Here is a 72,089-nt window from a genome sequence, read left to right on the forward strand (position 1 = left end):
TTGCTGTCTTTTGCATGCACAGATTCAATGTATGAATTTTTCAATCCCACCCCTTTAAGATTCATCATTTCAATGGAATTCCCTTGGGCCGTGATGTTAAGACATAATCTCTCTCTAGTCCGCGGCGTGTGAACCCGTGTTAGCATGCCGTCCGCCCTATAAAGTTTCAGATCAGAAGTCAGTGCTGAGATCTGAAGGCCGTCGGTGAAGACGGGAGGTGATGGAGTGCAGAATGGCTCTGTTACAGTAGATTGCTGCTGTAGCTCAGGGTGGTTTGAATGGAAGTGGATGGGCATTTGTGTTAACGGTTGGAGCGGCTGTAAAGTGCTGAGATGTATTGGTGTGGGGTGTTTCTCTGCCGTGTTTGAGGGAATTGGAACATGATTCCGGGTGTGTGTTTAAGGTATGAGTGGCGGTCGCTTGACCCTGGAGTGTGTGTGTACATGTCTGCCATCTGATCTGTCCATTTGCACATGAGACGGGGGCAGCTTTGTTTTTCTTTTTTCAGTGTGTGTGTGTTATTGTGTGTCCCTGTAGTTAAGTGTGTGTCTGCCTAGTTGACATTGTTTTCTTGGGTTGGCGCTCCATTTTGGATGAGATAAGAGTGTGTGTTTTGACAGGTTTGCGTGGGCTGTTGTGTGTGAGGCAAGCACACAGCCATGTCATCTCAATTGTGTGTGTGTTTGAGTTCGTAATGTCAACAGCATAACAACATTATGTCACTGTGGTGTTCTTGACCGCCTTAAAAGAACTGATAGGATGAATTTGTGTGTGTGTGACTACCGGAGCAAACGCTGCACCGGACATATTGCATTCGACCCTGCGTGCCGCGTTCTTCTTCCGTCTGGTCCCCGGTGGGACCCCCGTGCGTGACAAATTCAGTGTTCAGGTGCAGTCTGCCCGTTGCCCCTCCTGCCGAGAGGTTAAGCGCTTTAGCACATTTCTTCAGGGACCTGCTGCTGACAGGCATTCTGGTGCCCGTCTCGGCTTCAAAAGACTCCATGGTTGACTGGTTAACCGCAAAGTCCCAATTTTGACCAGATGCCAAACTCAGCATTATAATTCTGATGGTTGCCTTCTTTCCGGCATATTTAACGATAAAAAACAACATAGAAACACAATGATTCGCACATCCTCGATAAAAGCGTGCGCGTTTCCAACTGCTCCCAGGGATTTCAGATGCATTCATAGGAAAATAATGAATCACGGCTCTCTTCGGTTTTAATTTAATTTACATTTCTAATTAAGAGTGTTTGTTTTTATTCGTGCCAGACCCTTCCAGTATTCTCAGCTAATCAAAACACTGCAATCACAGATTGGCAAAATGACATTGTGCCTTTTCAAATCATCTTGTTTGAAGGGTTCCTGTTATTAAGGACTTGTTGAAGTGTCCCGTTTGTAAGAAATTAAGTTAAGGACTTTAACAGGCTCCACTCCAGATTCAATCCAAGCAAACAATTTTTTTTAATTTGTTAACCTAAAAGAATGGTATCAACAGTACATTTGAATAAGAATCTGTAAAATAAACGTATTGATGTACAAATATAACATGCGTCAGAACAGTTTGTAGATGAAAATGTGGTTATTGAAATATTTATGATTTTTATATTTTCCTGCAGGTCATGGATTTGATATTTAGGGAACGTACTCTAAGTACTAATACAACGTTTACATCAAGTTCACTGGATATCATTCGCCGGAAAAAAAGGCAAACAAAATGCATGAATGGAAAAACTGTTTAAATAACTTTCAATTATTAAAAACAGATTATTTGCATAATTGTTATTCATAAAATATCTATTACACTGTCTTGTGCGTAGCTTATAGTCACATTGATTTTAAGTGATTTAAAAATGTATTTTAAAGAAAATAAAGATAACATCAGTGACCCAAGTGACACGTCAGTGCTGGCAACATCTGTTTTCTTGTTTCATTTTATTTATTATTTGTTTTACGAGAAACAGTGACTAGTAGGAGGTTATGGGATGTGTTGGTCCCCCACTTCGTTGAAGTGGTCTTCTTGCATGCTTTGTATTCCTTCCACAGGAACTCTCCTTGTTGTGTGAAGTCAAGGTCAACACTTCAGCACTATAATGTTCCGCTGTATGTGGCGGATCCTTCATGCACCTGTAAATATGCAGTCGGCACACTTTTATTTTTAACTTTAAACTGCGCCGGAAACGCAATACTAGAATGACATCAATTATGAATGGGGCTCATAAATAAACAATGACGTTCCATTGGAAAGAAAACACATCGATTCTGGTCGGAATAGAAGCGATTGAACAGCTGTTTTATGCGTTTAAACTTCTTTTCAAAAAGATTAAATTTTGCACAGTATGTTTTTGTATAGATACGAGTTCTCTCATGACCCCAAAAGCATCACATAGTTGTTAAAGCGCAGGTCCAGTGTTTCTATAATGATGCCGTTCAGGTGTAAAAACAGACTTTTTTTACACTCGAAAATCTGTTTGCACTGTTTGCCGGGTCTTTTCCTCTTCTCAGAATTGTGTTGATGCATCTTTGTTTTCCCCAACGAGAGAGAAAAGGAGAGAGATAAGGACTACTCTTGAGAATTGCACCACCGTTCATTTACATCAATTCCACATTTCTTTCTCTTCTCATGCTGTTTGAAGACGCGGCTGCAAAATTGTCTCCCAAATGCCCTTGTTAGGATGGAATAAAGGTTCAAGGAAAGAGCAAGTGACCTAGACGTGTTTGCTTAAAGAAAAATAAAGCTGATGGAGAAAATATAGTGACAGCAATCATTGCATGAAATATATACTATACGTATTTTTTATGTATAAATGGCAAATGCAGGCTGTGGAGTTAAATGAAAAGAGAAGTTCACCCAAAAATAAAACATCTGTCATTTATTCTCCCTCACGCTTTTCAAACAATGTAATATATGACTTACTTTATTTTGTGGAACAGAAAGAAGATATATAGAGAAATGATGGAGAAGTGGTTTTTATGGTCCATGCAATGTAAGTCAATTGGGAACGATTTTGTTTGGTTACCAACGTTCTTCAAAATATCTTCATTCATGCTTTGGTGTTTCATTTGGGTTAACTATCCCATTAATGATGTTTGATGTAATGTGTATCATTTTAAATCATTTGTAAGGCCCTGAGTATCATGTTGTCATTATTTTATCGCCCTCTACATTTCATCAATGTGATTTACATCATGCAAATGTAGACCTTTGTACAAAGTGAACGTGAAAAAAAAAGTGAAAAAGAGTTTAATGACTTTTAAAGGTTGCTGTTGAAGTGTGTGTGTTTGGAAAACTGATGTGTAGGTGTCTGTGTTTATTTCTGTGTGTCTGAGAACTCTTCTTTCGATTCAATGATTATCTAATGGCACGGTTTCCTTTCTTCTGAGTAAAAGCGGACCATCTCGCCTTTTCTGCACCTCCTGGGAATTCATCTGACTGTCAATATAATGCAATTTGCTAAGTGTCTTAGACGTGTGCATTTAATTTTCTTCACCCTTTATAAGGCCAATTTAGCCATCTGCCCCCTTTAAAACATCTTTTATTTATATCCACAATATCTAAATGGTTCCTGCGAGAGTCTGCGCGTACCTCAGACTCTAAAGGGACTTCAAGAAACATTAAAAACGGTCTCACAAACAGATACATCTATAACGCCCATAAATGCATGATACTTATTGGGATGGGCCACTATGATAATTGAGTATTTTTGTGTGTGTGTGTGTATAAAGTGTGTTTGACGCCATTAGGTCTGGGGTCTAGACTTATAGAGAATCCATTTAGTTATTGAAGATATAAATAAAAGATGCTATAAAAGATGCTTTAAAAGGTTTTTTATTTGGGATTTAAGTGGCTCTGTTGTGATCGAGCTCGAGATGCTTCTCAGTACATTCATCAGCAAATGTTGCAATGAGAAATCGCTTTCAAGTATATATTCAAAGCCTTCTTCATTTTGAAGTGTTACGGTTGACAACATCCAGTAAAACACTAGGACATGGGTTTGTCTTTATGGATTTGGAGACTTTGAATTGTTAGTGCATTGAAGGTGCAAAGAAAAGGTCAACCCGGCTGATATTTACAATATATATAGGAAAGTTCACACCCCGCAAAAGAAAATCTTTCATTTACTCACCCTCGTGTCATTCCAAAGCAAAATAAACCTGCATGACTTTCTTCTGTAGAACACAAAATAAAACATTTTGAAGAAGTTTGCTCGCCAAACAGCATTAGCATCCCATTAACTTCCATTTTATGGGGACAGAACAACCGAGACATTTCTCAAAATATTTTCTTTTGTGTTAGACAATGTTTTTTTCCAATAATGACAAAAAGCAGAACGCCGACCAGCTTTTTACCAGCCGATGATGATGTTAATGTAAGCTTACATTGAGAACATTAGCTTGCTTCCATTAGCCTTGCAGGGTTATCTCAATTATTCTGCAACACTCGTGGCACCTGCTGTGGAAAGAGCCGAAGAGAGGGACGTGGTTTGCGGGGAAGAGAGGCAACTGGAGGTCCACCCGCAGACCGGTTTGGCCCTTTGGCCCCTCCGGACCTGAGTGACCAAGTTTAACCTCAAATATAGTGAGAGATAGAAGGGGGGGCTATTAAAAATAAATGATGCGTTCTAACATCAGTAAAGCGCTATTTAAGATGTGCGAACAGTGTCCATTTGGCCTGTGGATTGTCCATTAAGTATGTCATTAAAAATGGATGACTATCTTTCAACTTTTTTCTTTTCGTTGATATGAACCTGCCCTTCATTCTGGTCCCGCTATGAAACGGCGTGTATATTTTAATAAGGCGTCCACCACCTTACTGTAAACATTAGCCTGAATTGATAATTTTAAGATAAACTTTTAAGGCATTGGTTGTCTTTGTTTTCTTGAACGGTTGAAGAAGCTTTGTTGTAGCTGTTGTGTCTCAAATCGTCTTTACCTAAGGGGAATAAAAAGGTTTAATAAAACAAACCCTTGGGTTTAAGAACAAACTGGTCAAGTCATACATCACCATACATAATGCCAAAAGGATGACACTTTGAAAAATAACATCGTCTTCAGAAAAGCCTTACTTAGCCTGACTGCCTTCCCTAAGGTTTGGGACAGGGCAGGGACTGCATTTCTACTGTCAGTTCTCATATTCACTAAAATCCCTATTCTCTAGTTTTCTCTCTCTCTCTCCGTCAGCATCAGCCGTCACAGTACAGTCAGCTCTGTGAAAAATGTGTCCAATTCCTGTGGTTAATCAAAAAATACTAAATAAATAAATGCTGATGTAACTGTTTGTTGAAATGATATGCCAACGGTGGACCTGCTTTGGGTATGCAGTCCACCCCACACTATTTGTTTATTTGATGTATTGTTCCTGATGTTTTTTCATGCATAAACTGTTTTTTCCAAACACGTTTAGGAATATATGTGGTGTGTAGTTTCAAGTTCCCAGACTCTTGGCTTACTCAGCTTATTTTGGTTAAAATCCGCCCACTTACTGTATGTCTGACTGACATGTATAGATTGAATAATGGAGAAATCTAAATTGTTGTGCATTACTGTGTAAAACACATTGAAAAAAGGTAGAACATGTATATAAATATGTATTTATAGTACAGTATACAGCAGGTATATCTTAAACCGATCTCATCTGAGTAATTTTCGTGTACTGTATGCAAAAGACTGGATTGCGGGCAGTACGTGGGAATATATCATTAGCGTTGCGTTCATTCGCAATTATAATACATTTGTCTGAGCGGCCAAAGCGTCCGTTTCGGCCCCAAACGATAGCGGCCCACCTGGATTGCCAGTCCGCCCCTGTCTGCTGCTGTAATACGGCTTTTTTGTCCACTTTTGACCAATTCTGTCCGGACTTTTTCAAGAAATATTTGAAACAATAGCATACATCCTGGCTGGGTAAATGTATTTGCTTTTTCATATATTTTATTCGAACAGACGAAATAAATGCATGAAATGTAGATACAGTATTTAATCGGCATAGTTTAAATCCTGTATGGCTAGCGCGCTTCTCATAATGTTTACGCAAGGAGTTCATATCCGGTGAGCTCTCTTGTAGCTGTTCATCAAACGGCGCAAAAAAATAAAAAATAAAGTTCACAGAAAAAAGCTTGAGTCTAACTTAACCAGCGGGCGCAACACCTCCACGATACTCTCCTGTTGCAACACTTCCACTTATTGCCAGGGACAAAGATGTAATTCTAAACATTTAAATACAGTAAAATCGCACTATGTTTCCAATTAGTGGTGCAACTGGGTAACTACTACCTTATGCATAACCTGTGTTATAGTAATTTAAAGATTACATATATTTTGCGGCTGCAGACAATATTTTTTTGGTGGGAGAGGGCCCAAAATGGCTTTATTGGTCACAGACCCCTGACATAGTGTATGTAATATTTGCTAGGATAAACCAACGCTTTTTAAATTCTCACATTTCCACACCTGCAGCAAATCCTTCACATACTTATCGGTAGGAACAGCAAATCTGCTGTGATACAGTATGCTAGTCTGGAACCAGATTAGAGCGAGAAAATATGAGCCTGCACAGACGGCCGCGTGTAGCTCGGCTGAGAAAATGGAGGTTGCGGATAAAAGTTTTTCGGCGGCCGAAGGGCGAAGGCTAAGAAATACCATTACGTCCATAAACTCTGTTGCAGATTGGAAGATGTCTCTTTAACACAATGTCAACAGAGAGAGCAGCAATTCATCAACCCCAGCCGACTCACATGCTCCCTGCTACCTTTTCTTTCAGGTGAAATGTGTTTTTCTTTTCATTTCGCTCTATCTTTGTACTGAATGATTCACTTAGAGATGTTAAAAGGTTTCGGTTAAAAACAACAGCAGCCCTTCCAAAGAAATCTGTTTAACATGCAGGTTGCAGTAGGGTTTTGAAAATGTGTTATTTTGTGCTGTCAAAGTGCATAACAATAGGAAAAATGTGTTTTCTTATATATTTTGAAAAATGAGATGCTTCACCATAATTGTTTGAAAAGATCATTTGGATATAATCATGGTTCCTGTAGCTTTAGTGATATTGTACAATCATAAAACGTAGTGTTTATTTTTATATTAGTTATACATACATATATATATATATATAAAGAGTGTGGTTCCAAAATGAGATAACTACGTTTTCAAAAATCTATTTTCTTTATTGTGCATTACAATTAATATCAATCAAACTGCAGTTGGTTTGTTTTTATTTAAGACATAATAATATAAAAATACAGCTAATGGCTGGAAAACACTACAATACCTTTCCAATCTGAACAGATTTATTTAAACTAGACATCATACACTTGCAGACCTTTTAAAAGTTCCAGATAGAAACGGATCTAACCTGCAGTGTGGCACAGACTTTTAGCAACAAATCCGGACTGAAAATCTGAGCAAAAGTCTTGTAGTGTATTTTAGTACCTTATCTAACACAACACAAACATAACTATTTGGATTGTTTTAAAACAGAGTTATCTCTTTTTGGAACCAAACTCTAGAGTGGTGTAGTCGAGGTTATACGGAGGCATACGGCGTATACCCACATCTTTATCAGTTGGCATTGCGTATACCCACTTGTGTAGAGCAGGGTATGCACAGGTACACAGCGTATACCTTATATATACATATACATTTTTCCATGGCGTGTCATAAAAGTCGTGAATAACGTGAATTTACAAAGTATTTTCAACGTTCAGGTAATGTCAGTGCGACAAGACAAAAACATGACCAGACCTTCACTAGTTCATGCCAAAGCGCATGGCTTAACATTGGCATTTCTAAAATCCTGGGTAATGCCCTGGTTGTCTCCTGGTTATAAATCTGCAATGTTTTAGAAAAAAATGTAATGTTGGGTCAACCTTTTGTCATTTCATGTGATGACATCATAGATCAGGTCACTTTTGTAGTAAACAAATGGGTGTCATTCATTTTGTGCCTCAAAAAGGCCATTAGACTAATAGTTTTCTGGATATTTAGTTTAATATTCAAGTAGTTCTACAGTTAATTCCTCCAAGTAAGTACTTAATTTATAAGTGCATAGATACAGTCATTATAGATTGTTGACGTACAATGAGAGTTTTTATACCTTCTGTTTTCCATTTGTCCTCAAATTGTTTTATTGCAACGGACAATAACATCCCATAGGTATTGAGACCATTATACTCCCACCCCATCATGAATTTTCCTTTTCATTACAGTAAACCTTCATAGTGACGCATTATTATCTTCTCTATAATAATAAACGTTGTATTGATGTAGAAAACAAATGGCTATTTACCAAGAGCCAGTTTTTATAAACATCTCTAGGCTCTCAATGCAGTTTATTTTGGTGAATTGAATTCAACACTTAATTGCGTTCAAGACAAGGAACATATTATATTTTAGGACAAGCAGCAAACAAACATGCACAGTTAATTGGTCTAAAGAAACATTTCTGTCAAGTGCAAAAGCGGAGAGTCTAAAATACGCTTTGGAAATTGTTAAAAAGAAACCGTCGAAAAACTTTTGTGCCAGGAATCATTTAAAATGCAATTTCAGTCAGACGAAATGAAATGTCATACGCTGAGGGATTATTGGGAAAATACGGTTAATGGAATGCTGATGCTTACAGGCATGACTGTGCAGATCAAGCAAATTCAGGGGTGTTACCATTTTTTATTAACCTCGGTTTTACATTGAATGTTGACTAATAAAAGTTGGGCAAACATAAACGAGTGTGCAATCATTGTAAAATGCTTGTTTACTATAGTATGCTAAAACTCCAGGGACAAAATTACAGGATGGTCTCTAGATGTGTAGATTTTCAAGCATATGTCATCTTCCATAAATCAAATGAAGCACAAACACCAAATTTCTCTGACTCTAGGTTTTTAAAATGTGGTGGGATTCATAAATGAGCTTGTCCTGAACACCATCTGTCAAATATGAAGGACAGATCTGTCACTTCACCACAGGTGAACTTCTGACAGACGTAATGATGTTAAATTACACTCGCCGGGGAGCTGTACCTAGTGTTTTTAGGCCACGGGCTGCAGATAAAAAAGTTAAAAGTTGTATAAGTTGCAATTCTGTATTTGCTCTTTAGTCACAGGAGTATTTCTAATGCTAAAATCAATGATTTTTCAAATGGACTGAAGAGAAAAATTACTTTGACACTGTGCTTCACATGTTTATTAAACATAAGTTTTTGATATTTTAGCTTTCATGTTATCATGGCAAGTGTGATCCAATAAAGCCCTTTACTTTAAGTAATAAGCACTATGTGTATTTAAAATATGTATTTAAATTGTATATATTTATTTATTTATATTTAAATATAAATACAAATATTTATAAATGTTTTTTATCGGACGCATGTCACAGTCACCAGCTGGAGTGCTCTCTCAAAGCCACAAGAGGGCATGCTCCACATTACCTGGACTTTCAGCCAAGCCCTGAGCCCGCTCGCAAGGCGGCCGCCAGACCGGAGCCCGCTCGCAAGACGACTGCCAGCCCTGAGCCCGCACACAAGACGACTGCCAGCCCGGAGCCCGCTCGCAAGACGACCGCCAGCCCGGAGCCCGCTCGCAAGACGACTGCCAGCCCTGAGCCCGCACGCAAGACGGACGCCAACCCTGAGCCCGCTCGCAAGACGACCGCCAACCCTGAGCCCGCTCGCAAGATGGACGCCAGCCCGGAGCCCGCTCGCAAGACGACCGCCAGCCCTGAGCCCGCTCGCAAGACGACCGCCAGCCCTGAGCCCGCTCGCAAGATGGACGCCAGCCTGGAGCCCGCTCGCAAGACGACCGCCAGCCCTGAGCCCGCTCGCAAGACGGCCCCCAGCAGGACGGCCGCCAGTCCAGAGCACGCTCTCAAGATGGCCGGTTCGAGGTCCAAGTGTCTGGTTTCAAGTCTGTCAGATACTCCTCTGGTCTCTGTGCGGGTCACCCCAGCCAGGTGGCATGTAACGTTTGTTTGTGTTGTTGCCGGTAAAACAGTCTATAGCCTTATAAATATAGAGGTGTTTGTTTTGTTATACAAGTTTAAGAAACAAAATGTATGCCATATTCACATCAGGGTAATGTATTATTCTAAAATACAGTATGTTGTTTTTGTGACTTTAGCCAGTGATTTTAGAGATACGAGTCTCCCTCATTCAAGTAGATTGGATTTTGTGTAGCTGCCCGGAGGCATTGCAATTATAGTCTTTAAGTGATGTGACTTTCCTTAAATGGACTTTGATTCTTGTTTGTGTAAGTCATTTATATAACATCCATTATTCTCCTGTCAAACGTTCCCCTCATCTTCTCATATACCGCAAGTTGGCTCGGGGGTCTAAAGGTGTAGTTTAGTCTAGGTTAGACTGGTTGTGTAAAAAGAAAAAGAGGGGCATTTATTGTCTGTTTGTGCTCTGTGGGCGAGTGACCGCTGACTTTTTCTTGCTAATATGTTGTAGGACTAATCCCTGACTGAGATCACACAGCAGTCGTGTCTGAGGCAGACAAGTCACGCTAGTCAACGCTGTCACAGAGCGTAGATTTAAGTCTGGAAAACAATCCATTGTACTTTGTTCTTTCCTTATTTCTCGCTTACCCCCCACCAGCCATGATAAGCTGCTTCCTGCTCGAGCATAAACATTTATCAAATATGCAGAAAAAATGCAGCATGTGCTCTCATAACGCTCTCGAAGGCAAAGATATTACACTTCGTGTTTCATTTTATTATAATCTCACTGCAAACATTTCATTTTACGGAGTGTAATTTGACTGTTTAGAAAGCGATGTTAGACTGTGTCTTCAAAGCTGTTTTAAGCATAGAAGGGAAATGCCTTTCTGGAAATGTTTACAAAGAAATCATTGGATGGTAATCAAAATTTGTGTATCATTATCCAAATTATGGACGAAAGAACTTTTAAGGCCAATTTTAGAAATTACATTAAATTACAGCAGCAGCGGGAAAGCTGGCTTTGACATAAATAACAATATATTTGCAGGAATGGTTCATCCAGATATTAAAATTATCTCGTAACATCACATTTTAATTCAAAATGGTTTATTTGTGACTTGCTTAAGAAAAGGAGGGGATGATAAAAGGCGAGTAAAATGATGACAGTATGTCCATATTTGAGGGAACTGTTCCTTTAAAAACGTCTTTACTGCACTATTAGATAAAAATAAAATATTTGAATTGATCCAAGAGGTGATATTTAGGTTTTAACTTTTACATTACATGAACACATCTGGCAAAACCATTAAATGATTTAATCATCACCTTGTTTGTTAAATTAAACCTTGAATGAGGGGATAAGAACACATGTTGATGATGTCATACTCAACCAGTTGAGCTACAGAAACAAACGGGGTTCTCCCTACAGCAAAAAATTTAATCAAAACCAGTTTTGCATTCGTACGGCCTTCTTGAATCTTTAAGAACTAATTTGACAAAACCGGTTTCAAAAACAAGCATTTTAAGATTGCTGCGCTCTCTCTCTTTCTTAAAAATGAAGCGTGCAGTGAAACTGAGAAACCTTTATAAAGCGTGATGAATTAAACATGGGGTTTTAATTGAGGTCTAAAATGAATGAAGACACAAAAACCTTCATTGTGATTAGCTTGAAAACTGATTTAAAGAGACATTAATTTACACCCTGGTTCATTAAAATAATCCTCCATTTAACCTGAATTTCGCTCTGGATTTCATCCACCCAAATAATGAGTGCGATAAACGTAAGCGGCTGGATGACAGGTCCTAATTGGGAGTGCTTTCGACGACACGACTATTTATCTGTAAACAATGATTACAAGGATGTGATTATGTAATCCTGGAGTTTGCTTTAAGAGTTTCAGTTGATGAATGCATTTTGCTGATCTGCAGGGACGCTTTGATTAATAACAGACACGTCTCCAAATGCACAAAGGCTCAGGTCACGCTGCGTGTAAATGATATCACCGGCGCATCCATCTGCTGCTGAATTATGGGATGTGACCAGGTGAGTCAATGGTCGTGTACCGGGTAATGTCACTTTCATGGCGCTCTGTTATATTTCATTCAACACGTCTTGGTGGGAAAACTCCCAAGGATACGTCCAAGCAAAAGTGTAATGGCAGTCGTTCCCGATTGCAGGAAATGGGTCATGTAATTGCATATACTGTATCTGGTCATGGGAAGTGGCGTGATGTAATAATAGATCACGTATGGGTTATGGCTTAAATCATATCAGTCAGAAAATACTGCTTAAAAGGGATAGATCATCCAAAATGTTCTTTCATTATTTCAAACCCGATTTACCTTCTTTCTTCTGCAGAACAAAAAAGACAATATTTTGAAGAACGTTGGTAACCAAACATCATTGGCCCCCATTGACTTCCATTGTTTGAGCACATTACCACTAAAGCACTTCACAAAATAGTTTTTGAATGAGATAAGGGTAAATAAATGTTGACACAATTTAGTTTTTGGGTGAAGTGTCCTTTTAAGAAGCCTAGTCCATGCAACCACAGACCCCCTTTTTCATAATTGTAATAAATCGTGCTCCAGCCCTGTATACTAGCACTTACATCAGTCTTGCTTGCTTTTTTCGTAACATTTCAAAACCAGGTCTTGAGGGTGTCAAGGTTGTAGAAAATCTCTCTTGTCCTCTTCTTTCCAGTCTTATTACACATGCACAAGTGCACAGACGCGCCACATGTGGCAGGAATCGCCACAGTTTCGTCGGTTTGAGTTCACTAAGGGCCGCGTGACACTGCGCCATGTGCAGATGATAAATGAAACAGTGTTTGTCCTGGGGACAGGCGTGACTGTCCGGTGTCACCGTGTGATGTTTGCCATGTCCCACAAATGTCTCCACTCTCAAAATGACTCTCTCCTGCTTCCCATTAGACTTCCATCTCACATCAGAGCGTTGACGTCTTATTGGCTTTTGGAGTGTCTACAAGGACAATGGCAAATTAGACTGCTTAATCCTCAAAGCTTTTTATCTATCTTGGCCATAATACCTGAGCGAGGTGCGCTGCTAGATGTCCTCAACGACTTGGAGGACGTTGGAAGCCTTGAGCTCGGGGATGTTAAGTTTCCGTGCCGATTAGCGTGCTGACATTTTGCCCGGCTAAGTGTTTGGTGCTTGATGTGGGTCGGCATTTTAAACTTTAAATGAATAATGCGACCCGGTGTCTATTTGGCATTGTTATAGTATATAGTGGTGTTGGGTGGCCAACGACCATGAAACAATGTCCATAAAATTAAACGGGGTGTGTGAAGGCCACGGGGAAAGATTCAAGTAGGCAGATGTGATGACATGATTTGCTTCTCCATTTTTCAGCTTCTTCCTCAATGATCCTTGGATCTTATTAATGTCCTCTGTCCTCTGGTAATTGAATTGCGTGTATCGGGGGAGTGTAGTCTGTATCTGAAGGATGGATTTGTTGTTCAAGATATATTAATTCGGATCTTGGCAGGCCTTTTTTCCCCTGACATTTGATTTTAGATGCCAGAAAACTTTCAAGGGCGAAATCAGAAGGAGGGGCACAAGAGTACAGCTTCACATCAATAAATGCCGACTGTAGGAGATTTGTCAGGTGTCCTTATCTCTCATTCCAGGTCCACTTATTGAGTGTCTCTCTATTGAGTGTTGCTGTTTTGTAGGCCGTGAAGGGGGATACAATTTCATGCCGGTTTGTAATCTGGTGTCCGGCTCTGACAAACATAATTCACATACTGATTATGTAATGAACAAAGATGCAACACAATACAAAACTTCATTCATATGTTTACAGGATCGATATTTTATCCGATAGAAATGATATATAAATAATATATTATAAATATGTGATACAATATAAATTGTTGCAATTACATACATTTTATTTTTATGTTCACATCTTCACTTAGTATACAGTATATGTTTGACATACATTTGTGTTTTTTTGACTAATTTTGTAATTATGTGCTTGTGCTTTTTATTACTTAAAATGAATATGTATTTGTTTAATATGCTATTATTATTATTTTTGTGTTTATATAAGTAGAATTCATCTTTATTTCCTTTTTAGTATAGTTTTTATTTCATTTAAAAGTGCCTCAACTTAAATATTTCAGTTTATTGCTGAGGCAACATTTCTCATTTGGTTTACGTTTTTCAAATAATAATTAGGCTGATATTTTATTTTATTTAAATGAACAGAAATTATTGAATAGTTATAGTTAACTATAATAGCCCTGATACTGGTGTATAATTTAGTTCATGGCTTTGTATTCCACATTGGTTAAATAGCTTTACTTAATGTACAATACGTACAGTATACTCTTGAAGTTTATAATCGTGCCGTGTCAAGCCAGGCTCACGTGGAAATATAACTATAACGGCTCCAGACCGTGCTAAGAACGGTTCATGGTGATGGTGGAAAAGCGCTCATGGTTTGTAGGTCATCACTTACTCACCCCAGAGTTTCTAATTTGTATACAATTCTTTGTTCCGAAGAACACAGAGAAAGATATTTGGAAAAATGCTTTTAACCAAACAATTCTTGGCGACCATTGACTCCCATAGTAGGAAAATTGACAGCCGTCGTCAAATGTGCCCCAGAACTGTTTGCTATACATGAACTACAATATTGTCTTTTGTGCAAAGCAATTGTTCCTATTATGGGAGTCAATGGTGGCCGAGTTCATCAGAACAAAGAAATTGAAACAGATTTGGAACAACTACCATGAGTAAATGATGACAGAACTGTTCCTTTAAGCAAAAGTTTTCATGTGCTGTCCTTTTAATCTCATTGATCAGCATCTGCAGTTGATAGTAAATTTATATAAATGATGAATCTTACTCATCTATGAAGCAGTTTTCAGTTTAATTTTTACTTTTCACTCAAATTGAATATTCTTTTCCACAAATGTGACTTTGTAATGTCCTTAATGCAGTATCAATTGTGACAGCATTCTATACATGGCAATAGTGTTAAGAATAGCATCACTTTACTTTGTGTATATAAATGTCGAGGCAAAGTTTTCCATGGTGATTCATGTGTTTGTTGTACTGAAATTGCTTGAATGTGCTAATTGCCGACGCACAACTAATGATCTCAAACTTGGCAAGTACTTTTAAACAAGGTTTTCAAAATTGCTATTGATTTCTCGATCGTGCGGGAAACGGCACCGCTTACAAACGGTCACTTTAACAAGCAAAAGTTGAAAAAGGAAGTTTCATCACGAAATCGATTTTGCCTCCTTTTCTGCAGATTCACACAATATCTTTCTCTATAACGTCGCTCTTACGTCTCTGTGAGATTTGGGAATTTTTCCCTGTCCAAATATAAGCCCTAAAATGGTTTTCATATTGTCCCATCAGCTTCATCATTATTCACTGTAATCATTCAATTATTTTATAATACAATCCCTCACCCAATGGGGGCCCACATTTTTCCTACTCATTCGTATTTTTACCACCGTCATCTGTCACGTCTGTCAAGTTTAAAGAAATATTATTGCATTCTCTAACAACCACAAACGCTGGCGTTCTCTGGAAACACACTTTTCTAGGTGTCACGGTTACATAAGAGTTCAAATGTGTTGTACTTCATTGCATTAATTTTTAGCAGAAATTATTGAATTCTTTTAGAGAGATAAGGTGAGCTTTTTAAGCTGAAACGCGGAATGCGAAACCACAGTTTTTCAACGTATTACATGTTCGGATTTATTTTGATTATCTAACCTGTTGTGCACTGTGTAAAGTCTGTGTCAGGGTTGTCGACCATCCTGCAGTTTCATTTTTTAAAGGTTGCCCTTCATGAACCAGCTTTTGATATCCCCTGATCCAGATGCTTCAATATTTCTGAAGGAAGGATTTTCTTCTTTGGTTCTGTACGACTGTTGGGTTTTCTAACAGTCAGCTTCAACCCAGTTCGCCCACGGCCCACCCGGTGTCAAATCCGTAGGGACACTGCACTCACAGTTTTCGTCCTTCACTCATTTACTTTGCATTCCCTTGTAGAAGGAAGACAAGGAAGGCCAACAAACATCCTTCTGAGAATCGCACTCACTTCGTGGTCATTGTTATTGATGTCTGGCTCGGTTTAGCCCTCGTGAGAAAACAAAACCAGCGTACGTTTTTCTCTATGTATTTGTTATTTACTTTGTATCATGTATTTAGACCTAAATCCATTCCATTGTTCAGCTGTGTGTCTAAAAGAAGGCTCATAGCATTACTCAAGGCATTACAAGGTGCTTCGGTGTGGTGCTTCCAAGTCCGGTTGCTTGGAATGACTGACAGTGGATGAAACCGTTGAAGATGAAATGCGTTTAATAGTGGGATGAGAACTGATTTCAAAACAACAAGCTAACATTTTTGGTTCAATTCTTTCTGAAAAGTCTTGAACAAACCCTGAAGAAAAACAATTCTTCCTTAGGGAGGCACGCTCTACATTCTGATGGGCTTTGAATGGAGACTGGTACCCTGGAGAGACTGACCTCTTTTGAGACCTCAGACATTCTGTTTAAATGGTGGATAATCTAATATAAAAGGAACTGTCAGAAATGCAATTTGGCTCTCAGGAGCTCCGTAGGGTATCTCTATTGTGTCGTAGCCAAATCGACTTACTTTCCTCATTGTTTTTTCCTCGCTCTGTGTTCTTTTTCCCAGTGTCACGTTGACAGGAGCAAATCACATCCTATCCTAATATTTTCATGGCTCGATCGTTGTGTATAAAGATGGAGTGTATTATTTTGGCTTGACCTTGTTAAAACAATGACCGGTTTTAAAAAGGTTTACAGAACATGCTCTTTGTTTGCCATTGGTTAAGGAAGCAGATAGGCCAACGACAAAATCATGCCAATGGTTCTCCCAAAAATATTAATTCATTTATTCAACCTCATGATGTTCAAATCCTGTATTTGGCTTTACTTCGGAAACCTCATATCTCCATAATTTGTGATTTGTATTTTTTGCCAAAAATCATTATAATAAGTCGCCCTTGATATTTGTCACCAGGTTTTACAAATATCTAACTAATAAAAAGTATTGTCAACTTTGACGACACGGTATGCAATAATTTAAAATTAGTTATTTCCATTTCCTGAAAAACTGCAAATTTGGACAACTGTGGAACACAAAATAAGATATTTTGAAAAATGTCTCAGTGTTTTTGTGTTCATACCATGGAAGTCATACCATGGAGTACAATGTTTTGTTACCAACATTCTTCAAAATATCTTATATGTGATCTCATATAGGTTTGAAATTGGGGTAAAAACGTATTAAAATGTTCATTTTTTGGGTGAACAGTCCCTTTAAAGCCTTGAAGCATTTTATGTATGCACGTACCCAAAACTCAGTTGATTATTATTTTAATAAGGGCTTCCATGCTTCATTATAAGCTTTCCTGTGGCTCAGTGGTTGGAGCATGGCGTACGTAACGCCAAGGTCATGTGTTCCATCCCAGGGATTTCACATACTTAGAAACAAATGTATAGCATAATGCGATGTAAGACGCTTTGGATAAAAGCGTCTGCCAAATGCATGAATCTAAATAAATAATAAAAAATAATGTATTACTGTAAAGTCTTCCCATCAAAGAAATCTGATTATTCTGAAAAATACTTAAATGGACTCATGAATATGTAGCATAATTTAAAGATCATTCAGTATAGATAAATAGCAGCATGAACCGAGTCTCTCAGGTCTTTATCGTATTTGGCAGGTCTTCACACTCGCGCTTTTTGTGGGTGATTTTCGCGTGTGGTATTTTGACATCAGATCGTAGTAAACAAAGATCATTAGCATTGCGCTCATTAGCTCGCTGCCATGGCTCTGTAATTACTACACAAGCAGCGTCTCTCAGATCTCTGGAGTTACATCAAAAGGAAATCTCTCTCAATTAGAAGCATCGCACCCGTGTAATTTCTCCTTTGTTTACCTTCTTTCAGCCCTTTTTATCTTCACCCAAAGGTTCAAACCGAGGTGGCAGCTACAGTCAGGGCTAATTGTTACTTCGTCATCACCTTTGATGGCGAGTGTCTTGAAATCTATCAACCTACCAGTACTTCTTAATGTAAGACGGGTGCATCTACTGTATCGTGTACCATTGTGCTGTTGTGTGGTCACATAGGCAGCATTTTAGGGCATCATAGGCATACTGCCAATGTGAAAGTGTGTTTCAAAAGGTAGACAGCAAATGATACCCTATAGTTAAAGGCTTGCATCATATGTGGCCTGCGATGAGAGCAATCCAAGATATCAGTGAAACAAAGATTGGAAGATTTGGAGACGGTATGAAGCAACGTTTGGAACTGAGCCACAGTCTTCATCTTGGCAGACTGAGTTTGGTCTGGCCTGCTGGTTGATTTAAATATCAATGATATGAAAGAATTGGTGTTTCAAAAATGCATTCTTTCAAAAATCAATTCATCCGTGTCACTGCCGCTCTATCTTTCAATTTTAAATAAAAGGTACTTTATAGGCACAATTGCGCTTATTGAAAGTGATGAGAAATATACACTCTCAAGAAGAGAAGTGCTGCACAATGCCGAAAAATGGCCAATTCTTAGTGAATGGTTTAAAAAAATATATATATCACCCTTCTTTTTTTGCAAAAGGTTCTTTGTAGTGTAAAATGTTCTCTCTCTCTCTCTCCCCCTCTCTCTCTCTCTCTCTCCATACTAATAGCGACAGGTTCTGCTGTTTCTGCCACACATCATTAGATACACATGGACGGCTGTTCCTTGAAGACAGGTAACACGGGGGTAAGCACCTGCTGATCACTGCAACACAAGTGGTTTTCTGGGGTCAGCCTGAGTCAAAGTGACCAGATAATGACCTCTCATGACATCCTGCACATCTCTGCAGCACTTTCTACCTCAGCCAGATATGTGAGCACTTTTGGGACTCGCTGACTGTGACAGATCGTAACGTACACATATTTTGAGAGGAACTGCTGAGATAAAGAAATAAGTACGGAAACTTTGACAGCATGGCTCGGTTCAGCTAGGGAAGCATGTTTGTTTACTGTAAACATAAAAAAATTAAAAGTGACCCTGTTTACATTATTAATTGATGTTGAAGGGGAACAAAGGTTATTCTTTGTAATGTTAAACGCCAAATTCGCTCCAGCGCTGAAACAGATTGTCAGTTTGGCTGATTGGGAATGAATGGAACACTCAATATGGTCGCTTGAAAAATTCGATTTTTGTGCAATTTATGCTTAATTAACCAAAGTTGATAGTTCATATTAGGTTTAATTTAATTGGTAATATGCTTTCCTGATTTTGCCAGGGATTTTAGAAATCGCTCAGTAAATAGCGTTGCAAACATTGCTGCCGAGTGGCACGACTACCATAAACAGACTTTGGTAACGCCCATCAACGCCATTGCCAGTTCTTGCTGGATAAAATATTTAATTTATGTTTATTAACCGGTTTTGTTGCACACGGTTGTGAATTATATTTTATGTTGACTTTAATAATTATAAACATTTACTAATAAGACATTTGTGATGTCTGATTAATAACTGAAAAGGCAATTTTCTCAATATTAGGATTTTTTGTACCCTCAATCCATTCAATAATAGAAAACTTATTTTTTCAGCTTTCAGATGATGTAAAAATCTCAATTTCGATAAATTGACCCTTGTTCTGAGTCACATTTTATGGAAATGTAACAACATAAAAATAATATTTTTTTAAATGTATTTTATTTAAATTAACTGAATGACATGTTTCTGCTGTTTCAGTGAGTAAAAAATAATGCAGCAGAAAGACATTGGCAAAGTATTGTTAGCTGACTCTCAACACAGTATATTTGAGTACAGTCTGCGTTTTATTTGTTTTGCACTCTTAATAAATCTGCACAGATGGTAAATCAAGTGTATTCTTCATCCCAAGGTGTTATGAAGTTAACTTCAGGTATTTATCTCTTAATCCATATGTGTTAGAAACAACCACATCGGTTAATAGCTTAAAACAGCACAAGAGTAAATGTCAGACAGCTGTGGAGAGAAGTCGAGGGATATTAAGATGTAGAGATTACATGAGCCCAGCGGCCAAATGATGCTATCTCTGCAAACAATCCACATATGGAAGTTACAGATATCTTACCAACAGTAAAAAAAAGCTCAATTTGGTGAAGGCAAAAGACATTTCTTACTTTACAACTTTTTTCTTTAAAAGGTCAAATTCATCAAAACTTTCTTATTGCACAACCCATCAAATTCTTCGGTGAAACAAAATAGAAGCCCTACGAAGTTTTTGAATGGCTTCATTTGTCCTTTAAAGTGTTTGGCAGTATAAATCAACATTCACTTTACAAGCAAGCTTTGACATTCTGCCCAAAATCTCCTTTAGTGTTGCAAGGAAAAAAGGAAAATAATGTGGTGTTGGAATGACACGGGGTGCATAAATGATTACGAGTTTTTGGGCAAATTGTTCCCTTAAATTGAAAGTTGTATTGTGGATGTGGCTGTGGGAATGCAGGTGTGGACCCGTGCACACATCATTTAAAAAGGTTGATGTGAATGGAGCAGCAGTTTTGCTGTCAGCTAATGTGTAATTTGGTCTGAGAATGACAAGAAGGCAAATATTGAAGGCTATTAACTGTCTCCATATGTGTCTCTCTGTTTATTATAATGGTGAATAGAGCGAGAAACAAGGAATCTTACAATCGCCATCAAATCTTTTAGCTGAATTGGCCACAACCTGGATCGTGTGCTTGGCAGGTTTAATTCATTCATACAGAATAAGAGCTAATTTATGACATTTCCATGTCTCCGCTTGGATTGGAAAATATAAATTTGGATTGTTTAGTTTGAACATCTGTTTGTGTGTGTGTGTCCAGGTATGTGAGGCAGATTGTGGAATGGAAAACATTGCTTTACTGTCCTCCTGCATATATTGTGGTTATCAAATGAACAAAATTATTGGTTATTTCTTAAGAAATCATGGTATTTCAAACACAAAATTGCAGACAGTTATATAAAGGATAGGCTGAAAACATAATGACCATAATGAACAATCATCATGACACTTTATTTGGTGGCTAATGCATACGGATTTGTGGAAATGGTATTTGTATATTTTAGTTCTGCTTTCGTTCCAGTGATGGTTAGGTTTAGTGGTGCCCTCCCAGGTAAGAAAAGTGCACTAAAATAAACTTAGCGCTCTATGGTCACACAATATTTGTGTACGTAATATACACAAAATGAGTCTTCGGTACTTAAGAGAAACTTAAGATCTAAATGTACTCAACTGTGCTATTTTGAGACATCACGAAAAGAGTGCAAACGTCATGTGTGAAAAACAGATTTCAGATCTAGAAATGACCAACCAGCATCAACGTCATGTTTTTGTGTGTACATGTTTCCACTGTTTCTCATGTTTGCATTACTTCGAAGAGAAAGAAATGTTACCGTCGCCAAGCATATAATGTCTTTTTCCAGAAGCAGATGTGTCTAGCTGTTATTACATCTCCATCTCTTCTAATTCAGATCATATTTTTCCTGTTGAGAAAATGTTAAAGCAATTCTACGTTTTTCACATTTCACAGCAGCTGCGGTTGCGCTAATGGATGAGTTAGTTTCATGTCGAGAGGATGCAACAGAAGCTCTCGTATGTGATTATCAAGAAACTATCGGCTGCAGCTCTATAAGTACAACACAATGGCTCGCGGACAGAACAGTAGGGGATAAACACTCAAAAGAAATGTTTTCCTCTGCGGTCCACAAGCCATTCTTTCTGTGGCACACGCAGTAAACACCAATCGAGAGAGAAGGGAGAGGGACGATAAATATAAAAGACAAGCTGAAAGAACAGGTCAGAAACACCATCTGTAGGTAAAATCTGCTAAATCGGTCTTTACTAAAGGCATAAAAGGAGTCGCCTTGCTTCTGAAACCCTAAAATGGCACCTGGATCCAAAAGAGAGGGCGAGTCTTGTCCATATCATGCCTATCAATTCGAGAAGTGGGAGTCAAAGCTCTATTTTCCCCACTTCTACCAAGAACAAAATGGTACCTGTGAGTACAATTGTGCTTGAATAGACATGAGGTTTGCTTTTATAAGATTCAGGACGTGTCGAAATCCTGGCGAGTCAGAGAAAAAAGTTACGAATGTTTTGGTGCTTTGGTTGATCTATCTTTGTGTATGTTGTCATTTTATTGTCAAGGCTTACGGAAAAAAGCTCAGCATGGCAAGAGACGCAATAGGTGACTTTCATATATAATTCACCGCCGTGCATGTGTTGATGCGTTTATGGGACCCACTGTCAAAAGATATGTCGTAGTGTCAAATTGTCATCGACGTTGGCCATAGAATTCAAAGTTTCTTTTGGTCTTGATGTCATACTATTGTCAGTTCTTCTTAAAAAAACATTAGGAGATATAGTTCACCCAAAAAAGGAAAATTGTGACATTATTTACTCCCGCTCTTGTCATCCCTAACCTTCACCGAACTGTTTTTCCATATGACAGCTCATCGTAAACCATATCTGTCAAGCGATGAGCAAAAACGTCCAAGTGAATCTGCTTATGAGGAACAGAATGTGAAATAATGGCTGATGTGAACTTTTTAGATTTCTGTAAAAATGTGAACATTTTCCTGCAGACACTCCAAGATACACCATCATCTTGATACGCCCCAGAGGAACTGTAGGATTATGGTTTTAATTGCGCCGTGTGGAGGAACAGATTTCCTCAAGAGCAAAAATCATGAATTATTTATATTGAGAGTTTATGATGATACATGGATGAGACCACAAGGATAACCTTGTCAAAGTACCTCACCACATTTCCTCGGGTACGTGAATGAACAGATTGGGCCGGAGGTGGCATGAAACGGGATCGAGGTCATGACATTGCATTACCTTGCTATAGGCACTTTATGTACGGTTTCATTGAAGCTCTGAATTATGCTAACATTAAATCTCAGACTTTGAACTTTAGTCACAATGACGTTCTTCCGTGGAACTTTTGAGAAATTGATGAGTGCTTGTCACTTTTTCATGCAATGGAATGAATCTGCAAGGAAGCCTAAAGTTCAATAAAGGATGTTCAAAAAAGCTAAAAAACTTGCATGCTGTATTGACTCGATTTATAAGCCATTTGATAGCTTTTTGTAAAAGTAAATAAGTCTAAAATTTCAAAGGTATTTTTAAATGATCCTCTCATTGGCTCATAAGTGTAGCAATGTCTGACTTGTTATCAGTGAATAGTACGTCTTTTCTAACATGAAGCTATTGTACTGTATCACTTCAGAAGATGTGGATTATGGACTATTTTTATCAAACTGTTGTGGTGTTTTTTGCATCTTTTTTAGGCTTGAAAGCCTCAGTCACCATGGCAACTAATTGCATAGTGAGCAACCAGATCAACTAAGAAATAGTCACGCAGATTTGGATACTGTAGATATGAGGGTACCACTAACAAAATAATACAAATTATTGATTCTATTTGCAGTTATTTGCAGAAAATGCAAAAAAACTAGAGAAACAGGTCAAAAGAAAACAGTAATTAGTTTACAAAAACATATTTAATTTTATTTTGCCTTGATTTTTATCACAGTTTTTATGTGTTTTGTCATGCATCCAGTCTTTCACGTTGCTGTTGGATGACATTATGTCACTCTTGAGGTTTGATTTTGTTCAACAGACACTGGACTGAAATGACCGCAATACATCTAGATATTCTGATAAACTGTAACAGTTCGTAAATCTGTAAGAAAAATGTGAGTTTAAATGACATGGGGTTTGTAAATAATGGTATAGTTTTCCAGCGTGTCATCTTTTCAAGCAATAGTTTAACACATGTTATACTGTAGACCAAGTCAGACCTTTTCTATGTATGCCAGACTAGGCTGAGTCCTATGATTCATGCTTGGGCCACTAAACCTCATCCCTCCCACCGGTAATGAAATACAAGTGAGCGTTTTATCATTTGTGCCGTGTGCCCATCAAGGTCAAAGAGATCCGTCTTTAATTAACCACAAGCTTCAGTTTCGATTCTGAAGAATAATATAGAGGAGTCGCAGGAAGCTAGAACTGGTATGAAATCTAAATGTCACAAATGTAGCACACAGAAAAAAGGTTAGCTTGGGATAAATAAAGGATTTGCAGTGCATTAATCCGGAGGCTTTGATTAAATTGGGGTGTTATTTTAAATGTCTTTTCAAAGCACACTGACTCATTGAAAAACCAACCACACAGTAGTCGTGGAACATATTGGTTGCTTATAATGAAGGCGTACTTTCCAACAACCGGCTTGCAACCCAGGCCAACCAGAATAATAGCACGGTAATGATCTCTCGTACACAAAGGCCTTACACAGCTGCATTTCTTGACAAGTGCTTGCTCTGGATACAATCGAAAGACGATGGTGTAACTATACTGTAGTTTGAGTGGCTAGGTTCATGGTTGGCCAAATTCACTAATAATATACGGACGATAAAACATGTTTCAATGTTCTTGTGCTCCTCTATAGCAGTATACAGTTTGGCAACACATTGTATTTTATTAGAAGTGTCAAATTTTGGATAATTTGTATAAGGATCTAATTTGTAAATTTTAGTTAAATTTGCTTTTGTGTCAGTGATGTTAGGGTTGGGGGGATTCAGTATGTTTTTTTTTTTTTAAGTAATCCGACATTTATGTATGCTTCACAACTTTTGAATTCATACGAATATGCCACCTTGTACAATAGTTACAAAGTGTGGGACGATAAATAATGATGTCATTTTCATTTCTTGGTTAAATATTTCTTTACATGTAGCATTATTATAATTAAGTAATTCGTTTTATTTAAGTTGTATTCATATTTTAAATTAGCTTTGTTTTGTTATTTATAGGTGTTAGGTTATTTTTATGTAGTTTCGCAAAAAATTTGTGTGTGATGTTCTCATGTTATTATTTTTAGTTTATTTTCTGTTGCTGTTTAAGATTTTATTTTATAAATAAAATTTCAATTTTCAACATTTTATTATCTTTTTTCAATATATTTTGTTGTTGTTGTGTTTGATATTTGATTTGATTATTTTATAGTAAAATTACTCCATAAATATATTTGAAAAAACAGCATTTCAGTGAGGGTATGAAGCAGGTTTCTGATTTACTTACTGTAACAGGGAATCCCTGCAGGCGAGTGATGACCATGACTCAGTACATGTGGCCAGATTTCTCCCTCTGTTTATATGGAGACCCGCGGCATCAGAAAACTTCCCTGTATCCTGTCGGATGATCTGGCCATTATCACCTTGAAAAAGGGTTTAAGGGCCTTTCAGGCCAAAACAAGAAAGCCAAGTACCAGTTTTCCTCCCGCAGGCTGTCACACTGCTCAACAACTCCTACCCGAGCTGTCTTAGCTTATCATTCTGAAGAGCAGCCTCATTCAACTCCAACACACAAATACTCCCTCGCACTTGTATGTACTGTACGCTGCGTGAGAAATGAGAGTATAGAGGTATATAATACATCAATGTAGATTGTAACGGTAAAATAAACTGGAATTTGCTGAGAAATGAAATCTTCAATAATATAGATTTTTCATTGCAGACTTGTCAAATCTGAGCTCACTTTGAGACACTGTTGAGATCTCTCCTGGAACTCTAAAGAAAATATTTGTGAGATTTCTTTGTCTATTTCTCATGAGAAATATCCGAGATGCGGGAGAATTATGGAGAAGTTTCCATTCGCTCATTTATTCTCATTATTGAAGAAACAATTGAAAAGTTAAAAAGGTCTCAGTTTTTTGCATGTTAACTGGTTATTTGACCGCTTTATCTTTGGGAACGTTTGAGGATTCGGCTTTTAGAACAATTTTTACATGTGAAGAAAAACTATGCAAACAAAATAGAAAGATCTGACCTGACTATTACTATTCATTTCTATTGTTTATCTTACTGTTGTCTGGCACCTGTGGTTTTGTTCCGGCACATCTGTGTGCATTTAACTCATCTTAAGGTGTAAAAGAGTTGGGAGCGGATGCAAGTCTACAGTACATGCAGATTAAAGTCATATTTCCACATATCTTACCGATCCATTTTTTTCTCTAGCGGAGGTACTTAGGGGCAGTTTAATTAAATTAAGCTTGAATTGTCTCATGGAGTTATTTTCACTTACACCATCGAGCATGGACCCTAGTTTGCACACTTTGTGAACCCAATTAAATCTAATCTCCTTTTACAGCTGAAGTGTTAAAAATTCACTGAGTGGTGCCATCATTTATCCGCTCATCTACGCCAGACAATGGCCACATATTTATAAATACTGTGCTTATTGGAAATCGCAATACAGTAGAAGTCTGACTTTATTGGGCATCCTTGGAAAACCAATTAGAACGTATTTGGCATTTATTGTCAGTTAAAGTGAACCAACAAACCTTGTAATATCCATGTGTGCATTCAGAATTGCTTTCATTTAATCAACCGAGTCCTAATTCACAAGCACAAAGTCATTTTCTCTTTTTGGTCAAGTAGTGTCAAGCATGATCACGCCACACATGACTGCGTCTGGAAGATTATTAGTATGTTTGTTCTTTACTTCGCTAATGAAGAAAATAAATCATGAGCTAATACAAGAGCAATGAAAACGTTCGCTTTTAGAGTTCAATTATCTGAGCGGCTAGACGGTTCTCTTTCAAAAAATCATTGGCCATTCAAAAAGCATGAAAGTACAGTACTCTTCTGGCAGGAATTTATGACCGCCGTCAAAAATGGATCTTTAAGACAGATTGTGAATTAACAAACTGTGCATTGACACTTAGTTTACTTTATAATAAGCGAATTGTACACTGGCATTGTCTGTGTAAGCGTGACGATCAGAACGACTGCTATGGTAGATGTTAAATTTGTTCATAATTCATGTTTTTTAAAAATCTGAATGACTTTATTCTTCCGTGGAACACAAATGAAGATATTCAGAGCATATTGAATAAGTTATCCAGCTCAAGCATTTCCTGTTATATTTTATAAACGCTAGTCCACTTTAGGTCTAGCCTTCTGCCGTCTCCAAAGAAAGAGATCACTTGACACGTGAGCAGAATTGAGAACCTTTTCTCATCAGATGATGCTCAGTGTCCAATATTTCTCGAAGCCAAAGCAGGCGTCTGTTTCTTTATCACGGAGTGATCTAACCAACATCGCATCCGAGCCAGAAATGCCTCGGGCGCACCTCTCTGCATAGCTCTCTTTGGCATTTATGGTCTTTTTCTTGGCAGGCAACAGTGAAAGCCTGTTAATTGCCTGCAGTAGTAAATTCTTTACATTCTACCCTTTAAAAGGTGATGTAAGCCTTTTTTGGCATGCCGTGTAAAAATGCAGATATGAACAGATATGAGTAAAATAGGAGTCCTGAGAAAATGATGTTTTTTTTTTAAACAGCAGTTCAGGAGAGCATCCCATGCTGATAGAAATGGAAAATGTTCTTTAGCTGTTATTTTCTGCTCTGTAAATTTGCTAAATGTTCTCCCTACAAAGATAAATAAGTAACTTGAGCATAGATTTTTTTTTTAAAGGGGTCAAACGATTGTTTTGCATACCAATCTAAATTTGCCTAAACATGTTTTTAACAAAGATGGTTTTGTTGACTGGACTTAGATTCTCACGTTGTCACGAGCCTGCTCGCTTGTTAAGGTTTTAAAGTCTTGTGTCTGGATCGTCTGGATCCTCTTGTTTCCTCATTATTGATTGTTAATGATTTCATGCCCCGCACCTGTTCCCCTCTTGATTTGGTTCCCCATTTAATGTCCTTGTGTTTTCCATCTTGTTAGATGGTTTTGACTCGCGAGTTTATGGTCTGCTGTAAAGACTTCTGTCTAGTCATGCCGCCAAGGAATTTTCTCTTTTAGTCTAGCTTGTTGTAGTTTATGTCAAGTGTTCTCTAGTCGAATCTATTGTAGATAGTCTATGTCTCTGTCGACCCTTCGTGTCTTATACCCTGTGCTGTTGTTTTACCCCCTCGTGGGTTTTAGTTTTTGTGTTTATAATTAAAGTTTTTTGTTTCCACACACTTTTGTCTGGGCCTGGGTTCTCTGTCCTTGAAATCCCTGACAAGTTTTTGGCCTAAAAGCATCAAAGTTTGCCCGACTTACAAAACCGTGTATTCTGAACAAACAATATTGCATCAGTTTGAAAGTTCTCAAAGATGCATTGCAGCATGTTCAATTCTGTGTTTGTTTTCTTTTAAAGTTTAGTGTTTGAGTTCTTGCTTGTTTTATTTAAGCTTTAAAATTAAGACTGTTTGAGACAGAAAATACATACAATTGTAGTATAAGACAAATACATTCTTTAATGTTTTCTCTATTTATCTTCAGCCACAAAAATATAGTGTTCTGTTGTTCATTAGGTAAACTTAACAATGTTGTGACAACTAATGACTATTGACACATTTCTTAAATCTCAGTTTCTTGAGTTAACTCAAAAACTTGCTTGTGATAAGTTGCCTAATTTCAAGTTGAGTGTGAAAAAGTACCATCAATCACAGATTTGTTTTACATCGCTCTTATTCATCAATGTGATTTGAAAGATTTCTGTCCATTCAATGTCTCCATTGGAGTATTAGAAGAGATCTCAACAATGTCACAAACCAAGCTCAAATTTATCAAGCCTGCGATCAAAAGTCAACGTTACTGCGTATCTCAATATGAACTCAAACATTTCTCATCAAACCCAAATGCTATTCAACACTCATTTAACACATCCATAAGTATTTTTTCTATTTCTCCTAAGCAATTTAGTAATAATATCTGAGACTAAATTGAAACTTAAATGAAATACAACCCCTTCAAATCTCCGAGCTATGAAAGAGCAACATGTGAGCTATAAAAATTTTTTTGGGAAGGTACCGCAAAGAGTGTTACTGGAATCGAGAAGCGGTACAAATTTACAAAGAGCGATGCAATAAACTTGAGTAGGATATTTCCATAGTAACCTTGTGGCATTATGGGGAAAAAATTCCCAAAAACTGAATGGCAAGCACTTAAGATGCTGCCGATTTTAAATGAAGGTGTGCGTGAGACCAGAATCCATAACACACGCGGAGCATTTATATCTCTGTGCGTCTAATTATTTTCTTCCCCCTGTTCATCGCTAAGACAGTCAGATGCTGAGAAAAGACAGGTAGGGAATAGGGTGTGGGCAACACAAATCAAGTGCACATACATAAAAAATAAGAGTCAAAACAAACAGCACAACTCCTCGGGTGGAATAAAATGCGTTTTTACTCTTCTACTGATTAATGATACAAGACTGAAAGAATGATCAATATTTAATGTTTTGGCAGATGCCAGCCTTTCTCTAATAAACAAAACACATCATCACTAAATATTAGAATCTATCTAAGATTAAATTGAACAACGATATTCCTAGAGGAACTGGCTATTTGCATTTCGTATTGTTCCACCGAAAGCGGAAATCACGGAAAGAGAGATTGGCAAATGGCTGTTTATGTTACTGTTTTTAAATTCAGAATTCCTTCGAATGAGAATCTTTAGGGAGTTTCGTTTCCTCAACGTACTGTCCTCTCAGGAAGCTCAATGCAGCAAAGCATGATGGGTAAGAGTCGTTTTCTTAATAAGCAATGTAGTGACAACTGCCCGAGAAGCATCGCAGGCGACATAAGGTCCACAGATTCACGTTGTGAACTGGAACTGGATGCTGTGCCTAATAGTCTTATTTCGGGCAGAACCGGAGGTAAACTGTACTGAAATGTTTTGTGATAATAAAAAGCGATGAGTTTCTGTGAGTCGATGCCATGCACCACAGGGTTTGCGCCTCAGCCAATAGCCAGACACACACATTTCTGGGCAGGCCGTGTGTCTTTGCTCCGAGAGCTTCAGAGGATCTCTAGAGGACTGTTCTTAAGAGGCGGTAGGCATCTGTAAGTATGTCATCTTGCTATCTTGTCTCCGGTTTGAGATCAGTTCTGATTTTTGTCTTCTGTTTGTCCGGGTTAGTGTTTCGGGGGAGAGAAGTCGGGGTTGACTTTGATCCTGTGTGTGTACGTGTTTTAGATTTTTCAATGTGTGTTGGAGAGAATTATGCTGGCGAATCCGTTCAGCCAAAATGGGTTCTCACTTTGCCTAATTTTAACCCCAAAATGAAAACGTTATAATCATTTATTCACCTGCATGTCATTCCAACCTAATTATTTTCTTTCCTCCATGCAACGCAGAAAGATCCCTCAGGCAGAATGTCTGAGCCTCTGCTTTGCATAGAGAAAAGTGGAGCTGGTTTATACTGCCGTGGCCTAAAAAGCACCATAATACAAATCACACCTTCTTCTCTGTGACATCCCATCACAGGGGATGCATTCGACAGGTTGGCAGCAGGTGTAAATTGCAATTGTTGACTTGCCGCTGTTGATAAGATTACTCAAAATTTTTAAAGTGATAGTTCACTCAAAAACATAGTTCACTCAAAAGACATTTTGAAGAATGTTGGTAACCAAACAACATTGAGCCCCATTTACTTCAATTGTATGGACACAAAACCACAGAGACATTCTTTGAACACGAGATCATATACAGATGATTACATCATTTTAATTTGTGGGAACTAGCAAACGTACAGTATACAGTGCTTAAAGAGACAGAAGCCTCATATGAGCTAATTGTTATCTGGTCTTGTTGGACCCAGCAGGGAACCGTCTTAATCTTTGCCCTGCAGTTCTTCATTAACAACAGGATAGGTCACATCTCCAACCCTTGTTTGGCAACCCATGGCTTTAACATGGTCAAATCACCTCTGCATCTGTTTATTGTACCTTCTTTTTGGGCCTTAGCTTGGTAAGCTACACATTTACAGTGGTTAAAATGCAGTCAGTGTAGTCTTTTGAAAACGTACTTGCCATTGGAGCTGATAGCCTCGTGGGCTCCGACATTTGCATCGTCGGCAACCCAAGTTTACTTCTCGGCATGATATTATTTGCAGATCCTGTTTCTTTCTCTCTGTCCTGTTCTCTTTATGTTAAATAAATGTATGATCACATTAATGAATAAAGCTACAATGCACATAAAGACTGAGGGTTTCTAAACGTGTGATCTCTGTTAGAGTGAAACCATTTAACCACAACAAGTAGAATAGAATAGAATGTTACATTTACATTTAGGCATTTGGCAGACGCTTTTATCCAAAGCGACTTACATTGCATTATCCTATACATTTATACATGGGTATCTGCAATCGACTGGGTTCGAACCAACAACCTTGCTCTTACCACTGAGCTACAGGAAAGCGAATAGAATACAATAGAATAGAATAAAATAGAATAACACAATTCTATAACACGATTCATTAAAATGTATAAAACATGTGTGCACACAAAAACATTATATCCAGAAGGGCAACACATAGAAATTACATGTATATATGAAGGGTTTGGTTCCACAACGAGATAACCCATGTACATCATGTTAACCATGTTTTTTGGATTTATTCTGTATCTTTTGTTGTGGCGTAAAACTAAACCATCCAACTGCGGTTTGATTGATTTTAATTGAAACGCACAGTAAAAAACATGATTTTTTTGCTCCATATATACATATGTATGTATATACACACAGTATATACAGTAAAGTATATACACATAATTCGTATGCCCTTCTGTATATAATGTTTTTGTATCCACACATCTGTACATGTTTTATACATTTAATTTGCTACAATTTGCTTATAATTTGATTATTTGTTTTATTTTGTTATATTTGTCCCCTTATTGAACAGAAACTATATCTGACATTGACATTCTCAGTTGTCAAGTTATGATGCTGGATATGAAAACAGGTATGAACAGGAGACATGTAGAGGACCAATTGATTCACTTAAACTGATTCGTTTTGAGTTTCTGAAGCTTTTTACATTATAAAGTATAATTTTACAGAAAGTGTTTAATTATTGCATCGGCTCACTCAGCAGAAAATGTACATGAACAGACAGACGCCAACTCTGAGCACAAAATCGGATCTGAGAACAGTTTCATGATTGTCAAAAGTATACAAAACTAATGTGAAAACAATCCATGGGCTGAATTTGCTTCTAATTCAGGTTAATGAGCCAACTGTGACTTCTATTTTTTTCCATTTGTTTATACATCTGTCACAATAGTTCAGAAGTTTGGTTAATGAATATATAGCTCCAAGCTAATTTTTGAAGTATTTATTTAACTGACCTCTAGTCATTATAGTAATGATGAGTAATATGTGGATATGTTTGCAGTCAGTGTGCTTGAGGGAGCCCTTTGAAAGTAATACATTGTGATAAATTTGTGTTGCAGGATGGGGATTTGAATTTACAACAGAAATAGAGAAGGTGAAGAGAAATATTGGATTCCGGAAACACTGACTCTACAGTATGTGTATTTTTTACTACAATGTTGTTGTTTTATGACACTATGAAGTTCAATATCAAGTATCGTGTGCACGCCTGGAAAAGTATTTCAGCAGTACTGAGTAGATTTGAAATGTAATTTCGCCGGTACTTCAGCGGATATATGTGTAGTCTCAAAAATCTACCCCTGTCTTAGGTTATGATGGGAAAACCTTGAAAGAAAATGTAACAAGATGTGTTCTGTAAATATGTCAGACGAATCCAGAAATAAGAGATATGGATAATAGATATGATTGCAAATATATGTTATAGTTTCTGATATTTAAAACATTTCAAAACACTTATGGCAATATAATGTATCATTTACAAAATTATTCAATTATTTAAGTTGCATGTATCCATTTAGCCTTTTGGGCTAAAATGTGTTTAAAACTGATACACACAATACATCATCGCATTAATTCACTATAGGTCCGTGTTGCTTACATTATGCACGTACACAACGATTGCCAACAAAACACAGACATATGACTTTGACTAACCATGTGCGGTTCATGTCCGGCATCTATCAGTCTTACCCATAAGTGTTGGTGTGAAAAGTGCTTGGAATATACCCACATACAGACTGCTAAATGGAATTACAAAACCTTACTTTTTTTAAAATCCCATGAAAGTCTGATTATATATTGTTCAATAATGATTATATATTGTTCAATAAGCAGTTTTTTATGGCAAGTATAACTGCAAAATAAAGGAAATATATTTATTTTGTCCTGATGCCAGAAAAACTCATGTCATTGTCCATGACAATGAGGAAGAACATGCCGGGGCATGTCTTTTCATTTGAAAGCACATTGATAACAATGCAGACCTCAAAGTCTCAAACCCTTTTGTCATTTGTCAAATAAAAGTCTTAAACCTGGAACCCACTCTTTAAAGAAACGTCACACACATAAACATTTAATGTATGTCTCTAAATTATAAACACTGCCACAGGAGACAATTTTCATGCTCTCTTGGTAGACAGGCAATCCGGCTGGCAGGATGGAACCACCTTTTGCTCGGTAAAGTGGGGTAGATACTAGGCAGTGACAGTGGGGGCTCAAAAACAGGTCATAAAAACCACAAACCTAAACATTAATAACCAGGTCATAAAAACACAATCCTTGTTTGTTTGATAAGAAGACAGACCCAACATCTCAAACACTTTTCATCATTTGTCAGATAAAAATCAAACCAACTCGCTCATAGAAGAAACGTCACACGCTTAAACATTACATTTATCTCTCTCTAATTTACAAATCACACATAGCAGACTGTATTCACATCATGTTGCCAGCTAAAAAAGGCACCGTCTTGCATTCTGGGATGGGAGGGCTGTGTGGGTAGGAAGGGGGACAGAGAATCCCCCAACATGGCTGGAACTTCATTTTCCTTTTAACAACTGACTGCATGCGTCACCCTTCAACTTAAAACCTGACTGAAGCCTTTGATTTGTCTTTGGACAAATCTTTCAAACATGGCAGAAGGTTCATTCTCCAACATGTGAACCTAAGCACACAGCTAAAACAATGCAAGAGTAACTTAAGGACAACTCTGTCTATGTCCTTCGTTGGCCCAGCTAGTTCTTGGGCTTGAACCCAACTGCACTGTAAAAAAATGTTCATCTAACTACTCGAACATATCATTTTTATAGAAGGAACCACTTTGATGCAACAAATGCATCAGTTGTTCCTGGTTCCGGTCGATCTAACAAGTGAAGCTTAAACCTTCGGAATATATATATTATTATAGTGTAGTGTATGCAAGATTAAAAAGATGCGTCTTTAGTCGAGATTTAAACTGACAGTGTTTTTGCCTCCCGGACAGTGCGGGGAAGACCGTTCCAAAGTGAACAGCACAGCCCTACTGCAGATGCGAAATAAACGCTTCCAAATATACTGTAGCTGAGTGACATCTAAATTAATGAATGTACGTGCATTTAAAATAGATCTGAACTTCTTGGCTTGTAAGAAACACAATCTTTTCTCTCAAACAGTGAGAGGTCTCTTAATAACAAAGGGGTAAGAGTAACTAATATCTGCGCTGCGTTAGGTTCCTATTGTTTAAGACACATTGCAGAGACGAACAGTGGGAGATTTAGCTGCTTTATCTCACATGTGTTAAGCAAATACAAAGCAGTGTCATTCCAAATACCAACTATCTAGTGCAACCCGGCTCGGCTAAGATCCATCTAAAACGTCTGCGCTTGTCATGGATGGAATTTACTGTAAACCTCACAATTACAGAGCGAATGTTGTTGTATGCTTTAGTGGCGTTCCTCGCCATTTTGTTCAGTTAATACTGAGGCGTAATGCCTTCTAGCTATAACCCTGTTCTGTCAGACTACTATTTGGTCTTGCATACAATACAAAGGAATAGTCTGAAAGGTTTTCAAATAAAAGCAGCAGGCAATAGGCATTTTCTGTGCATGTTATCATAGCGTATGCAGTGTGTGTGTGAAACGATATACTGTATCAATTTTGTATTCACGACATACCACACTCAATACGGTTACATCCCATTTATACTGTATATACATCAAACTGTATTTAATTAAATACATAATCCATAACCAACAGGGTGGGAGAGACGGATTAAGTAAATCTGAAGCTCCATATTGAAGTCTGAATCCCTTACTACGAACATCTTATATTAGCCCCTGTAGAACCCTTAAAATGGTGTTGTTAAGTTCTGCTTTACTGGGCAGTTTGACATCTTCCATTACAAGTCATAGTTTAATATATAGGTCCAATGTGCAGCCGTTCCTGGAAGCGAAGGCGACTTTATTGAATTAAAAGGGACGGAAATAGTTGAAAGTTCCAAACTCGGTGGAGAAAATGTGATAAGTGAATTGTAAATCTCCTGGTTGGAAATATTGGACTCTCGGGGTAATAAATTTCCGTCAGACTCAGACACGTAATGAGCTTTAACAGGGCTGAGTTCGGGGAGCCTCTCGAAAAAAGGCCAAACAAGATTTGAGCAAAGCGCTTGTGTCATCATACTTCTAACAGCATAAGCAACTTTGGGAGTTTCAGAGTTGGACTTTAATAATCCTTTAACTCCTACAAGGGCTAAACGTTCGTGTGGAACATTAAAGATTAGAGAGCGAAGTTAAAGTGTTCGCACGCTGCCCGATAATAGTGTTGTGGTCGTGCCAAATAAAATAAAGATGTTGCGGTCACTAGAGAAATGAGATGAGAGGTGTTGCAAGGTATGGGGGAGATTTTTGCCACATTTGGTACTCCGAGATAAGATAAATATAAAGGAGGGGGTCATCGCCTTGTTTGTACTCATTTGTAAGAAAGGTCAAATTGTCAATTGTGCTTTATTTAAATACAAAAGACGCTCTTGGAAGTGTTGTCAGATCATGCTGGGATAACATAACACACATGTCCATGCCAGCTAGAATACAAGCTACATTTGACAAATTATTTGCAGATCGTCATTTATTTACCCTCGTGTTATTCAAAAGTAGATCTTTTGAATGCCTTTTTTGTGTTTTATTACAAGTCAATGGGGGCCAATGTTGTTTGGTTACCAACAATATTCACAATATCTTATTTTCATGTACGGTTTGGAATGACATGACGGTGGCTAAATGATGAACGTTTTTTGGGGGGTGAACTGTATTCCTTTAAATTTTGTGTCCTTGTGATATTTAATCTTAAGGTAAATGCCTATTGTGTTGTTTTTCTTTCAACCAGATTTAAAGGTTAACATCGTGAACAAGTTTAAATTCATGATAATATTACATTTGCATAGTAAGTTTGTTTTTATGGATTTAATTCATCAACACCTTTACAAAGGTAAACAGTCTCCAAAGGTGTTTTAAATTTTAACTCTGACCTTGCTGATTCAATAGCTTGCTGAGTTGGTTCAATAGCGGATTGCTTCACGTGCATATGTTTGTATATGCTTCATGAAGCCCGTCCCAAGTGTACCGTGTCATCTCCGTAGTAAATGTCGAAGCATCCGCCACGTTGAGCGTTAGACACGTCTCTCGGCGGGACTCAAATGCCATATGCAGAGGGATGTCCTTTCCGTGTCTTTGTCCTTGAGATGGCCAGAGCTCTATAAATTCTGTAAGTGCTTATGTTACACGCAACCTTGATATAAAGAAACAGACTGTGATGTACGCTAGCGGGGATTCATTGTTAATTACAATGCTAAAGTATATATTTGTTTCTAGTTTCACCTTCAGTTGTTACTTTAAAAGAAGGCGATGCCTTAGTCATCAATAACACGAAAAGTTTTGATCTAATATTGTTAAAATAATAATGAACTTAAAGTGATAGTTCACCCAACTCTTGTCATTTCTAACCTGTATGACTTTCTTTCTTCCGCAGAACACAATGGAAGATATTTTGAAGAAAGTTGGTGACCGAACAGCAGCAGCAACACTTATTCACTTCTATTGTATGGAGTGTCAGTGGGTGCCGGTTAACAACATACTTCAAAATATCTTCTTTTGTGCTCTGCGGACGAAATAATTGGAATTTTGGGGGTGAAGTATCACTTTAATACCACTTTTTATTTACCCTCATGTCGTTCCAACACTGTATCTTCGTATCGACTAAGAAGGCGCAATGACTTGCTCTACACACAGTCTTATGTTGGGATGGTTGGTTATAAGACAATAAAAAGCTTTTAATGTGTCATTTCATTTGAGAACTGTGTATAGAAATGTTAGTTATAGTCCAAGTAATATTTGACACCTGTTTATTCCGTGTTTCAACGTACTAATTGTAATTCATCATCTGTAATCTATTTTTGTTTCAACTGTGTTGCTTCACCCCCTACTGCTTACATACAGACACTTTTCTATAACATGTTTCACTCGCACTATTCCATTACTTTCAGTTAGGTGTAGTCTCTTGTGTTTACTTCTTCAAATATCATGTGACCCAATGGCAAATTGTTATGCCTGATTTGAATTAGCATTTCAAACACATTTCTGTCCCTCATGCCCACCGTTGCTTCATTAGCCCCAAATAGAAGAACTGCAAAGTTTCTTCATTAGTAAAATTATGGGCTGGTTTTCCTTTCTATACGGCACTTACTTTTCTTCCAGTGCACAGCTATGTTTATCCAGTACATGTTCTGGGTTCAGGAATAATTCTTTACGTTGATGATACAACATAAATGACATGTAAATTATTTAATGAGTTGCCGATTTCATGTAAATTGTATAGAGATGTCACTGCAAAAAAATTATCTAATTGTTAGTAATATTTCTTTCTTTTTTTGTACAAATATCTAAATCAATATACATTTTCTGTAGTTAAGTGAGCTATATAAAGAAAGAATTGTGACCCTGTCTGTGAAAACCAGGCTAAAGTCTCATCATTATGAGATAATGAGTATCAAAATTTGATATCAATCATTCATTTCACCATGATTACAATCTTTGTCTGTACTCGGGCGATATTAAATATACATGTATAGCGTTTATATTCTCACAATGTCCTTTACATTATGTAGAATGATATGTAGGATGTTGAAACCAGTAAATCACAAGAAATGACTCGGTTTTCACAGGATTGGGTCACATATCTGCTATGAATGTGCTCAACACAAACTTTAACACACTTGATCAAAGATTTGGCCTGTTTGAGGCAGAAAACATGTGCAATTGTAGAGAAAGACAAATAGTTTTGTTCATTTTTAAATAATCAATCTAATAATGTTCAATCTAATAATGTTCGGCCAACAAAAAATATTTGGTCATTGAATATTACTTATTTAAATTACTTTGAGTTGTGTAGACTTCAGACCATATTTGCTTGTGATCAGTCGCCTTATTGTTTTTAGTCAACTTTTTGGGGGGTTGTTCCTGTCAAATCTACGTAGGTTTCATTTCTTTTTCATTTAGACATTTCTCTAGCATGGTTGTTATTGTGCTGTGTTTCCCCGTTCCCCCGTGTGATCTTGTCATGTTCCTTTAGTTGATGTGTCCTGCTGCCTCTTGTCCATCTTTGTTTGTTTCAACCTGCTGCTGGTGAGTTACAGGTTTGTCAGTTTTAGTCAAGTCATGTCTAGTTTTAGTTTTTTTATGTATACTCGTGTTCACTCAACGTGCCTCAAGTGGATTTGCATGACAGTTACAAAACCTGAATGTATTTCTTTCTTCCTTGTAAAACAGAAGGTATTTTATGACAATGTCCTGGATCGGTCTTCTTTGTTTATTAACAATGAATGAGTTCTGGACCTGTCAAGTGTTACATAAAAAAATATACTGTGTATATATATATATATAAAATAAATAGTCCTAATGATTCATATTCCATATTAATGATGAATAATCCAGGTGTTTTATGTCACACTTAATCAGAGTCAAGAATAGTGGGGAGGGGTCAGTCACCAGCATTAAAAGCCAAAGTACCGCCTCCTCTCGAGGGAGAAAATCATGAAAAGAGGCGCTTTTAACGTAGCATTTTCAGCTTCAAGGCAGTCAGTTTAAGTCGGGCCTCTCGAGGGCCCCCTAGGCGAGCCCCTGTCAATTCTGTCAGCCAACTGCGGCCATGACAGAAACTGAGGACGTTCTTGTCATATGATGGGACGAAATACTGCTACACAAGTGATAGTGGAAAGGAAATATGAAGACATATTCAAATTAAAATCCTCTCCCTAACATCTGGTTACAACATCTGTCCATTCTATTTATAAATCAACAACAAACACAAAATAGACAACAAGACGATAATCTCATACTTTTGAAGAGTTCAGTGGTTTGATCGTGATGTAAAGTTAATTTCCTATTTCAGTTTTATTATTTGGTTGTTTTGGAGTGAAAGGCGGATATTTATTGAGACGATTTGGAAACTTGGCTGACTTATTTTCAACCCAGCACTGGATCAAACCAGGACAAACCAACCGTTGGGTTATAATGTAATATAATATAATATCAAATGTTTGGTTGTTTTAAAATATAAATATTTTCTGGTTGAATTTTCCAACGGTTGAGTTTGTCCTTTTTTGATCCAAGAAAACAACCTTTCACCACTGAAATTCAATACAATTTAATTTAGTGCTTTTGTTTTGTAATTGTATATCATTACATATTACACCGGAACGCTAGGCCCAGATGTCGTGTGTTGAAGCCCACAAAGGCCATGATCCTCAGATCCACAGCCAACCCCTGTTGCTATGGGAACAGAATCTTGTAAAGCAAAAAAAAATGATGTCCCGCTTGAGTGAACTTTCATCGCTTATTTCAATTCTTGATATTGTGATGCAGCATCAAAATTTTACTTTGTTGCCCACATATTTTTCTTCTCCAAAATGGCATAATGCAACTTGTTCTTCAAGAAAACATTTAGATCCGTCTGCTGCTTTAAAAACAAGGCCTCGATCTTGAACTATGTAAAAGTGTTTCTCCGGGGACTCTGGGGATATCATTTACTACTCTCTTACCTGAAGTTCAGAGTGTAGCTTCGTAATTTGAAGGTGACTTTCACAGCAAGTTGCCTCGGTGTCCTGCTAGCCATTTGTCATTTGCTTTTTAGTCATAACTTAATTTACATACAGTCGCTGTTATACAAGCAGAGGGAGTTGGATCGTGTCTCTGAGTGGGTGAATGTTTTGAACAATATCAGACGTGATGCTATTGCTTACAGTCGAGACTTTGTCCTGCTTGGATCCGGTACAGTTTGTTTCAGTAAACGAAAAGGCCAATATTGGAAATGCTAGCTGATATATGTGGGGGTTGTGTATATACAGTAAATATTGGTTCACAGTTCTCATACACTTAAATGACTAAATTAAGAAAAATGAATCAGAACAGACTGTGCATGAACAAAGATTCTATTTAATGTCATAGCTGAGATAATATAGTTAATATAGAAAATATCTAAAACATGTAAACTGTTCAAATATTTCTAGAAATTGAAATCAAATCAAATTATAAGCCTCAATATTGACAATTGACAAAATGACAATTTCGATTGTTGCCTGAGCGATAAAGTGAAATATATTGAACATAAAAAATGTGTAGCATTATTCAAATAACAAAAAGACGAAACTAAAAGTATATAAAACTAAAGGCAGATCAAAATTTTAATAGTAAAAAATAAAATGAGTGATTTGATATATTGATTCCTGAGTCAATCTTACTAAGTTTTTTCGCTGTGAAGGGCATTTAGAGACGAGACACATCTGGCCTCTTTGATCTTGTTAAATCAATTTCATTTGACATGATTCAATGACAGACCTCAGTCAAATGCTGGATGTCCCATCAATCGATCTCCAGGTTTACAGTTAGATCAGCCGTGCTACATCGGTGTGTCACCCTAAGCTTTTTCACATAAAAAATCATGTATATGCCACTGTTTATGTACGTACACTGTAAAATATTACCGTAAAAATACGGCCAATTTTAACGGCAAAATACTGTTCTTTTAAAAAACGGTTTAATAATGTTAATTTACAGCCATTGATCTGTAAATTAATTACTCGCTAGTAAAATTAGAACATTCAACCGTAAATCTGTTTACGGAATTTAACCACAAAGAGCTGTATAGCAAACAAAGGCAATCAGAGTTAATCTTTATTTAGTCTGGATTTACATTTAAACAGAGTAATTCAAAACATTACTGTGATAATTTACACAATCCTTTATTACAAAGTAAAATAAGTTTGCACAGTAAGAAATATACAAGTTGTAGGCCTACAATTTAACTTTGCCCTCAGTTAAAACAATTTCCCCATGGACAAATAATTAAAGGGATAACATAATTAAATCCCCTATTTAAAGGGTTTTTTCAGGGGTGAAACAAAATGACCCCATGTTTTACTCAACCTTAAAGTATCGATGATCCTCAGACAAATACAGTCGACGATATAGAAATAAAGTTTGGAAGAGAAAGGCTAACGGGTATGATAACTCAGAATATATTAATAAAAAATACACCCTTTAACAGAGACATCACAGCCAGCGGTGATTTTAAGAAAGACTTGCCGAGGTGAGGCTGCGTTGGGCGGGGTGCATAAGTGAAACCGACTCACTTGTCCGAAACAGTTGGAGCAAATTTTTTAATAGACGCTATCTTTATTAAACGACAGCAGATCTGAACTTTATACACATACATTCTCGTCTAAACAACTCTCAAAACTACATTTTGTTACACAAAACAGTCATATTTTGAAGCTCTTGGCTCGATGACAACAGTAACGTTACTTGCGCAACTAACGTTAGCTAATTTACGGATGACGTTTTTACAAGTCAACGAGAACACGAGTACGCCAGGAGACGGCCATATCTTCCAAGACACTGTCAAGGTAAGTGTTTTTATTTGTATTTAAGCGCATGCAGTACAACGTCGATATATAACATAATAATTTACTTAATAACTTCAAATAAAGTAAAAAATACAGTTTTGTGTGTGTTAGCGCAATATATTACATGTGTGGTATGCTTTTGTACGTTAGCTAGACCAAGAAGACTTGGTAAATTGCCGTAAAGTGACTATTACCTGAGGTAACGTTAAATCCCTCCAGATATAAATGAATGAAATTCAGACTTGTGCTGTTTCGTGGTGTTAAAGATAAGCAATGTTTTTTTGCAAGCTTTGTGGACACATATGTAGTACTACACCTGCATTTCTGAGACATATGCATGTTTCTCATGTCAGGTTTAATTGTGCCTGTTTGCAATAAGTAACTCACTGTTATCCGATCTGTGTCAGTGACCTTATTTGAATTAACATCTAATGTTTTTTTTGTGTCAAGTCAGGTGTAAACTCTGAAGGACCTTTTATAAACACCTTAAATCACACATTAGAGACGGGAGGAATGAAGACTGTTCTGTCCCAGACGGATAACACAGAGATGGCCCACCTGCTTATCAATCTTCAGCGGTCCCGTTTTCAGGAACATGAAGATGGACTTGTTTTATGCATTTTCTTTCCACTAGTAATTTATAAAAATTTCTGTATTGAAGTAATTTTTTGATGTTTTTCCATGTATTGTGTTTTCTCTACAGATTACTGCATCTTCATCTGATGTTGAGAAGACACTCATTCTACCTGCCAGTCCTCGTCTGATTATGCTCGGTTAGTGTCACCGGTAACCGGTTGTTCAAATGAAGCAATCTCAAAGGCAGTTCATTGAAATTATAATGTAAATGTTTTTTTTTTTTCATTTTAGACATTGGAGGGCAGGCAAATGTTGTAAGATGGATGCTTAGTCTAGAGGGCCGTATTATTTTTGAGTGTACATCTTCCATCTGCAGTATCAGGAGGAGGCTTGTTGCACTTAAGAATTTCTTCAAAGGTACGACCTCTAAGAGTTTTCCATCCTTTCACTGTTTAGTGTATATAAATTCTTCAATCAGAATGATTAACAAATGGTTATTGTATTCTGTGAAAATTTGTTGAACCTAGACGCTTAATTGGAATTAAACCAGAACGAGTCTCCAATACCTGCAGAGGAAAGGTCTCCAAGAAGACCGGCAAGGTGGTGAGTAAAAATATTCATCAGTTAATCCAAAGGTTGCCTCTCTACTGAATTGCATTCTGTTATAAAAGCAGGCCGTTTTATTAAGTAATGTACTCTGTGTTGCTGAACACACCGCGTTTTTATAATTTTGAGCTCCATTGTCTTTCTCATGGATCAGCATAGTCGTGGCTGTTACACGAAAATTCACAAGTTACACGAGCAGAGCATCATCATGCAACAAGTCTGCGTTATTTTTGGGGCAACTTGTTTGACGTGACCATCGACACACAGTGCACATTTCATTCATTTTAAACACCGTGGCGAGACTGTAGCTTTCCAAGAGTAGGGTTAGAGATACCTTCTATAGATACTCTGCTTAAAGTTTTTTTTCCTATCTTTCAGACTACCAGCATGTGAAGTTGGTCACAGATGGTGGAAAGTTCTTTGCCCATTCAAGGTTTAATAATACAATGTTTTCTATTGTTTAAGAAGTTTAGATAATATGTCTATAGACTGTTCTTTTTGCACAGTATCTGTTTATGGAGAAATAATAATAAATTTTTATCTGTTTAAATATGTCTATAGACTGGGTTCTTTATGCACAACATATCTGTTTGGTAATTTTATGGTTCCTCTTCTCATCTTTGCCAGTCTGTTGTTTAATTTATTTAAATAAAAAGCATTCATTCAGAAACTCTGCTGCTAGTATTTTACTGAAAATATGCTATTTAATAAAACTGTAAAATGATGGTACGCAGCTGGAAACCATATTGCCAGTACTTTACCGTTAATTTACAGAAAGCCGTAAATGAGTGAAACCGTAAAATTACGGTTCGCAGCTGGAAACCCTGCTGCCAGGATTTTACCGTTAATTTACAGAAAGCCGTAAATGAGTGAAACCGTAAAATTACGGTTCACAGCTGGAAACCCTGCTGCCAGGATTTTACCGTTAATTTACAGAAAGCCGTAAATGAGTGAAACCGTAAAATAACGGTCCGCAGCTGGAAACCCTGCTGCCAGTATTTTACCGTCAAATTACGGCAGAATTTTTTACAGTGTAGTATGTACTCGCTTTTAGGATAAAAATATAGAAAAATCAGTTATCAAGCAAATGTCTCCTTTCCAAGGTTCACAACAGCAAGATTATGACAATGATGATTTATATGTTGAGCTTTCATACTGAATGTTTGACTTCTAAATGAGCATAAATGTGACCTGCAAATTTGTTTCATACAGAGATGGCGATAGAGAGGCAAAGGTTATGAATGGCAGCTTAATCTTCAGAGAGACATACAAAGTCTGAAGCAATCTGTATCATTATTTTTGTTTTCTGATGGAACAACATCTCATCTCAACCTTTCTCATATCTCGGACTGTTGTAAGACGAAGTTGTCAGACTTGACCCAGTTGATATGTGATTGCTGTCCCGCTGTAAAAGAGTTTACATGAGGTTAGAAATGAATCTAACAGAAGACGGGGTAATTTAACAGCATTGTTGGTCTGCAGTTTTCTCTCTTTTCTATAGCTCAGTATATTGACAGCTGAATGCGAGGGGTCTGATGAGATTAACAAGGCTGAATCTTTTTAATAGAGCCTCCAGCACAGGTTAAAAACACGCCCTGGAGTTTTCAGATGCACTGCCCTGGTATTGATTTTCACTCGGGGTGACTGGTTAAAGCTTCTGGATAAGGTGAACCACAGAGTGTTGCTGATGAATCTGTCTTTTCTGAAGAGTTTAAAAGGCTTTATCAAGTCTGTATTAAATAAATAATGGCCGTTTCTCAATTCCAAAAACGCAGAGAATGGACTTGTGTTCTTGCGGAGACCAGGGAAGCCTCGGAAGAACGACACTTGGATGGACGCGCTGCAGGGACTTCTGGGACTTCGAGCGGGTTCCGTATGCGTGCAAAGTTGCATACGATGCATCCTTGATGTCGAGAACAGATCCGGGTACTTTCATGCTTTCTCTGGTCTTGAGTATTGGACACACAAGGACACAAGACTGCTGAAGGACACATATCGAGAAATGGCCAAAGAGGGGTTACAGACCACCACCTGCAGTCCAGTTTGTATATTCTCAATATTGTTGGTATTTTCAGCACGAACGCATCTCTGGGTAAATTAGACTAATTACAGATAAATGAGTTGTAAATTATTGACATGTTTGCACATTTTGCCTGGTGCACTTAATGTCGCACTGTTACCACCCGTGGACGACGTTATAAATTTCATTTTTAAGAGATGTGTGAATTATTTCTGTTCATCATGCCAGCAGAAATGCATCAAATAAAATACTGTATTAAACCAGGTTTAAAATTGACACCAGGCAACCCGCCAAATGGGGGTTGAAATCACCATGCTTGCCTCTTCACTGAGTTAGTCATTCTTTAGCCATGATAATAATGAATAATGAATTATCTGATTTACTTGAATATACCTGTCACCATGTCAGTGGCACAACCCAATTGCGCACTTTGTGTGAGTTCAAGTTCTTATTTTATTTTTCATTCAACAATGGGCGATTCTTGTATTTGTCTTTTTGTGATGCACACATTCAGGTGCATGATGTAATGTTAGTCGAGCATTTACATTTAGTCATTTAGCAGACATATTAGCAGACATTGTATATGCATTGTAATAAATTCAATTAAATTAAAACTACTAAAGTAATTGATTCCTTGCGGATGAAGGTTAGGTTTGGGCTAAATACTGTAACCATTGTTTATTCTGTATCAACCTGTACAATTTTGTGGTTGTGAATAATTCTTGAAACTTGAATAATTCTTATAGAATCTGGAACAGTTCGTTCTTATTGCATTCCACCTTCAAGCTTGCAAAACTAATATTCCCAGAACACCTAGCTTTGCCATTTCCCCCCTCGTTTTCTCTGCAGCATGTTTAGACATTAAACTAAAAAGCTACAGATTATGTAAGCAGACCCGTTTTGGATTCAATAGCCATGTCTCTCTTTTGAACAAATGACATGGCATCTCTCGTCTGTCGGCCTAATAAGAAGAAGCAGTTACCCGGCATCCTAATTGGCTTTCTCACTTCTGACTAATAACAGAAGACGCAGTTCAGTCCCCGGGCCGCCTGCCAGCGATGGCAAAAGGACGGCGTGTGTCAAAGGCAGTCTGGGGCAACAAAAAACGCTAAACAGCCAACGTAAACACATCCACATCTCCTCTGCGATCTTATTAAAGTGTTTGTTTCGCCTCTTCATAGCAAGGGCTTCGCTTCTTAATATTGACGTATTCCTCCGCTGCTGGCATTCATCGCCTGAGGGCCCTTGTTGTTTGGACATTTGGTTATCAAGTTTTTCTTTGGAATAATATTGTAATACATTTTCAAACTTTACAGTGGTGATCTATTATTCATTTTTCAGCATGTTGTTCTCTATAAAGTGCCTGTTTGATCTGTCTAGGCACTGTCTGTCTATCTATATATTTTTATATAATGAAAATAAAAGTTTTGCACACCAAAACAGACTTTATAGATGCATGGTTGATGATATTCTCTATTAATTATTTATAATGTATAGCAAACAACCTGAAATCCCAAAACACTCCTGGAATCAATTCCTCTTTCCTCCACAGCATCCAAGTCCGTTTTTCTTTTTCCATTATTAATACATTGTTGCTTTTCTGCCTTCCAGCTTCTTCTAATGTCCCAGCTGTGACAGACAGGCTGCTCTGAAGCAATCTGAAGCTGTTTGGCAAAGGCACGCTCACCCCATCCCGCCAGTGCCCCGAGGGCTGCAATGTTTCGGCCCCTGAGCGTGGGTTTACCCACCTTACCCCACACACGCTGTCCTTTCAGAGATACGGATGCTGAGCTAATCTCTGGAACAGTACAGTACATGCAGAGCTTGAGGGAATGTACGGCCCACCAAGTCAGAAAGCTGTGTGATGTATTTAGTCCTGCTGGCATGAGCAAAAGAAGTTTACTCCTTGTACACTCCTCATCCGTTAGCATGGAAGAAATTCCCTCTGTGGTGATGGCAGATGTGTGCAGCTGTGGGCGGTGTGTCTGTCAATCCCATGCATGAGCCTCCCGCTTAGCTTTAATAGAGAATGAATTGAATGTGTCGAGATTATCTTTCAACAACATATTTTAAATTAACAATTCGCTTTGACAACTTTGGCATCATATATTTTGCTTCTTTAGCTCAAAATATGCCAAAGACCATATTTATTTCTCATCTCTATGAGTGGAATAAACAAACTACAGTATCTTACAGGGTATTTGCTCTTTAAAAGTGAAAATCTGTCATTTGCTCAATTTCATGCCATATCAAACCTGCATGACTTTATTTCGTCCACAGAACACAGAAGAAGATATTTTAAAGAACGTTGGTAACCAAACAAGACTGGACCCCATCGACTTCCATTTTATGGATACAAAACCACTGAGGCATATCTCAAAATATCATCTTTTGTCTTCCACATAAAAAAGAGCCACATACAGCGTTTGAAGAACATGATGATGAATAAATGTTGAAATAATTTGTATTAGTTACATTTTTGTAGGGACGCTCATACACCTACTGTACCATATTGAGTATTACAATATGTCTCATTTATTTCACTTTAAGTGTACAGTCTCCTCCCCATAACACCGTCTTTGTGAATTACAAAACAGATTTATATAACTTAAAAAAAGTCTCAATGGTTATAAACACAGAACGCTCTGTATTTTCAAATCCCTCTTCATTCCAGTTGAATACTATCCATTTGGCCCAAACTCGTGGTAAATATCCGCTTCTCCGCGGCACCCTAATCACAGCCGAAGTCTTCTTTCACATCATAGAAGAATTGCAGGCTTCTGGGTCGATTACGCAGATGTTAAATAACGATAAATGTCACGCTGCATTCATCGTTCGGCTGGCTTCACTCTCTCATTAGGACAAATGAATAAAACATTGTGTCACCGTATCAAATTAAGCCGTTTGGCTGATCTGTGAAGTAACTTAAAGGGTTTACGGCGTGTAGTTGCCTGCTAATAACTGCAATAACAATCTTGCTTTTTTGATCAGACACGTAAATAAGCAATTATGCAGAAATGCGTCTGCTGCATTTCATGCCAAAACTGAGCAAGCTCTAGAAATGTATGCAAATTTGTTCGGTGCAATGTAGGTTACACGTTTCTCAAGCTTAAGTGCAATGGAGCACAAAAATGATGAGGTCAAATATAGAAGTCGGGCGTCTATGCTTTTAAAAAAATATGTGAAGTTGAGTAATACAGCAGTCTGGCCCGGCGATGTTGATAGCCCTTGGGCTTTTGGGAATATAGTCCCAAATTGTTCACGTTTGGGCCCCAAACCTGATTCAAAATCACAGTGCTGTTGTTGCTTTTCCTGGTATTAATGTGGCCTGAGAGCGGATAAAAGTTATTTAAATAACAGTAGACCGTGGCGGACACAGACACAGACAACATAATAATAACCTGTATATTCCGCTAAGAGTACACCAGATTATTGAGATAAAGATTAAAGGACTGGTTTACCATAATGGAAAATTCTGTCAACATTAATTCACCGTCTTGTCTCTATGACACTTTCTTTTGTGGAACACAAAAGAAGCAATTTTGAGAAATGTCTCAACCCTTGCATGGTGTTGTCCTCATACAATAGAAGTCTATGGGGGCCAATGCTGTTGGGTAACCAACATTCTTCAAAATATCTTCGTTGCGTGTTCTGTTCGTCAAACTAAATGGGTTAACATGTAGGTTTGTTTTTCATAGTTTAGTTTTTCTCCTCAATTTTGCATTACTAAGCATCATGTGATCATCCTTTGAGAACTAACAAACAGAAAGAGCACAAATGTTTTGTGAAATGAATTCAGAGATGGTATTTAAGGAAGGGGAACAAAGTTTTGAAAATGCGTGTATATTAGACTCTGCTGTGTTTTGTAATGAGAAAAATATTTCCATTTATTCCTCTGTAAGCAGCGTTTTTAAGGCGCACTGTTTTGTGTAGTTTGTGAAACCTGAAAGACTAACTGTCAGCACAATCTCATGGCAGTTCATATGTCGCAAATTTGTATGAATTATCCTTTGTATGTTTTACCCCAGTGACTGTTCCGGCTTCGTTGTTTCTTTACATGTTTGCACAATTATGTTTCTTTACATTTTTGTACAATTATTGTTGTACGAATTCATACGAATTGGCCTCGATCAGGCTCGTAATGAAGAACTTATTTTCCGTAAAAGATCCCTCAGAAGATCTTCTTTTGGTTTTCCTCACACACTGGTTTGGTTTCTAATCGTTCATCAAGGCATGCAAAAGTTTATATATAAAATTACTTTTTAGATTGTACAGTTTGTTCATCAAACAGATAAAAAGGAATTTGGGTTGCATCTGATATTTCAACGGATGTTTAACAACTGTTTGTTTTTCCTGACCCATAATCCTTTGAGAGATTGCTGTATGCAAAGATGATGTCTAAAACAATCTGTGCTGCAGCCAGACTTGAATTATGCCTTTTCAGCGTTTTACAGACCTTCTCTGTCAGCTTAGCTTCATAACAAAGTCGCGTGGGTGGGTTCTCAACACGCTTTGAGGTGCTAAAAATCCTAAACTTCTGGGATTCTTCACTTGAAACAATAAAATTACCATTAATGCTGAGATCTAAAGACGCCCACTTCTGTAAATCAAAGTTTAAGTCTAGAAAACAAACTTCAGAAGAGATGCACAAGGCATATAGTTACTTTTTTTCTAAAGTTTCTGATCAACCCTCAAAGAGTTGCAGGTTAATACGGCAAGTCGCTGCTCAAGTCTCTGCTTTTTCTGGGAACGTGTCTTCGGCACAGACATGAGATCATTAGAGATTGTGAGTAACTGATGTGTTTTTCTGCCTACGGGCATCTGCCATCGCTCAAGCCACATTCATTTCAGTTTTTTCCTTCTGTGCTTTCGTTCCACGCAGGCGGGTGTTGACTGAGATGCTTCTGAACTGGTGGGTCCCGACCCCAAAAATGGCCACGGATCTTTTCTAAATGGGTCATTGACCAATTAAAGCCAAATAAATTAACCATATAATCACACATAGCTTTTGTTAGCATCCGTAGTATTTTGCCACATGTTTATCTATTAAACAAAAGATGCTGGTCATCGTAGTAAGATGCATGTGTATGTATCATACATTTAATAATGAACCAAAAAAAATGCATATTGACCACATTAAATACTTATAAGTTTGGTATTGAGTCACTGCTTGATGTCCGGAATACAACCTGGGACATAAACTGTTGAAAATCACTGATGTAATAATCCCCTTTAAAACCATTAAATGCTACAAAAGTGCTATTTCGGGTTCGTAGATATTTATTTTCATGTTGGATAAGTGTTCATGTCAGTTAAAGATAGCTGTCTTTCAAATAAGATTTATTTGGGAAAAAACTAATATTTTCCCTATTTATAGTAAAATTATATGTAATGGCTTGTTTAATTAATCACAGTTTTTATGGTTTATGTGACAATTGTTCATCGTAAACTAATAAGCAGGTTTTTACTTAATTGAGAATACTGAACATGTTATGCTGTGTTACAGATGTTCACGGCTATAGAAAGAACAAATACAAGACTTAAGAGTTGTTTGTTCATACAGACAATATTCAGTTCGCTGTAGCATGAACAATGGCAAGAAGTTCTAACCGTGCTTAGACATAGACTGTCAATCCCATTCATCTATACTGAATGTAGCCCTCCATCCGCATGTTCACAAAGAATACTTCTTAAATGCTCATATAATAAATCATTTAATCATGAAAATGTATTTACTCTCATCCGGCTTACGTTTTTTTCTTGCCCACAGCAGTTCTACTGTTACCCTTGGTTAAACTTTATCCGAAACAGTACGGTTTTAATATTCCGTCAAGCACCGCTTTGGGCACACCATCATCCTCTCATTAGGAGTCTCATAATGCATAAACTCTTTTCAAAGATTTTCCTCTCATCATCCTCGAGCAAATATAGTTTACGAAAATGAAAAGAGTCAACGTGAAGTTATGCAACTAGGTAAAGTGAAAGCAAAGATGTCTGAATAAAATAATGTGTCATTGGAATAGTGTTTAGATGTGCTGGCATCGTAAACTTTGTATCTCATCCATGTACAGTATCTCCTAATTGGGCATTAACAATCTGGATACTGTTTATCTGGTGTTGAAAACGACAGGTCTGGATGAAAATATAAAAAAACCTCCAGATATCATTATTAGAACCTTGGGAATTGTTCTAATCATTATGTGAATTTCCATTATTCATTCTTGTACTCAAATATTACCAGATATATTTCTATATTATACTGCTTTGCACATGAAGCATGTTCTGTAATATATTCTGCGTACATGGAATGATCATTTATTTATGTGATTTGCCTGTTTGATCTTCTGACTGTGTTTAATTGTGTGTGTGTGTGTGTGTATTCTGTAATGACAGCCAAGTTGAGTGTATTGTTTAATCTATTATGGGGTAATTATAAGGTAATTGTGAGGTCATGATTGACATTATGACCAATAATAACCTCATTATAATGCGGTAAAACCACAACAGTTACAAATAACTACGATAAGTGAATGATATATGATGCATTTGCATTGAAGTGTCACAGTGTGACGCATGTGTTTATGACATTGCGTATGAAAACGTTATTGCTCAGAAGAGTCTTTGAAGATTAGTAAGACTAAGGAGTTATTCGTCTCAGGTGTTTCTCCCAAAATTGAAGAGGTACATTGGGGACACCAAGAAATGAGACATTGAGTGCACATCTCTTGAGAGATTTCGCGGTCTTTTTCTTTGGAGAATAGAGACAGGAGATCCTTTCCTTTTGCTTTTCATTCAATCACACTGATGTCCATGAGAAATAACTGAGATAATAAATAAATCTCATCTAGGATTTTTCGTTTTTATAAAATCTTTTGTGCTAGACCTACGTGTTTTGCAGGGGTCCCAAAAATGACATCCTAACGTCTTATGTCTGCAGTACATATATGAAACGTGTTTCTTTTTTCACAAGGTGTTTTTCAACCTTGTTAATGCGAATACAGTATATGTTCTGATTTCAATAGATATAGGCAAACCATTATTTCACAAGCATCTTAGCGCGAAATTAGATCTCTTTGAAGCAAACAGTTTTATTGAATTTCACTTGATCTCTTATGCTTCAAGGTCTTGTACCTAACAATCTCAAATGTAATTTGAATTTAATTGATATCGCAGGGCTCGCTGTATTGATGTGATATGGAATCTAACCATTAATAATGGCTTTGACAGAAGGCGTCTAATTCATTTTTTTCTGATATATGTGCGTGTAGGTAATTTGCAAAGACTTTTGGTATGGATGTGGGGACATGTCTGTAAACAAAGTTGAGCAATCCATCACCATACCAATATTTCCATTAAAATGTAGTTAATTTCTTCTCTACAACAATGCATTTACAGAACATTTTAGCTTGACATATTTTAGAAGGCATAACATATTTGTGCTGTTTATTTGCTGTTGTACTTCAACAGGCGGCGCTGTGGAAAACATCCCTGGATGCAGACAGAAGCGGCAGTGAACACACATTTCACAGAGCTCACTTACCCCTCTCCAGGTAAACTGTTTACGGGGTACTGTTCACATGCAGGTGGTGTAAAAATCCTTCGGTCACCATCTGCTGTTGGGTTGGGTGTCTTTCTAAACTAAGCTTGGTTTATATCACAGAACCATTTTATGAAATAGAGCAGGCCTATTGTAGAGATGATGTGTTTTTGCAGGCCAACCCAGAAGTTCCCTTGACCGAAAGCCTATGCATTTTTCTCGCAGACTTTTGGTAGATGGCAAAAAATAAGATCTGTGATTAACAAAAGTTTATGATACTTCATCTACAGTACACAACATTTGTTAAATACAGTTATAAAACTAACTCGAGGCTACAAACAGACTACACACGGTCGCTCAATATCAACATAACCACCACCAAGCCTCCGACAACGTTTTCAAACTTTATTAAAATCGTGTTCCCTGGTAAATAATTACTTCGTGAATGAGTTCCCATCCATGTTTTTGGTGGTTTGTGACCATGCATTATTAGTGAGATTTCATGCGCAATGACGTCTAACGTCACCGCTAGAGGATGTAGTCGCTTTTACCAATTTGTTATCAAGTAGTTTTTAAGACACACAATAAAGCTGAAATAAAACACGAGCGTGTTATAGATGGTGTGTTTTTTCATGTCATACAGATTAAAACATGAAAGTCCAGGCAGTTTACCAAAAACTCACGGACTTTGGGTCAATGGATCCGGCTAAAATGCCAACTCACCTCCAGAGTTTTAATACAAAAATAGATCATCTCTTTAATGCATGTAAATAAATTACATTTATCTTTAGGTCACAAACAAGATCTGTATGAGCTGTGTCTCCGGGTTGGTTTGTAGATAATTGTCATTTAACATCCGGATCCTTTATGACATTTTTTTGCATACACTAGATTATCATAATACATGTATTTCAAAGATCTAGGCTGCACTAGTTAGATCAACCGGAACCAGGGACACTTCCAATAACAACTGATGCATTTGTTGCATCAAAGAGTGCAGAACAGTACTCTACTCTCAGCCAGTCTTGTCTCATTGTTCCAAGGTTACAAGAGCGGAGCGGGCAGGGCGCAATCCATTCCTAGACCTGACAAATGCTGGACGAAGGAAGTGACGTCCCTACAAAACTTCAGCCACTATTAGATTATTAATGATAATTTTAAATCTAATTTTTTTTTATTTTCGCCTTGTTGTGCAAGCACTGTTGAGCTTGTGCAGAGGCTGCAGTTTTTGCCAGAGGGGAACTGGAATCCCCTGGTTAGGCCTGGTTTCCCTCCGAGGTTTTTTTTCTCCTCCAATGGAGTTTTGGGTTCCTCGCCACCGTTTGCATACTGTTTTGCACTGTTTTGCCTGGCCGGGGGGGCTGCTAGAATTTGGTTGTCTTATTTAATTAACACTGCATATAGGAATTTATTGTGTGTCTGATATTTGACCTGTGTTTTGAATTCCATAACCTTTTATGTTTTACTTATAGTCATTTTTTTCTTGTACAGCTGCTTTGTAACAATGAAAATTGTAAAAAGCGCTATATAAATAAAGCTGACCTGACTTGACTTGACTTGACTTGACATCTGCTGTGATGTCTTTGTTTGTACAAAGCTACACACTTTGTTCTTTTAGACTATTAATGGGACTTACATGCTGTATACTTACAATAAAGAAGAACATTATGTAATTGTGACTGCAGGACTTCTCCTTGAAAATATACACAAAGGATTGAGAAACTCAACTATGTCTGTACCTTAATACAGAGATAAAACACAGTGTCTGACTCTATTAATGTTTGTTAGGGTCCCCAGTGCTGCTTTGATTTTAAAAATGGTCCCTTATCTGCTAAGGTACCTGATTTACATACAGTAAGGGATCATTTACTTTTAAGGACAAAAACACAACCTTTGAAGTATGATGGTGGAATAGTTAAAATAGTTTAGTAATAAAAATATATATTTAAACACGAATGATCACATCGTGCGGTTCATTATGTGCATATACAAACATTTGTGATGTCTCTTGCATTTTTCTTAGATGTGTACTTTCGAGGAAACTTATGAGTTATAGAGGTTCTCAGCCTTTTTTTGTCAACTATGACCTATTTATTTAGATTTGTAAGTATTGGCGAATATTAATGAGTAGTTGCCTTTCACCTCAAAATCTTGTATTTTAAGTATTTTAGCACAAGAGATGCATACGGGGGTCGACAGCATTTTAGTGCCACGCAAAGAATCTAAGATGTCAGAACAAAGTCAAAGAATGAAATGAATACAGTCAAAATATTTTCAGACTACAGGGCCTGCTTGAGCAGCCATATCTGAACTCGGTGTTTGAAAATAGGCCTGATATCAGTGCTTACTGGACATATGCTGCAGACGGCCATTTTATCTCTGAGGAAGTTTAATTACTTTTGGCAGGAGTCTTGTTAAATCAGACTGAGCCAGCTGCTCACAGCTGCCAATATAAACCCTACACGCCTCCACCAACTGCTGTCTTCACCCTCAAAAGATCGTCCCGCTCTGCATTTCAACATATTTCACTTGCAGAACATTTTTAGATGTTTGATTTGACGTGTTTTTGGTTGATGGTTCCTCATGTTGTGTGGTTTGAAATTGGATGTACAGTATATATACTAATACATTATGTAGTTTTATGAATATATCAAGCATTCAGAATATTGTGGAAATAATAACAATAGTCTTATTAGTATGATACTTGGGACGGACAGTCGCCATTTACATCACATCAATTAATGTGTTAATATATTTAAGTGCGATTAATCGATTCCAAAATAAATGTTTGTGTTTATATAATATACTATATGTGTGTGAGGCGTGTATATTTAAATGTATATAAAAAATACACACACACATATATATATATATATATATATATATATATATGTTAAAATATTTATACTAAGTATACACATTCCACACACGTATATTATATAAACACAAACATTTATTTTGGAATTGATTGATAGAGAAACGCAAATTACAAATCGTCTTTAATCTTAACATAAATGTTGGATTAATCTACGGTTTGGTTACGTCTGTGTCATCTGTTTGTAATGACTGTGTGTCACTGAAAATAATCATATAATAAATATCGTGTCAGCGTTGTTCGGTTTGTTCATCTTTGTGTTGCCAACAATATGTGGCGAAAAAGTTATGACCTGCTCCTTTTCGAAATAATCACATACCCGCGCCAGTCATGTGGCCTCGTGGAAGCGAAACGTCAGAAATTGTCAAAAACTTTTTGGGAGATGGTACACTATACTGTGCAGATTTATGTATTTGTTTGACACCGAATGACATTGACAGCTGATATTACTGAGTGTTGGGTCTGTTGACATCCTTAAAACGACTCAAAAATCCTGCAGTCACGGCTCTAAGACCTGAAGTGCAACTGTCAGTAAATCATTAAGGATTTTCCATTTATTAACACCATGAAGAATAACTTCAGCTGTTTTTTGATGGTGAAGTCCTCCTATATGACTGGTTAAAGTATTCCTCTAATATTCCATGATTCCACCACCTCAAATCATATATTCATGACACAAAAAAGCTGCCTTTGGGTTTTATTAAAAAAATGACACTGTATGCATGTAGATGTAGTTATGCCGCTAGTTGCCAGTAACTTACTGTAGATTTATATCTATCAGATGTATTGGCAACAGTTTGTTCGAAGATAAAGGAACATTAAACATGAACAGGTCTTGTATTTTTCAGAAAAAAAACTAAGATATCAGCCTCGTGAAAAGCATTCTGGGAACCAGACATCCTCATCAAGCCTTTTCAGTTTTATTTTCTAATTTTGGTTCCCAGAATGCTTTGTATGAGGCTGTAATTTGAACAAACTGTTGCCAGTAAATGACAAATGTAAATCTACAGTAAGTTACTGGCACACTGCTGCCAGTAATACTGTAATTTCTACAAATGATTTTTACAGTGTAGGCTCTGTACAGCACAAAGCCCGATACCATTTCACATCATATGTCATTTCAGTAGAAATGTTGAAAATGCAATTTTATAAATCCATTTGATATAAGCTCCAAAGCTTAATTTATTGTTGTCTTTGTCGCAAGAATATTGAGAATTTGAAGCTCTGCCAACAAGTTAATTAATTATTGAATTTAATTATTATTCTCAATGTCTTTTTCCTGCTGAATGTGTGCCCGGGTGAATTCCTTTTCAGGGTCGGTTTGCAAAATGAACCGGCTTGTTTTCTGTGTACTCTGAGAAGAAAATGAATTCTAAATAGAGAGCGACATAGGAAAGAAAAGCTTAATGCCTCTGAGTCAATCAGGTGTCAGACTTGAGATAAAACATGGCTTCCCACTCTCAGCGGTGTGTCATTCATTGAATATTGTCCCGCTCTTCTGCCATCTATGAGAAAAAATCCTTTAGGAGCCAAGGGAGCGTCTGAAAATGAACATAATCAAAGATTTTGTTGTCTTCGCCAGCCCAGAGCCGTAGCACGCTTAGCAAAACAAACAGGGTAGAGAAGAATGGAAATCACTTACGCCTTCATAGGAAACAACTGTTTTAAAGTATGCTTCTTTTCACATTGTGTGCTTCTGTCGAGTTTGTTTAGGGGTTTATGTTCACCTTTTTTATTTAATGGAAAGTTTCATCATGCACAGGAATTATCCATTAGCTTGCATTGGTTTATTGTTGAATTCAACGCAGTTTAAATCCTCCGTTTTTCTCTGTTGTCACAAAAGAAATTGTACAAACTGTATGAAAATATTCATTCATGACATCATTTTGTGACATTTTCAAGAAACACCCACCGGATCCTTCAGTAATAACAGTTATCAAGTTATCAGTAGCCAACTTTTCAATGAACTATTGTAGTTGATTTGATTCACAAATGAGATTCACAGATGAACCAGGAAAAAAAGTAATACCAGTGTGAATCAACATAAATAGTGTAATAATACGCATCGCTGTTTCTTTACATGTCACATCTCAAAAATAGCAAGTTATCATGCTAGCGGTGTAAGAAAATGTCGAAGCCCAATGTGTGACTAAAACCCCCCAACCTCTTCCAGAAATGCAGCGTACTGAAATGTCAGGGTTACGTTTTTTATTCCCAAAGATGGTGTTGTTTGCCCCAGAAATGAGTGCAGGAACCATTCATCTGTGACCTACCTTTCACTTCCAGAACATAAAGACAAACCTGCGCTCATCGCCGCAGGAGAATCGCTGGATGGCTCTGTGAGAAAACAGGAAGGGAAGTTTTCTGCAACAGGACTGGGGAAACTAACAACGCCAGAGAACATCATCACATGAACTTCAGGAGGATCAAGTACAGTAGAAGGTTATGGTAAGAGACTTCAGACAATGCTTAAAATCTCTATGAGAACTGGTAAAGGAGATTTTGAGGTGAGCTCTGTTTGATATTCCTTTGATGGCTGTCTGCCTAAAATACACGTGTCCCCGGTATGAACTGTAGAAGGAGATGAATATATCAAGGAATACTTCAATCCAGTTGTGAAATGAGGAAAGGAAAGGAAAGGAGACGAGACTATCCCTTGTAGTCTTCAGGACCTTTAAATGTTTCCTTATAAAATATATGTAAGTAAATATCTGTTCATAGTTGGACAGATCTTGGACATTAGACAGTGTATCAAACCACTTCTTGTTTGCATTGGATGCAAACAGTCCTTACACCATCCATCCATCTCTCCCCTTCTGCTCTCTTACAATCTACTGCATCAACTATCGCTTTTCACTAATCCATTCCATAATAAACCATCTGCATCTGTAATTCTGGCACGGGAAGTGTGCATGTAATTAATACGCTGCCACCGCATCCCAGAGGAGCATGTGTGCAGTTTGACCACATGTGTCACTTCAGATTTATGGCATCCATAAGTTACAGTGCGTTTGCATCATCTTCACCCGTCTTGATCGTGTTGAGCGTTGTGTTCCTATTCATCAAATGGCTACTTATTGACGCGCAATCAGTTTCTGCCGCTGTTTGTCGCTGTCTGCACCATCGGCCAAGCAGAAGAGAAATGCGAGACGCTCTTCTTGTTAAAAGGATGAAATATGTGCGGTTTCTTCTCTCTCTGCGTGCACTGCATGCTGCCACTTCCTCTATTTGGCGATGATGCCTTCATGATTGTGTTTTGTAATATTTAGAAATTGTAAAGGCTTTCAATCACAGCGAGTTCTGAAGACTAATGATCCGTCAAAAGGTTGCGCTCTTGAATACACACTTGCATTTGAAACGTAGTAAAGATGTTCGCTGTGAATAAATGCAAGCAATGTTTTTAGTGTTTGATTGACCAAAGGAAGTATGCACAGCAGGTCAGTTGTGTAGTAGGATGCAAAAGATGTAGCATACTTTACTGGGATTTGGAGAGCATTGTCTCTCTTAATAGCTGAACGCTAGACTACACAACGCATCTGGATATCTGCCCGGTTTAACATTGTTCTCCATCATCTTATTATCATTTGATGAATTACTTCTGCCTTGATCAATAACAAATGTACTCAGAGTAAATGACACAAATAGCACTGACTCTGACACACCATTTATATCAAGCCTAATTTACACAGAATGGAGGCGTGTTTATGCCGTAATGAGCGGCTGTTTCTTCATTTAAATGTCGCCGGGTATACTAGTACAGATAGCAGCAAGTTGATCCGGAGTAGTTGTGTGGTTTTGTACGTGTTTTCATGAATCTAATTGGTTTGTGTACATGCGTTTGTTACACATTCACTGAACCCAGCGCTGGGTCAAAAAGGATTAACCCAGTGGTCCCCAACGTGGTGCTTGTGGGCACCTGGTAGCCCTCATGAACTCTGTAAGGTGCCCGCTAAACACAGGGCTCAACAATAATGCTCAAGACAGTTGACAAATCTGTGACTATACCGATCAGCCAAGTGCCTCATCATCATGAGCATTTATTATTAGTTAAGCTTTAATATATTCAAGTGCAAAAATATCTGAAAGAAAACCGAATTTGGTTCTGTGAGCCTAAAAATAAGGCATCACATGTTTAAAATTTGAAAGTATGTTATCAACAAGTCACCCTCTAGAGGACTTTAGACATTTTGGTAGCCCTCGCTTACAAAAAGGTTGGAGACCCCTGGATTAACCCAACTGTTAGGTTAAATGGTTTAGATAAAACAAACCATCATATTGGGTTGAAACCACCCAGCATAGGTTAGTTTACAACCCAACGCATGACTTTGTCCATTATTGACCCTACGCCGGTCAAATAAAAAGAACACAGCATTTGTTAGAGTGTTGCTTCAGCCGTTCTTACGCATTGACATTCAGCTGCACGGCGATCCATACCTCAAACTCCCTGAATGTTGAACAGCCTTTGATTGTAAATAATTTGGCAGCAGTTTTCAGGGTCAGTCGTGTGAACTAAAAGCACTCCCTCTTCATATCGATACCTTCTGTTCTTCCAGATGTCACGACAGAGAGAAAAAGAAAGAGAAAGTGAGGGAAAATCTGGTGTCACGACGCGGCTCGAACCTTCTCACTTTGTGCTGTGACCTAAACATCTAAAAAAATATTTTTGTCAGTCGATGTTAATGTTGTCAATAGGTTGCAATAAGTCCAAACCACCTGTCTGTTAATGTGTGGTCCATGTTACATCTAATCTTGCACTCAGGAATGCCAGCTGTTGGTTCAGGGTACGTCTGGGTGATGTTTTTCTTTTTGCTGAGGAAAGGATCTTCCTTGCCTGCAATTTCATTTTAACAATCTCATTTACATAATCATTTATCAAAATGTAAGTTATTAAAAAACTCACCAACACTGTGGTGTCGCCACAGCTGTACCAACAAACTAACAATTTATTTTCCTTTGCAGTACATCTGTCTTGAAAAATTTACAGGTTTGGGAAAGCGAAATTATGTATGAGAGTGTTTTTAGATGATATATCTTAAATTATGGTTATTATTCTTAGCCCGCAAAGCATGAAGCCCAACTGCATGTCGTCTGAAAACTTAATTTATTTCAATACTTACAATGAACCACATGTTTTTATAAAACATATTAATCTTTGATAATGTAAGTAATCACACATAATTGTTCATTTTCTACTAATAATAATATAAACATTAATAAAATGTATTGATTAATAATAAAACCATCATAAATACTATAATAATAATAAATATTACCAATATGTATAATATAAAAAAAAACAATTTATTGTTGATGTTGATAAAAATAATAAAATAACAATAATTCTACTACGAAAAATAGTATTACAGCATACATTTCATCATTTTTAACATTAATTTATTTATTGCAGTGATCCAAACAGCATCATTCCGACAGTGCAAGGCTGTCATGTGTTTACACTGCAGACAGCTCTGTCGACGATGGTAGGAGTCTTTTTGTTACAGCGTTGCACCTCGTTTGCAGTGCAAATTGGCTGTCACATACAAAATACCCCCCTCGCAAAGCAGCTGTTGTTCCCGGACCTCGTAATTTACAGATTACGCATCGCTCTCAAGTACTGTAACCCAAACTTTTCAAACGTGCTCCATCTCTATCTCCAAAAGCTTCCTGGAATCCGCAGCTCAGGACAGGAATAGGAGAAACTTGAGTGATAATGCAGAAGTGTAGAATTGACCTTGAGAGATGGACGGCACTCTGAGCGAGCTTGTAGCAGGAGCATAATACCCACAAATCAATAGGCTTAAAAGCCAGCGCGTTCCTTTATGCTTGGACGCATCGGCTGGGCAAATTTAAGAGATGGTTATTTAAATAAGGAGATAAGTGTTGGGGCTTAATCACTGATGGATGCTGTCTCTTCTCCACGCTCCTCGCAGACTTGAAATGGCATTCTGGGTAATTATAGTCCTTTAAACTCTCCTGTTGACGTTGATTGGAATATAATTGGATGAAGGACATACAATAGCCCGATGTATTCAGTACATTTTGACAATAGAACATTTCTGATTACATTTACAGTAATGCATTGTGCTCGAAGTACAACTTCTGCGTAGAAACGTTTCAAAGGTGTGTAGTGCTTCAGGAGGACGGTCAAAATGAAGAGGATAAATGGGGTCGTACTTTTCGCGTTCTGAGTTCTGCTTTGAGTTTCTACAGTAGTTTGTGTCCCAAACTAAGGATGTAAAAGTAAAATTATTGTTTCTGTGTATAATTACTAAAACCTAATTGGAGCATTAGTATATATATATTTTATAAATATTTATATATATTCAGGGTTAACACACAACATTTTCTATTGTTATACAGTAGAATGTTTTTCAACACATTTTGTACTTTCAAAGCATTTACAGTACTTATTTCAAGTATTTACATTACGTATATAGTATTTATATATTTTTGGTATTCACTGCAGTTTAAAAGGGTTCATAGCATCATTCATACAGTTTTTACAATATTAACAGGGTGTACATCACATTTGTAAATGATTTACAGTATTCACAGTACTTACACTATTTACGATATTCACAATATTCACATTTACAATATTAACAATGTTTATAATATTCACACAGTTTACGGTTGGCTTATAACTCCCTGAACCGAAATCAAATCCAATCCTTGATCCTAAAGGTTCCCATTCCTGATGTCAATGTGAGGATGATATTACACACGTGTCAGTATGTGAAATCTTAGCCCTGTTTTATGACGCAGACGTCTGTTTATATGATGGTCTCATTTACATAGGCTATAGAAACCGCAACAATTGAACACAATGGAAATCCACAAACAAAATGGCATTACTTTATTGCCATGAGGATTCATCTAAATCCACGGCTGGTCACTTTATATAGACAGTGGGCTAAACCTCAAATGAAGGCATGTGTTATGATTAATTACCTCATTGACTGTAATTCGGCTAACACTGATGATCCACGGCTCATGTGTCACGTTTAAGACTTGAACCATTCATCAAGACTAAAGGGTCAAGCACACAGCGGAGCGCTGATGGTAAAACCATGTTTCTTAATCACATCTCTCAGTGGACTTGCTAACACACATACACACTTGAAAACACAAACACTATTCGTCCTGATGTGCGCCGATAGGCACATTATGATGGAAATGTTACATCTTTCCCACTGTAAAGTTAGACTGTGTATCAATGACTTCATCAAAACAATATTGGCACACATTAATGGATGACGTTTTTCAATATAAGAAATATTTCAATAAAGTTCCCCTCCTTTGGACTGGCATAGCGTGTATATGTATGTATACAATACAGTGCAATATACATGAAGGAATACTTCACCTAAACTTGAAAAGTCTGTCGTTTCAAACCCGTATGACTTTCTTTCTTCTACAAAGCACAAAAAAAGATATTTTGTAGAATGTTGATGACCGAACAACATTGCCCCTCACCGACTTCCATTGTATGGACACAAAGAGACATTTCTCTAAACATGTTCTTTTGTGTTCCACCAAAGAATGAAAGTCATGCAATAATATCCATTATTTTATATTGTGTTTATGTTTATAACCACTTTTATTGATTGTTTTGTTTTGTGTTTCTCAGCCCACGACACACACAAACACACAAACACACATTTTGATAAGCTAAACAGAGATTTTGACAAAATCAAACCTCAGGAATGACAAAGTCAATGTAAAAGACTAACAGAATGACAACACGGATGAAAACTGTCATGAAAATCCACAATTTTTTTAACTTTTCTAAAATACATGTACAAGTACAGTTGTATTGTTTTAAGTGAATCTGCGAAGTCTTTACGGTCTAAAAAATACAGAGCATATTTTCTGTTATTTTCACCTGTTTCTCCAGTTTTCATTTTCTGCAAATACATTCAAATATAAACAATATTTTTATTTGAAATTTGGAAACAATTTGAAACAAAGATGCGATTTGTTGCTTCATCGGTTTTTCTATTACCATTATATTTATATTCCTTCAGATCAGGTCACATTAGGGAAATCAGAGCGTATTTCTTTTGAAGTTCACGCTGGTGTGACATCCGGACAAAATCTCAATAAACAAACCTGTGTCTTTCAGCAGGAGTTGTAGTTCATCAGCAACACAGACTTCGTTGATACTGTACGGATCAAGAATGGCAATGAACAAACGTCTGAATGCGGCACCTTGAGTCAAGGATGAGCAGTCTCACCTGACTGTACGCAACTTTGATTTGAGCCAAGCATGACAACAACCTCCGGTGATGTTGTTTACTTTCGCTTCATTCCTTCAGACAGGTTGTCTATAGCGCGTCTGGTGGCTATACATCATTTGAAAGGGCAGTCATGGTCAATCATTTCTGTGTTACAGTATGTGACTGTGCAGACAATATCAGCAGCTTTTGTAGAGGTGATGTAATGCAAATGAACATAAGAAAGACTAGAAATGTATAAAATACTCAGAAATGTTATAAGTCAGAAGGGATCTAAATGCACTTAGATGCTTCGTTTTCTGTGTGTGAAAGATGTAAAAGCATTTGACTCATTTAAGTATCAACTCTCGGATGGATTTTAAGCGGTTTTAAGGAAAGTTTATACCAAAATGAAATGCTGTTAAATAAATAGAAGCATGACGCGTATGGAGTTGTTAAATGAATGTAGAGTGTAGAAGTAAAATAATCTGTATTCGTAAAAAAAAAGGTTTAAGTTCATGTTGAGATCTTCAATAAAATTGACTTTCTATTGCAGACCAATCTGAGCTTAGTTTGCGACCTTGTCGAGATCTTTTTCTGAAACTTCAACCGAGACATTTGTGAGATATCTGACTCACTAGAAATATCTGAGACGCATGAGACTAAAACAAAGTTTCGATTAACGCCAAATAATTACAATCTCATCTGTGTTTATTCTTTTCTAGCAGCATTTGTGATATTTCAATTAAAACAATCCGCCGACAGCTATAAACACACAGAAATGCTTTAAGTTATCGTGCAATCCAAGCAGATCGGTGTGAAACGTTGTTCCACCGGGATGCGCTGGTTTGTGTTCGAGCATATTTGAGTAAAAGTATTTACACTGCGGGATTGAGAGTAAGATAAAGACGTGTGCTGGAATTTCAGATAGACAGGCTGTCCCCGAGACCAAAGCTCGATGAAGAAGCCAGTGATTTGTTGGCTGCCTCAGAGAAAGATGAGACGAAGAGAGTGAAACTTCAACAACCTGTTCTGGCGTGCGCCCTCCCTGTGTGACTTGAGCTGAGACAACCTGTGAGGATCAAACCGCAGTCCCCGAAAGATAGAAAGCGGTCGTTCGTCCGCATAAAAAAGGGAAGATGAATATGCAACTGGTGGAAAGTAGGTTATTTTCCTCTTTAAGCGCATTTCTCCCCACGGGTTCGAAATTTGTGGTGATTTTATGGTTATAGCTCATTCGCATGCTGAGTTAAGAAGACAAACTTTGAATTATTCAGAGTGCTAGAAATTCTGCTCTGCATTTGTTTCGCATATATATTATGCATGTAAGAAACAACCTTCCCTGTCTGTGTCCTGCAGGTCAGTTTGGCAGGAATGATCTATAGGCGATAAATACAGTACATGAGTTCTTATGTGAGGAAGTTTGTGGCGTATTGGGTATATAAGCTGATTCATTTTCATATTGCGTTTGTCTTATTTGCACTTATTTCCACAACTTCAAAGGCAGAAATGTTTTAACCACGAAATCCATTAGCAACATTAGTCCATTAGGAAAGTCGGGCAGCTATAAAGGTCTGGCAGTATTATGGTTATTTACTATAGCTGCTCACAGGTCGACCACAATTTTAGGCCATGCAAACATTAGTTACAGTAAGTGCATGTGTAAATTATTTTCTTGGCAAATGTCTCATACCACTAACTCAAATTTGGCCTCATATCTCTGCAATGTGATTAAGAAATGAGCCGGTGTTCGTTTTTCAAATCGTTGCTCTTCCAAATTAAACCTCGCCGTAAATGATTGAAAGTCATTTACGTGTATTAGGATATTTATTCTGGTTTCCGGATAAATGATCACCTGGTGAGCTCTGTTCACCGTAGACTGAGCTATGAATCTCTTTCAGTAGCAGTCATGGTGGTCCATGGGGTCTGTGTTTCTCTTCACTATTGCAGATGCCCTTCTCTGCCTTCAATCAATGCTGCACCTGAACACGCATGAGAATACTGCAGCCTAGTACTTTTATTTATATAACACAGGTGGATGGGATTGATTCTTTCATTTGACCTTCATTGTGTGTTGAACCTGTGAAGCTTATGTATGTGGAACATCCCGGATTCGTGGAATTATAGGGGATATAGCGCGGTCTTTTTAGAGTCTGTATATTTTATGTGCATATTTATTTACTTTTAACAGCGTTGAGGAAGAAGGGACCGACCCAGCCTTTGAGTTGGATTAACCCAGAAAATGTTTATATTTGACCCGATGTGTTAAAACAACCCAGCATTGGTTAACTTACAAGCCAACAGTTTGTTTGGCACATCTTTGACCCCACTTTGAGTTGGTATTTTTTTTAAGTGTACACCTGTGGTGGTATTTGTATATTATATACAATAGTGGCCAAATGTGATGTCCGACTATGGAAAAAGGCCTTTTTTTCTAGTGGAATTCAAAAAAAGATTTATTAACAGGATCTGTCTGTGTTGTGCAGTTTGGGGTGTAAATTGAAGCTCAGCTTTGAGAAGAATTTGGTATTTGAGGAGGCTTGGCAAATAAATAACACCACTAAATATATTGAGTCATGACCTAGGACAACGACTGCTTAAGTCACAAAACAAGAGAAGATTTACAAAATATTACAAACTTTTATATTAGGGTTTAAGTTCATATTCACACAAAACATAGTTTTGTCCATTGTTTTTTGGACAAAAAAATCTATTTTTCTCAAATGTTAATGGTTTAATCTTACTTGTGGGGGCACTAAAAGCAAATATTGCATTCGATAGCTCTTTAAGTTCTCTCTCATGTGTTTAGTATCCTAATCTTTTATTTTATTTTTATTGTAAAATTCTGTTTTATTGTTTCAGTGAAAGATTTAAAGGTTATATGTTGTAGACAACAATAATGTTATTGTCAATTCGTTATGCTTTTGAAAAACATCTGTTATTCAGATTTCAGTTTTGTGTGTGTGTACTTCAAAATATTTTGGTACTACAGTATTAGCATACAGTTAGTTTTGTGAATTGTATTGAACGTATTGGAGCTTATTGTGTATAGTTCCCCTTAATTCTATGCATGCAGTTATTCTGTAAACATCTGTTATGTGAAATAACTTGTTCAGAGCATTACTAAATTTCACTTAAGTTACTGAACAACTTCATTTTTCAATCCCTCTTACATTTCATAAATTTCACAAAAAATACTGTAACCTTTTGACCCCAACTGTACTTTAAATATACCAAAACGATGGTTGCATTTTAAAGCAAAGTCAGCAGAAAAGATGTGTGCTGGGGTAAAGTGAAGAACTTTTCTTTCAATCAGTCATTAATCAGATGTTCACATGAGGGTCTGATAACTGTGCCCTCCATCTCGTGATACATTGCCGGCCTCAACTTTTTAAAGTTCACAGCCGTGGAAAAAAATTTGTTGTCCGTGTGAAAAGATAAAATAAATGAACCTACCTTGAAACACAGATGACTGACCCATATAGTCTTTCTGTCAGGGGATTTGGTCTCAAGCCCTTTCAGATTCCCACGAGTAAATGTTATCTGATAATCTCATTGATGTGTTGTGTACACAGATCCTGCTGCCGCAGGGGGACGGTTGACATTGGACACATAGATGCATTCATTAGGATGGTGCTAATCTGTTGGTAATGACCGTTCGGACTGGATGTGTATATTGTCTTGTAAGTCGGGGGAAAAAAAGGTCCTTTTGAAATGTTTAGCCAATAGCTTATGCACTTTACATCATATCTGGCGACCGATGATGCTCTGCATCACGCAACGCCACACTGCCAACTAACATTGTGCATTGAGTTAACAATGGGGAAGATAAAAGTTGCACTGGCTAAAAGTGTCTGCCAAATGCATGAATGTCGATTTATTTATTTTTATTTATACGGAAGATTGCGTCCTGTCTGTACCTTTAAGAGCAGGTAGTCTTGATCAGTGTCTTTTGTGAGTATTTGCCACCTGCTCTGTGTCACTATTGAATGCACCAGTATTGATTGTGGCTACTGCAAGGTGTCACAGTTGTGCAACATCAAGATGTTTGATCTTTTTCTCTCTCCGTGTCTGTAGGTGTCTCTCGCCCACGACACGCACACACAGTTGGTAAGGAAAATTGAATGGCCCCTTCCAGCAGTCCAGGCCATTTGGCGTCACTAGCTCGGAAAGGTGTGGAATGTGGTGACAGTTGCCATGGTAACCTGCAGTAAGATGGGGGGCTGTCGGGGTCAGAGTAGACGAACTTGCATTGACAACAAGAACAAAAATCCGGCAGGGTACACGGCTAATCGTCTTCTGCCTCGGTGTGTTATTTCATTATGTGGAGAAGGACATTATAATGACTTCGATTTTGTAATCAAACTTAAAGGTGCAGTGTGTCATTATTTGGAGGATATATGTATTGACAGAAATGCAATATAATATACATCACTATATCTTCAGAGGTGTTTAAAGAATAAAGCGTCATGTTTTTTATCACCTTCGAATGAGCTATTTCTATCTACATAGACCAGGGGTCCTTTAACATGGAATTCACCATTTTGTTTCTACGGAAGCCCTAAACGACAAACTGCTCTACAGCGTTTGTTTGTGAATATCGTAGAAATCTCCTTCAGCAAAGAAGCGAAAACACGACAACATCTTTGTCCTGTGAGAGCTCGCTGTAGTGCATCGAAAGGGAGGGGTGAGCGGTGGATTGAGACGTTGGTTGGAATTCGCAACCTCACTGCTAGATGCCGCTAAAATCTCCACATTGCTCCTTTAATGCACATCATTTCTTCGAAATGAATCACAAAACTGTATACATCAGCTCTATAGCTCTCATTTGTTTAAGTGGCTGTTCATGAAGCATTCTCTTTCCTGTGCACGTTGAATAGAAAGAGAGTATAGGTTGAGAGTGAAGGTTGCGATTGAATCATTATCTCTCCTAAATATGTTCTTAGCGGTTCAACACGAAAGATCTGCACTCCATTCTCAATAAAGCTTGTGCACTATTAAATATATGAATAGATAATCATCGTATTTTAAAGAGCCCCTGCAGTCTGGCTGCTATCTATAAGAAGATATAAAGCAGAGATTTGCAGCGGGACAGAGCACATCAGATCCACTTTAATGGCACCGCTGATTTCTGGTTTCATTATAGTCATGGCCATGTCTGTCCATCAATGCATTGCCCCTTCTGAAAAAGCATTATCTAAATGACAAATAATGCCAGTCTTGATGTGGGGAATGTGTTGTGAATTTATTGCATGGTATTATTTGGGTTGAAGGACACCCAAGAACTTGTTTCCCATCAGCTGCGGCCTGTATGAATGTAGATAACAATGAACGTGAGCGCGGGACGTGTCTTTATTTACACGCTTGAGTCAGAAATGTGAAATGTGACTGGATATTGATGTAATCTATACAAATTGTTAATTACTTTTGATGAAAAAAAGGGTTTGAGAGACTCCGAGTGTCTCTACGTGAGATGGACTTTTGTACACAAATATATACCGTTGATAAAAAAAATTTCTCCATCATTTTGCACAAATAGGCACAAATAGACAAAATGAAAGCACAGACTCCTGATCTCATCTGAAGTTCACCACACTGAGTCACAGATCTGATCTGACAGCGGGAGAAAAATGGTTAAACGCAAATAATAAAATGCGACTAACCCATAAATAGTGCATAGTTTCTTTTTGCTACACATCTTATTTATTGCTGTCAACGTCAAAGGCCAAAGGTAGCTAAAACTATGTACCTTGCCAATATCTTGTCACCTGAAAGCTATCACAAGAGGAAGCTTCAGTAGACGGCAACATGGACAGATTGTGTTACATCCCTTCCTCCTAAAAAGCCATGAATAACCTGATATAAATATATCTTCACCTGCATTCATGTTTATACTGAATAAGTACAATGCAATGTTTTGTTTAATTTTGCATTGTACGATGACAATATTTGGAACTGTGTTGGGTCACCATATTCCAAAATGTGAATCGTTGAAAAGCACAGCAGTTAACCATTATTTACAAGACTTGGGATCAATAGACGATGATCTCACTCTGTAAACTCGAGCATACGCTGTGATTCGTATAACGAAAGAAATCTTTTACGATCCCTGAGCAAACCTCACAATGTGTGCACGACTGCTGTTTGCGTCTGATCCTGACCTCTCTCTACAGACCTTCATTCCTTTATTACACAATAAACGGACACACCAGTAATAAAACTGATGATAGTAATGTTTGTGGATCTGTTCACTCTCTGTATATGACACAAATTAATCATCCTATAAATTATCTGCCAATCTGCCATCTCTCCAATTAAAGCTTCTGGTCTTTAATATGCCACAGTTAACACTCGCTGAAACATTCTCTGTTTTCAAATCTATTCTTGTCATTCTGTAAAACAACCACTTAAGAACAAACTGCTAAGAAAAAAAACATGTGTAGACACATACAATAGTACAATCGTGGCCAAACGTGATGTTTGGAGAGCATATTTGCTTTCCATATAGCCTACAGCTGCGGAAAAAATAGTATTTTCAGTTTTTCTGAATTTACTTTTTTATTTGTATGTATTTAGGTAAAATGATCTTTTTGTTTCATTCTGTGAATTACTGAAAATATTTCCACCAAATTTCAAATAAAAAATATATTTGCAGGAAATAGAAACGGGAGAAACAGATCAAAATAACAAAACTGCAATGATAACACGCTCATGTTCATTATGCAAATGCAACAGTCATATTTCGAAAGTTACCGCAGCTCCGCCTCCTGGCTCCAGTGACGATTCCTTCTGCACAGGTCCAGGCCCCAGACTGTCCTTTATGCATCACATGTCGGCCACCATCGTCTGACGTTTTACGCTCAGTTTATTACTATGGAAGGAAGCTCATCTTTTTTACTGTCTATGTACTTCTAGATGTCACTCCTGAGATTTGATTTGGTTGAAATTCAACAGACTCTGGATTGGAATGATCACAATACTTCGAGAAAACTTGATTACTAAAGCACTAAGCCCCGCGAAGCAGTGGGTTACAAGTGCATTTTATAGCAGCTAAGGGGGTCTTAGGCATGACGCGACGCCCTTTGCCGTTATAAAATGCACTGTAACACACTGCTTCTTGCTTCATTTAAGAGAGTCAGTGGGTCCTTGATTCTGATTGGTTGAAATCAGAGAATCTTCTCTAAACACGTCATAAATGCTAGAAATATATTGCTGAAACATGTCACAAAGACTCAGAAGTATATAATACTGAATTGTGGAGTTCACCAGTTTAACAGTTTTTCACCAATTCTGTGTTCAGGATTTTCTGGGCGGGCCTAAAATGGTCACTCGATGACGAAACGTGAGGCCGAGCATGACTGGTCCCTCCCCTAGCGGTATTTGACACTTGAGAAACAGTTTCATGACAACGGCCGCTTTTCCGCGAGTGGGCGCAGTTTCAGTGGCGACAGCCGGCACGCCCCCAGCGTTTGAGAGCCGAGGGTCTTCTATCTATCCATCCATCCATCATTTCATTACATTTCAACATTGTTTTTAGCATTTAGACATTTAGATTTTTCTCACTTTATCGGTTTAGAAATGAATTGTAATATACTTCAAAAATAGATAATCTCACATTTAGAACTAGCCTACGTATATTGGTGTTTTTCGCATTATTCCTCACGAAAAAAGGTCTATTTTATACTTTATTAAAGAATGTTTGGAAATCTCTATGGGGAAAATAAATAAGAATGCCGAAGGCCGGAGGCCGCTGATAACTTGCACTTCATTGCTCACGTGATTTAGCCTCATGGCAGCCACTTAAAAGACGTATGCTTTGAACCTCCATTAAACTGATTGCTTGCCTATTGTTCGTATTGTTTTAATACTCTCATGCCATAAATCCTACACCAGTACATCAAAGTGCACAGAATGTGCTGTCCTGTCTTTGTTACTGCAGCTTTGTGGGCGATTTTATAGACATTCTTTTCAATAAAAAGGAATAATTAATACAACCTTGTGCACTTTACAGTCTGAAAGATCCAACAAATTGTTTCAACTTCCTCCAAGCATTACCTGTAACCCATAGCATCTGTTATTTACTCAAATGTGCTCGATGCTACCACACTTTGTGTGCGTTTTGGGAGATTTCAAACATTACCCTCCAGCTATTTTACATACAGGTTGAAACGGAACCTGAGCAGATCTGTCTGACCAGACCAGATCAGTCACGAACTGAGCCTGTGCGGTACATGAATGCACATAATGTAGTTTATTATGAACTTGCAAGTGGCTTAAACAAAAATTGATGTTGACAGTAATAAGTGAATGCACTGTTACTCATTATAATAATATACGGCACTCCTTTCTTGTAAATTAGCTTATCGATTGAAAAGTTTGCTTGTCAATCTGAGTAAAAGTCTCTGTTGTCATAGAAACCAAGCAATCGACTACACTACATACATTCTGCTCATCTTGTTATCGACCACCACGGTTTTAGATACTGTATGCTGAAATGATATTTATTTTCAAGTGGTGTGACTAATCCATCCACGGCTCTCATTTTAAGGACCCTTGATCAACTTTTCTCAATGCTTTTCTATTTCACACATATTACAGAAGTGCTTTTTTCTCCGAATCATGAGGCGAATCAATATTCTGCACAGGCCCATCTAAGTGCCGGATTTATAGGCTG

General features: G+C 37.5%; 1 long non-coding RNA gene across 3 annotated transcripts; it reads left to right on the forward strand.

The window, feature by feature from the left end:
- Positions 1 to 42,128: 42,128 nt before the first annotated feature.
- LOC306906182 lies at positions 42,129 to 43,317 on the forward strand. 3 transcript variants are annotated; one of them, XR_013787814.1, is made up of 4 exons: positions 42,129 to 42,358; positions 42,453 to 42,578; positions 42,689 to 42,764; positions 43,146 to 43,317. It is a non-coding gene; the product is annotated as an uncharacterized lncRNA (long non-coding RNA). The 3 variants fall into 3 exon arrangements; XR_013787813.1 differs by having other exon boundaries at positions 42,689 to 43,317; XR_013787812.1 differs by having other exon boundaries at positions 42,453 to 43,317.
- Positions 43,318 to 72,089: the final 28,772 nt, after the last annotated feature.

The sequence above is a fragment of the Barbatula barbatula genome (genome assembly GCF_947034865.1).
Source record: "Barbatula barbatula genome assembly, chromosome: 16".
Classification (NCBI taxonomy): Eukaryota; Metazoa; Chordata; class Actinopteri; order Cypriniformes; family Nemacheilidae; genus Barbatula; species Barbatula barbatula.